This window comes from Nuphar pumila, chromosome 1 (genome assembly GCF_984573655.1).
Source record: "Nuphar pumila chromosome 1, dmNupPumi1.hap1.1, whole genome shotgun sequence".
Taxonomy (NCBI): domain Eukaryota; kingdom Viridiplantae; phylum Streptophyta; class Magnoliopsida; order Nymphaeales; family Nymphaeaceae; genus Nuphar; species Nuphar pumila.
Window position 1 is genome coordinate 48636137 of NC_143249.1, and position 72089 is coordinate 48708225.

The following is a 72089-nucleotide window of genomic DNA, read 5'->3' on the forward strand; positions in this document are numbered from 1 at the left end:
TTTACTAAATTGCAAAATAAAGTTAATTTTCAAGCATTTTCTATTTTTTAATTATTTTAACACATTTACTCGAAACTAGCATAAAATTGAGTTTTTAATATGTTTTCTGATGAAATTATGCATATTTTAATATGAAATAAACCCTAAATATATACATGATCAAATACCCTTATGCTTATGTTTTGCTAGTCTTAGAGAAAACTAGAAAATTGCAAGAAATCAAACTATCACTAACTCACTTTCGTAGGAATCACGGTTGCATTTAGCACATGCAACGAGCCCTTTCAACCCCTGGGTTACTCCAGTGGACAAGTACGGTCTCGTAAGGTTTTGCAGTGATGCTACCCACAAACATCTCTGTCATGTATGCAAAATATCACACATCTTCACAAAGAGTAGGTAGTTAAAGACTTTGTTTTCACAAATATTTCCTGTTATTCACAAAATCACAACATATTAGAGTCTTTTATATACCACCACAGAAAATGAATTTCTTTCACTTTTCTAAATATTACAATTATTTATGTTTTATTCTTAGAAAATCCAATGAAAACAAGTTATTATTTATTCATCCTCACTTATATATTTTCTGCACAAAATTTTCCAATCACCTTTCTAAGCATTGAACTTTTCTTTCTTTTCAAGCTCTTTTCTTGATTTTCAATTTTTCATGTTTTTTCTTTTTGCACACTTATTTTTATTTTTTATGCTTGCGTATGGTCTGCTTTTATGCCCTGTGCAATGTCAATATCTTTTATACTTTTTCAATGTATATCACAAGATATGAACTAAGACATAAAAGTGACTTCCTTCATTTACCTTTTCGACATGAGACCCAAACACTTCAGCTTGTGTCTGTTTTCAGCTACTAGGGATCACGAAGTTTTTCATTCTCCTTTTCGAAATGGAACTCAAACACTTCAACTTACGTCTAAATCCCATCTACTAGAGATTGTGAAATTATCTAAACAACCTAACACATGCTCTTTTACTTTTGAGCTCATTTTTGCGCTTTTGTTCATTTGCTTAGTTTTTCAAAAACAAAACTGTGCATATTCATATTTGTGATTCCAAATAAACTCTAACATGTATCTATCATCATTTTTTTGAAATCCACATAAACAACCATAATTTTTAGATATATGTCAGAATTTTTTTTCGTGTGGCTTAAAATCTTCTAAAAATATCAGATTTGAAATAACATTCATATAAGTTTAAACTCTTTCTTTAAAAACCTACTTTTCATGAAAGAATATGTAAACAAGTGCAAATACATAGACAGAAATATCAAGGTGTGCAAACTACACCCTCCCCCATGCTTGAATGACACTGTCCCAGTGACACTCCCCCATGCTTATATGAAACTATGTGAATGCACATAAGACACAATAAATGAGAGAAAAGAGTATAAACAACCTGACATGAAATATAAATGCACATGCAATGAATGAAATGTATACATGACATGACATGACATGACATGAAAACTCGTGAATGAAATGAAAAACAAAAACCTAAGAAAATCTACAACTCCTAAAAGAAAATCTAGTAATATACAACACATGGGCTGCCTCGCATAAAGTGCTAAGTTTCATGTTCCCAGCCAGACAGATCTCTGGAAAAACTCCTTCATCGTCCATGAGATCAATAGACATGAAGTCAAGCTCAATCAGGCTCTTTGAGAAAAAGAGTGTCATCTGTGATACTGCGCACTGTGTTCCCGCCCACTCGACCCCTAAAAGTGGTATCATGACTCTCGCTACAAAAAGGACAAAGATTAGTCTCCTCTGGGAGACTACTCTTAAATGGAGAGTCTAGGACCAATCGACTATCGATATATGAAACATCAAACAAGTGGTGACCATGATCGTGCTTGACTAGGTCAAGCATCTTTCGCATATGCACCTCTTGCTTGCTAAAAGCAATTGATGATCCTAATGCCTGAGAGACTAGGGCTCTATGAATATATGAAGATTGTAGAAACTGTGGACCTTGCCCCTAATCCTGAGGCCTAATAGATGAGATTGACTCGTCAGTGGGTATGATATTGGGCGCATGAGTCGATTCTTGAATGGGGTGACATGCCTTCCCATGCAGAAGAGATGTAACTGATTTGACCTGCGCAGGGTGTAAATTAGTGGGATGCAAACCAAATGACATGGAATCCTCTCCCTTGGGTATGACAACAGACTGACTAGATAGGTGCCCCTATTTTTTCCTATTGAAGGCCTGAGCTAACTATCCCATTTGAGTCTCTAGCTTGGCTATTGATTGCGTGTGGGAACAAAGAGTTGCCTTAATGTCAGAAAAGGCCTCTAACATCTTATCTTGAAATAATGTGCTCGATGTGGGCTTCTGAGGAGAAGACAAACTATACTGGGGGTGGACCTGTGAAAATATGAAACATGAGTAACCATGTGAAGGGTTACTCTGTCTATGCTGTGTCTGGGAGAGCTGATGGGATGGGCTGATGGGGTGGTTTCGCCAACCTGGGTTATATGAGGGTTCAAATGAATCATGTATGAGCCTAACAAAACCTTGGGCAACATTCACCTGCTCCTGAACGAATTTAGGATATAGCGGTGCTGTCAGACACTCAGAAACACAGTGTGCAGAGCTAGCGCATAGCTCACACACTCTTCCTACTGGACTTCGCGAAGAATTGACTACATATTGATCTAACTTCCTAGTCAACTGGTCAACTTTGGTACGCAAATCTAACTCGAACACTACTTCAGAAATCCCTACTTTCCTTGGACCACTAGACACATGTGTAGCCCTATCGACCCGTAAAGATAAGGCATGATACATCACATTCACACTCAAGGTCTCAAATAAAGACCAAGCCTTGTCCTCACTCTTGAGCATGAAAATGCCCCCACATGATGAATCAACCATCTGATTGTCCTTCTCGGTCAGGCCATCATAAAAATACTGCACCAGTTGCCAACGGGGCACCTGGTAGTTAGGACACTTGCGGAGAAGATCTCTCATCCTCTCCCAAGTTTCGTAAAATTGTTCTCCCTCAATATGACAAAAACTGGTTATAGCTTTGCGAAACTGATTTGTCTAACCAATTGGGAAGTACTTTTTGAGGAATTCGCATTGCATTCCTTCCCAAGTGGTAAAAAGTACAAGGAAAGTAAATCTAATTAACTATTACATCCAATGAATACTCTATGCAAAGGGCTTAAAATGGTTTTATTACAACCCAAATTTAAATTCCTAAATTCTAAAAGAAAAGCAAAAGTCTTATATGTTTGCGCCTCTGTGTCACTTGCTCGCTTCTGCTCCACTCTGTGCTATCCTGCACAATTCAAAAGAACACGAGCAACACAAGATACTAATAGAAACTACATTGTGCAAAATATATTAATTAAATGCTAAAACAATGAAAGATAATGTGAAAGAAATGAAATGACAAATTTAAATGAAATCTAAATGACAAGTAAAACTATATAATGTGAATGTATGCAAACTATTTACTAGCTACTAACATGAATGATTGTAAAGTAGTATTACTAATCACCTAATTAACAATGCTAATTATTTCAAATTAATTAAGTACCTAATAACGAAGCACTAATTAAATCTAATATCAAAATAATAAAGTCATCTAATTACAAAGATGTTAATTAAATCTAACTACTAAGTAACTAAGTCATCTAATTATAAAGCATCTAAGAGCTAATTTAATCACTTGACTAACAGCTAACTAATCGCTTAACTAACAACTAACTAATCTTTTAACTATACCAATCAACTAACAATTTACTTAATTAACAACTAACAATTTACTTAACTGACAACATTGCATCAAAAAGTTAGTAAGAAACCTCATAAAATCGGTAGTAAACAAGTAACAATCATGCATCAAGTTCAGTGTTACACAAGTTTGATTAAACTGTTACGCAACTTCAATGGACAATGCATCAATTTCAAACAGAAATATTCAGCAACTTTGAAATCCTATTCTTTGTATCACTCAATTCTCTTGTATTCAGCAAATCAACACTCAATCAACAACAAAGACCCAATACTTAATTTTTGTGATTAACTCTTTCTTCGATTAACTTTGATTAACTCTGATCAAATATTTACTGATTAATTTTGATTAACTTTGATCAACAGAGAGCAGAAAAACTTTGATTAACTCAGTTCTATTCATCGAAAATCAGGTACAAGCAATTCTGGAACTCAGCTCTCGTCGGAGAACAACAGTCAAACAGTAACACTCTCACCGGAAAATACGGTAAACAGTGATTCAAAAATCAATAGCCCTCGACATTCATCTTGGATTCAGACATCTGATCGAATCAATATTCACCAGAAATAGTAAACAATAGGCCATAAATCAACCAAAATTTCAAACATCAAACGATTTCAAACAGTTACACCGGAGTTTAAATACAGATCAGAGTTCAAACACAGGCCGGAACTCAATCAGATACGATGAATTCAAACAACAACGTCGAAGATCAGCAATCAGACATTAACAATCATCAATAGAATTCAAGCACGGTGATGCCGTGATTCAGATGCCTCCAATAGCTGCAAGATTTTGGCAGATGAATGTCAGATTAAGATTTCGACAGGCTATTTACGACAGATCTAGAGGATTCAGGTTTCACGACAATCTACGGCAGATCCAGAGAGTTCAGGCAAAAGAACACCAGCCAGATTTCACTCCTGACCTCCGATCAATGCTGGAGATCAATTCGATAAGCTTTGAAAACAGTCATCACCAGAAAAAAAATGAGAATCGATCTAGATGATCGATCATGTTTCTGTAGAAATGTGCTGAAATCCAGTGACAAATTTCAGATCAAAGTAATGATGGATTTTAGATCAAAGTAAACCAGATTTCATATTGAAGTAAACCGAACTTCAGATTTTTCACTATACGCACATTGCAATGTTGTATGAAAATCTAACAAACAAACAGAAAAACAAAAATGAAACAAAAATTATGCATAAAATGAATCTATGAAACAATATTTATTGTTTTATAGCTATTGAACTAATCTGAATCACGATTTTAATGAAAAGAAAATATGCAAAAAAATTCAGAATGCTAATGCTAATGCTTACATTTGATGAATTCAAAATGCAAAATGGAATTGAAATCATACATTCTATCTACTAATTTCAAGAAATCAGACAGAAAAAGAAAAAGAAGAAGAAAAATAGAAGAAAAGGAAAAGAGAAAGAAGAAGAAAAGGAGAAGAGAAAGAAGGAGGAGGAGAAGAAGAAGAAGAAGAAGAAGAAGAAGAAGAAGAGGTGAAGAAGAAGAGGAAGAAAATGATTTCTTACTCTTGATTTGGTTGAGAAGAGATGTGGGATCCTCCTTCTTGAGCCACCGCCGGATTACACTCCACCGAAAAGAGGGAAGAGAAAAGAGGAGAAAAAGAGGGAGAAGGAGAAGAAGAAGAGGAAGAGGTGGAGAGGAAGGGGAAGAAGAGAGAGGCTTTGCAAGGGAGAAGACGGTCAGCTCAAACCCTACGTAGCATATTTATAAATTTTGAATATTTTTCATAAGTCCTCTTTTTTAAAAAATTCCATTTTGAAACCTCTCCTATAAAAAGTTATTTACAAAACACCTCATTTTGACTATGTATTTCAAAAATCTAAACTAACTATATTTTAACTCTAATTTTTTTATTATTTCAAAAACTAAAACTACTGTATTAATGACAATCACTAAAATATACACTAAATTGCAAAATAAAACTAATTTTCAAGTATTTTCTATTTTGTAATCATTTTAACACATTTACTCAAAACTAGCATAAAATTGGGTTTTTAATACGTTTTCTCATGAAATCATGCATATTTTAATATGAAATAAACCCTAAATATATGCATGATCACCTAGAGCCAGTTTCAAGGTCTGAGTCCTACTCTTATATTGGCTTCTGCATGGTTCCAAGGTAGACAAGGGTTTTGGGTAGGGATATAAACAGAACAGGTTTGGTTTGGAAATCGGAACCAAACCTATTTACTCGGATTTGGTAGGAAACTTCAGAATTGATTAATAATCGGGTTTGGTATTGAGTTTTGCAATCAAACCCGAACCCAAATCCGAAAAGACCCATATCCCAATTAAAACCCGAACTGATTAAATGTAAATGATGGGTTTTAAGCTAGTCGGTTCTGGGTTTGGTTTTAGCTAATTATATCCAAACCTGATTAAGTTAAACTTGGTAATGCCTAAACCCGAACCAAATCCAACCTGTTTACATCCCTAGCTTTGGGGCCTAAGGTTAAGCTTAAGAGATGGGTTTGGTCTTGTGCAAACCAATATGAAAGGCTAAGCTAGTCAAAATGGGCCAGAATGTAGACCTACAACGATTAAACCAACCAATGGATACTATAGATATATCTCTGCGGTTGGGTACAAGGAAATGGGGTAACATTTGACAATAGCCACATGAGCTACAAGTGCCTCTTTTTTTTCATTTTTTAGTTGTATTTCATGAAACCAACCTTGTAGATGTGATCTGAATATTTTTCTTAGCAGAAATCAGCTTTTGAATCCTGTTTACCACACATAGGCATGTTTTTATTTGGTTTCAAAAACCAATGGTTTACAATTTATAATATTTTCTTGGGTCATAAAATTGTACTTTTTATCGAGAAAAACGCAATTCAAAAGCTGATTTCTACTATTTGGTACATGCACGTGCAGAGACAAGCACCCTTGTCCATGTTGGAAAATAATATCCACACAGGCAAAGCTCGAATGAGAGAGTAGGATAATCAGGTGGCACTATCTTGGCTTATGGGTCTCGGGTTCGAATGGCACAAAGGTTATTTCCCATCTTGCCTACCAAAAGAAATAATCAAACCTATTTTAAGAGTCTTCAGGAGCCCTTGACTAGCAAATCAAAGCTGAGCCACGAGCTGGTGGGTTCATTTGCCGTCGCTAGTCACAGGGGTTGGGGTTTCCCCACTTATTATTAATTTGATAGGGTATTTTCAGTAGTTCAAATTGAATGTGTGCTATAAAGCTTTTGAGTTTGTAATTGGAATTTAGGACGCAAGTGGCAGTGGGCCTAAGGAGACGATGCTGACCTCTTCGTCTTAGGTTCGACTCCTATCAGATGTGTGGGTGCCTTTAACTGCCTGGCTTCGTAAGGGCTTGAGTATCGGTGATCCTACCCGGGGTACAAACAGGTTCCCGGTGAGGGTTCCTCATCATTAAAAAAATATAGACATTATTAAAAGCACTCGAAAGCTATGTCACAAGGACATGGGTAAAAAGACATGAGACACGCCATTTTTGGACAATTTTCTATTAAAAATAGTATACTATAAGACACGACACGAAGGATTCCATAGCTTTCCCTTCTCTAAGTTCTTTTTAAACCCTATGCTGAAGGGACACTACGAGACTTATCTGGGGACTTTTTTTTTATCAATTAAGGATTCCATAGCATGAGCCCCATGACGTCCCCTGACTAAAGAATTATATTATCCAAAAGGGCTGCAACTTAGTCACACTGTAGGCCCCCTCCTTCTTGGTACCCTTCATCTAAGAGATGGATACCGATGGATGATTGTTGGAGTCAGCCCAATCAGAAGAGGGCCTCATTGTCATTCACACTAAATAAATGAAGGCATGATGGCCAGATTTTTAGGAGCAACATGATAACCTCTTAATGAACCCAAAAGTAACTGCCATACTACCCAACAATACATTCACAAAGTCAAAAGTTAGTCCTTTGAATCTCAGGAACACGAGAGAGAGAGAGAGAGAGAGAGAGAGAGAGAGAGAGAGAGAGAGAGAGAGAGAGAGAGAGGCTTGAACAAAATCATCTCGGCCGAATTTCTATGCATATATCACCCAAAGTAACAGTTTCTTTTGATTTGTTAAATTCTGTAAACACCGTTTAATGATGGGAATATGAGATCCTTGAGTTTTAGTCAATTGTTGCATTAGCCTAACAAATTATGTGTTGGTGTAACTGATAGTCACAAATATAGCTGATATTTTGAAAATTACACAAAAAAATATATCACCCATTTGAAAAAAAAACTTTTTTTATCTAAATATTAATGAGATGAAAACACTTTTTTTTATATATTTTGAATTATTTGCATATATATATACTTATATTTTCTCTAGTAAAACACATTTTTTTTAAACATATTTCAGAGAACAAGATTTGGAACTATGTGTTGTAAATCAAGAGGTATAATAATCGAAAGAAGTCGTTCTATAATTTTAGGGGGTATACTCAAGATATGGCAAAGGCTGCTAGGCAGTCCATCCAATTCTTTAGGGGGTATACTCAGTCCATCCAATTCTTTAGCAAGCCCTTGAGCTAGTGCAGTTGAATCCCTATTTAAGACTCAGATTGGGAACTGGTATTAGGAAAATGAAAGCCATTAATACTTAGAATTGACAAAGGTGGCAGCTATTAAATTCTGTTTTTAGTGCAAACACAAAGGGGGGTGACTGTCCCTTGTCTCTTTTCTCAGTTCCATAAAGTACCTTCTCAATCTCATTTTCTCACAAAACATCCACCATGAGAATAGTTTGACCAACTCTCATGCCAAACAGAGCCCAAGGCATCGATCCATGTCTGAAGGCCTTACTCAATGAGCTTGTTTTTTTTTTTCTATCGATCTTTAAGACCTTTAAGAGAACACCTCGACTTGGCATCATGAATTAGGTAGGTAACAAATTTCAGAATAAGTAGGTAAGTTCATAGAGTTTTACGCTATCAAGACACTCTTAGTAATCTTTTTTAAAAGGTTAATCAACTCTGTTTTTTAGGCTTATCCTAGTAGGCTTTGGATAAAGGATGCATGGGTCTGAGATGGGATCCTGGTATGGGGTTAGAATCTTTGGTCCCTACACTGGGAGAGAAGAGCTGAAGTTACTTCCATAATTTTTTTTCTTCCTGAACGCAAATCTTTGTTTTTTTTCCTGAAGACAAAAGTCACAGTGCATACAAAATTTTCCATACGAAGAGGTGATTTTTTTTTTTTTGTCCATGATATTATGCAATAGTGGCATTTTTGGTAACTTTACCACTCACAACTCACGAGCAACCTGAGTTAGCTCAATTAATGTCTCTGTTTGGCAGTTGCATTTAAAAGGTTGGGTACAACTACGGGACTCTTTTCGGGATATCATATCAGCCAGAAAATGAGTTACCAATTCAAAATTTCCATACCCGGTGAGTTACAAAAGACAAAGAGTTAAGAGGAGGAGACCGAGACGTAGACTCATTCTCAACATATGGCCTATGGCCTATGGTTTGTTTCCCGGTTTGACTTTGGTAATTATGACTGCCATTCATCAATGATTCAATCACTCTTTCAAGAGTCACATTGAGATGTGGACCACCTTCGAATCAAGCACATGGGCTCGACGTGATTGGACTGCAGGAGTCGGCTGACAGACGGACCCATCCCCCAGGGCAGGGCAGGTATTAGGGCTGATTCCATCAGTAGAGTCTAGTTAAGTCGTACAGGTCAAAGAACGGGCAGCCCGCACTCTCACACAACACGCACCCCTAAATAATCTCCTTAACCAGACACGTTTTGTTTTACTGCCCCCAACATGTCCGAAGCTGACAAGAGATGACCAGAATTTTGTCATTGGATTAATCTCAAAAAGGATGGGCCTCAATCGGACGTTCAATCCGGCACATTATTTTCAGATATGAATCTTAAAAAAGTGATCCTAGTGATATTCAGATTTTCAATCGGACGTTCAATCCGGCACATTATTTTCAGATATGAATCTTAAAAAAGTGGTCCTAGTGATATTCAGATTTGATTGGCACTTAAACAATCACACTCTTTCAAATCCGGATTGTCACTTCCCTTGGTGTGTGTGAAAAGCTCTTGTTTTCAAACTTTTCTCTTCAGATTCAGGAGAATCACTTAAAAGTCCAATGCTGATTCAACTCTACTACATCCATCGGATCTAGCTAGGACTCATGCTTCTTAATTGAGATCAGGGTTTTAATCTTTGGTGATTCCAACCCTAATTACTGTCTTGACAAGTGACCGAATTAATGCTCAGAAAGGAGAGACAAAAAATCCGGCTCGGCGCATGGAGCAGCCGCCACCAACCACTACCGCCTAGATGTCAAAGTCAATGGCACGCCTGCTCTCAAACGCCGCCAGAGAGAGAGAGAGAGAGAGAGAGAGAGAGAGAGAGAGGATTTCATTACCTCCGAATTTGGATTTCATTTAGCGCAGCAGCAGCAGAAGCAGAAGAAAAGAAGTTGTCTCTCACCCTTGTCTCCTCTCAGAGAGAAGAATAAGAAGAGGGAATCAACGGTGGAAGATCTTTGTGATGGTGATCTGTTATAGTTTCAGAGGAGGACGAGGATAAGGTGGGGGTGGTGGTTCGAAAGATAGTGAATTTGTGGTTGGTTTTGAAGGGGGTGGTGGTGGTGGTTGGGGGGAGGATGGCGGAGAAGGAGAAGCAAGGGGAGAGCGATGGTGGTGGTCCTGCTTTGGCTGCTTCGATTCCTCCTCCTCGGCCGACGATCACCCTTCCGGGAAGACCCTCACTGGAGGGGTTCTTCAAGGGGGAGGTTAGCCCCGGCCCCATGACCCTCGTCTCCTCTTTCTTCGCCGAGAACGACCCCGAGACAGAGTGCCGTTCCTTCTCGCAGCTGCTCGCAGGCGCCATGGCCTCTCCCAACGCCTTGACCGTTCCCCGCAGCGGCGGCAGGCCGGTGGGTTTAGCCGGGAAGGGGGAAGGAGACGGCGGAGGTACAGAGGGAGGATTGAGGTTCAAGCTGGGGAACCCCTTGGGGCTCGCCGTCATCGGCCCTCAGTCGCCGTTCGTCACCATCCCACCGGGCCTCAGCCCCACCACTCTGCTCGATTCGCCCGTTTTCCACCATTCTGCTGGCCAGGTTAGTTGGTTACGCGGCTTTTTCCCTCTTCCTCGCGGCGTATGAATTCGATTACGCTCGCTTTAATTCGAATTTTCTTGTTTGGAATAGAATTGGATCCTTTATCTTTCTTAACTTTGATTTTTCTTAGCGCAGTAGTTAAGTCACATATTTGTTGATTTTACCGTTTTTTTTTAGTGTGTGTGTGTGTGTGTGTGTGTGTGTGTGTGTGTGTGTGTGTGTGTGTGTGTGTGTTATAGATGTCAAAACCAAGATTTTTGGTTGATTACAAAATACAATTGCTGTTCTTTGTGTGAGAGATGCTAATTGAAGCTCAACCTTTTACTTTTCTCTTCTAATTTCCCTCTTCTTTTATTTTTATGTTTCCAATCGAGAAGTAGACTAGAAGGCCATGGTGCCTAGTATTTTTCTTTTGCAGATTTCCAATCGAGAAGTAGACTAGAAGTTTCTTATGCAGATTTCCAATCGAGAAGTAGACTATAAGGCTAACGGCTGTCTAAAAAGTTTGGGACTTAGTGTCTTTAATATTCTCTTTCTATTGTAACAGAAACAGACAGTTTTTCTTTGGGATTCTGTTGGATGGTTTTTAGGAAGTTCAATTCTGATCATTAAGCATGGTTTCATCCGCATGAGATCATCTTTTTTGTGTGACCACTGCAAAATTTTTCTAATTATAATTGCTTTTGGTTATATATGTAAATAATGTAATTTGCAGTTGTTTTTTCATTGTGATACTTGTTGACAACTAAAGGATGTAGCATTTTCCTAATAAATAACATGGAATCATTCTTCCTGTCTTGTTTTAGCTTTAGTTAGCTACCATTTCTATCTCTCAAACAAAAGAAAAAATGGTGGCTTTGTTATGTTCTGCACTAGGTTTATCTATCAATTTGAAAAATTCAGGGCCCTTTCGGAATTTCCCACCAACAAGCATTGGCTCATGTTACAGCCCAAGCTGTTCAATCCCAGGCCCAGATGCACCGGCAAGCAGAATATGTATCTGCACAACCACCCATATCACTCTCTCCATTGGCACATGCGGTAGTTCATGTTGCCAGTCCAGCTCCTGTTCAACAGGTGCCACACAATTATGCAGATGAGAAAAGCAATACCTCGGAAGCAACTGAGGTGTCACATTTGAATCAGAAATCTCAATCACACGTGATTGCTGTTAATAAGCCTTCAGGTGATGGCTACCACTGGAGAAAGTATGGGCAGAAGCAAGTAAAAGGCAGTGAATTTCCTAGAAGCTACTACAAATGCACTCATTCTAATTGTCCTGTTAAGAAAAAGGTGGAGAGTTCTCTTGATGGCCAGGTGACAGAGATAATCTACAAAGGCCAGCACAACCATCAACCACCTCAGCCCAGTAAACGTGCAAAAGATGGTGGGTCAATTGACATGAATGGGAGCTTGAATTTGGTTGGGAAAGCTCAAATGGTAACACGGGGATATGCGGGAGATCAGAACATAGATGGTCATTTGATGGTTAAGAAGGATCAAGACATAGCACATGAGCAATCATCTGCATCGAGTGAGGGTGAGGATGTGGGTGATGATGCCAGGACAGATGACGCGGATGAGCCTGATCCAAAGAGAAGGTAAGTACTTCTGAACCAATTCATTGGCCTGCTGATAATATCTTTTGTGTTTGAAGAATTGTTGTCAAGATTCCATCACTTTGTGGTTGATGCTAGGTTTTCCTCTGGATATTTTCTCTGGACAGGAGCATCGACACCAGTGTTACACAAACAACTTCCTCACATAGAACAATCACGGAACCCCGTGTCATTGTGCAGACAACAAGTGAAGTTGATCTATTAGACGATGGCTATAGGTGGCGGAAATATGGACAGAAAGTTGTGAAAGGAAACCCACATCCTAGGTAACTACATTCTCATGGACTCATGGGTGGTTATTAAAACATCAAAAATATTTAGTTCATTAGAATTCCTTACTAAACAATGGATAAGTATGGTAGAGGCTTAATGTTATGTTTGTTTTCTCTCACGTTCCACACCTTTGGAGTACTCACTTGTTACTGATCTTCAATAATATGTCTTGGGTAAATAACTAGTGCATCAGTATTTTGCAAGGCAAAGAGCTGTTAACATAGTTGTTCATATTGACTGGGTCTCTTCATTTATTTAGAGCATTATGTGGGTGATATTGGAACTTTGGAGGCTAGCTTTCTTGAACAATGAGAACCTTCTAGTACAGTGTAGCAGGCTGTGGGAAGCACACATGCTGTTACTTGGAATAAAAACTAGCAGAATATAACTTATAAAGTGATTGTCTTTACAATAATTTTGTATATGTATGTAATGGTACATCTAATTTGGTTAATGAATGGAAAGACATTTAACTTTGTTAATGAAGTAACACTCTGGTGGCAAATTTTATTCAGCTTAACAAGTTCATGAAACTATTATTGAAGTGTATTTTTTATGCCCCTGACATTGAACGACATCATCATAGCTAATGGTGTGAAACCCAAATATATATTGAACCAAAATTGTCAATTGCCAAGACTTCACTTAGCATCCATTAGGTCGATTTTGGTTATGATGATAATCTTAGTTGATTGTGATGGCAATCTTGGATTTAGTTTTATGGCCAAAACCATTTTAGGACAATAATAGCTGATACAAGTTGTTTGCAAAATTAGGAGCATGGGAACATTTTTAAGTGCCAAGATATGCCTGAGGTAAATTTGATGTTTATGTGCCTTTTGTCCCCAACCCTCAAACCCCCCGCCCCCCCAAACCCCTCAAAAAAAAAAATTGCATGTTTTGTCTAACACTTTCACCAAAGGAGGAATTACCGGATACATAATTTATTTCTCTGCTACTTCATGGTTATGCAGATATTTTATATGGGGGAAAATTATGTACAACTTTATCTGGTTGCTATTCTTTTTACTGGAAGCAAACATCTTGGATCCAAATAAATTTTCACTGGACCTGGCGAACATTTACCTCATTTAAAGCAAGTTATCCTCTTCCTTTTTCCCTATTTGTCAATAGGGTAAATTAGACCAGAGTTCCCATCATTTGTTGATTTGATGTTTCTGCTGCTTGACTAGAATTATTTCATTCTTACCTTTCAATATTTATCTCCAGCTCTCTTCTTGGAGTTTGTGTTTCTTACCATATTGACTTGTGAGTTGCTTTTTCTGAAGGCCCATATTGTTGTTCAAGCTTCATATTTTAGAGGTAGGTCACTTAGCCCTCTTTAATTTCTTGATATTGAAGCAGCAACTCTATAGAAAAAAAATCGTTACAATGATTGACTTGGTTATTCCTCCTAGATTTTCAGTGAAAATCATCATCTGATTCATATCCCCAACTTGATTTCACTAGAGCATAGTTGTAAATGATGAACTTGTGCAAGTAATGGCTTATTGTTATTTATTTTCAGTTTCTATATCTGAAAGAGGCAAACAAAAATCTTCAGTCATATGTTTCTTCTCAAGCGTTTAGAACAATTCTTTGAGGCTTCATAGACGAATTAAAGGTGGCAGAGGAGATAGGTTATGGCTTTGAGGATTTGACTTTCCAAATGTAGTGGTTCTCTAGAATTTCCTATTCTTTCTTGTTCACCTCCAGCTTGATCTCTCCTTCGGTGGTTATTTCTGTACAGTTGTTCTGAGGAAATATATGAAAACTTGATGCAGTTAAGTAAAATCATAGTCGCTGGTTACTTGTTCTTTTCCATTATGTTATTTATTTTTCATACTTAATTTTTATTTACTAAATATTTAATCATATTATATATTCTACCTCTTGATGCTTAGTTTTATCTGTTGTTTTATTGTAAGTTACGCTATGCTACATGTTAAATTATGTATATATAAATATATATATACATATACTTATATATATATATATTCGTATATATATATAAGTATATATACGTATATATGTATATATACATAATATAGCCTTTTTATTTTTTGTATAAACCAAAAACCCGATAGGGGTGTTTTGGTAATTCCAAATGTACCTTTTTCTTTTTTACCTTTTTCCCTTTTTTCCCTTTTTCCTTTTTCTTTTTTATTTTTTGTCTTTTGCTTTTTGGAATCATAAAGGGGCCCCACCCATCTAGTCGTTGGGGGCCCCAACAGTCATATTTATGACCGTTGGGGCTCCCAACGACTAGAAGGGAGCCCCCTTTATGGTTCCCCTTTAGTGCTTCCCTCCTCTATATAAAGAGGAGGTTCCCCCTTGTAAATGTATGGGTTTTTATACCCTTCTCTTCCTTTCTTCAATAACATCCAACTTATGACTTTAAGTCATTTTCTATATTTGTGAGTTTTGTGTGTGCAAATTGGGTGTTTGTGTTCTTGGTTCTAGTAGTCACTCTTAAAGAGTGACTTTTGCTCTATTGGTGCTTCCGCCTCTTTTCATTACATGGTATCAGAGCTCGGTTGGTGATTGGGCTTTTTCTTTTGTCACCTTGGAACGCGTGCCTCTCAAAGTTTTGAAGGAAGGAAGTATATTTGGTGCCGATGGAACGTGACTCTAGAGTGGAGCTTTCTTTTAAGCTAAATGGGTCCAACTATCTCATGTGGGCCTCCGCTATGGAAAATCATCTAAGAGGTAAGAAACTTTGGGGCTTTGTTATGGGAACTACTCCCGAACCCTCTCTTGTTCTTACAAAAATTGAAAATGAAGTTGAAAAAGCTTTAGATGTCGATAAGCGCATCAAAGCCATTAATGAACATCAATCCAAAATTGAGGATTGGGAAAGTAACCATGCCAAAATTTTGGCATGGTTTATGAACAATGTAGACCTTAAAAATTGTGCTAATATTGCCAAATTTAAAAGGGCTAATGAAGCTTGGTTTTTCCTTAAGGGTATGTATACCCAAAAGGATCTTGCTCCACAAATTTTTTGTCAAGAAAAAATCAGTTCCACCAAACAAATGGATATGAGTGTCCGGGACTATTTTAGCTCTCTTACTCCTCTTTGGGATGAGCTTGCCCTTCTTGAGCCTAAATGGGTTGCTCCACAAGATATTGAGCTAAGAAGGGAACAAATTGAAAAGGAGCACTTTTTTCAATTCCTTCATGGCCTTCGCCCAGAATTTGAACAAGTGAGGGCATCTCTTCTCCATAGAAGCAAAACCCTTCCTATTGAAGATGCCCTTGCCGAGATATGTCAAGAAGAAACTCGACTTGGCTTGAGCATTAGAAGTGATGAAGTTTTGGCCGTTACTAGGCCCGGATCGAATGTTAAAGCATATAGACCTCCCCACTTTAACAAAAATAACAATGGGCCTAGAAAGGGAATTATATGCCACTATTGTAATGAACCGGGGCACATTAGACCGATTTTTCCAAAGCTCAAAGGAAAGGTTGCCGCGGTTGGAGAAAGTTTTCCAAAGAAGGAAGAAAGTACCAAAGAAGGAGATATCAAAGAAACTCTTAATCATATCTCTGAAGCTCTCCAACACCTTCTCAAGTCTTCTCCTTCAACATCCGGAGCCGCCATCGCCTACTCTTCATCACCTCCAGGTATGTGGATTCTAGACCCTGGTGCTTCTTTTCATATGACATCTCATAAAAACTCTCTTTCAAATGTTTCTTCCGAATCCATATCCTCCTATGTTTCAACGGCCGATGGAACGTCATTAAAAATTGAAAGTATTGGAACACTTGACTTCAAAAACTCTCAAAACTTTTTCGTTCCTAAAGTAAGAATCGTTCCGAAAATTAATTTAAATCTCTTTTCCGTTTCCCAAATCACTGATCATGGATGCCAAGTCTCTTTCTCACCTAAAGATTGCACCATGCAGGATCTCCAGTCAGGGAAGCTGATTGGGCAAGGCCATAAAAGGGGTGATCTCTATTTTATGGACTTTTTGACGCTTTCATCTAAGTCGTCTTGCAATCTTGTTAAAGACAAAAGTATTGGTATTTGGCATGAGAGACTTGGTCATCTAAATTTTGTAAAAATGTCTCTTTTCCCTTTTTTGAACAATACTTGTAAAGACAATCACATGACTTGTAAAGATTGCATTTTTGAGAAATCTAAAGCTACTCCATTTCCTCAAAGAAGTTACTTTACCACTCGGCCATTTGAACTTGTTTATTCCGATGTATGGGGACCCTCCCCTATTTTATCTAAAGGAGGTATTTCGTATTATGTGGTCTTTATTGATGACTTCACTCGATTTACGTGGATATACTTCCTAAATCGCAAATCCGAAGTCTTCTCCTTCTTTAAAGAATTTCATGCAATGGTTAAAAATCAATTTTTGGGAAATCTATCTATCCTTAGGTCCGATTCGGGAGGTGAATATATGTCTAATGATTTTCAAAGCTACTTAAAAGAAAATGGAATTTGTCATCAACGTTCTTGTTTCAACACTCCGCAACAAAATGGTCTTGCGGAAAGAAAGCATAGGCACATAATAGAAACTACAAGAACATTATTGATTTCAAAAAATATCCCAAAATCCTTTTGGGCCGAAGCGGTTCTAACTTCAACATATCTCATCAATAGAATCCCTTCATCCTCCTTGAAAAATCTTTCTCCATTTGAAAAACTTTACAATATGTCTCCCGATTATAAAAGATTAATAATTTTTGGATGTAAATGCTTTGTTTTAACTCGCAAAAATGATAAACTTTCCCCTAGGGCTATTGAATGTATTTTCTTGGGATATGGCGAAAAACAAAAAGGATATCGATGTTTTGACATACTTAAAAATAAACTTTATATCTCAAAAGATGTCACATTCCTTGAAGAAGAAAACGGTTTTTCGCATCAACCAAGTCAAAATGTTGACTATTCCTTCTTATTTGACTTGTTACCTCAAGAAAACATCATAGATGATTATATTGATCCTAGTGAACCTCTTAATGAAGATCTTGTTGAACATCCAAATAATGATCAAAACTTAGAAGAAAATGCTTCAAGACAAATACAAGTCTACTCTAGAAGGCATGAAAGAAATCCTCCTTGTGCCCTTGAAAGATTTTCTCAAAGTGAGTTGATAGAAGAGACCTCTCAAAGAAGATCAAATCGCATTCCCAAGATACCAAATAGATTTGTTTCTTATGACTCTTTTTCTCCTAACTATCGAGCATGCCTACTTGCTCTTCACTCCTTTCATGAACCATCTCATTACAATGATGCTAAACAATATGCTCATTGGAATGAAGCTATGGAACTTGAACTTAATGCCCTTAAAAAGGCGTAAACTTGGGAAATCATTGATCCTCCCAATGGCAAGAAACCTATTGGATGTAGATGGGTGTTTAAAGTTAAAACTAAGAGTGATGGCTTATTAGAAAGATATAAGGCTAGGTTGGTAGCCAAATGATATGCCCAAGAGTATGGGGTAGACTATGATGAAACTTTTGCCCCAGTTGCTCGAATGACTAGTGTTCGAGCCCTTATTGCTATAGCTTCTGTTAAAAAATAGTCAATCTTTCAACTTGATGTTAAGAATGCCTTCTTGAATGGTAATTTAAATGAAGAAGTCTATATGGAACCGCCTCCAGGTATGAATTTAAATGGAAAAGTTTTAAAATTAAAAAAGGCTTTATATGGACTTAAGCAAGCTCCTAAAGCTTGGTATGACAGGTTTAGTAATGTATTAATCAATTTAGGTTTTTTATCTTGCTATACTGACACTGCACTTTTTGTTAAAAGGACAGGTGACTCCATTATTATGCTTCTGCTGTATGTTGATGATATGATCATCACTGAGAATGATAAAAAGGGAGTAAATGATATTAAGTCTATGTTAAAAGATACTTTTGATATGTCTAATCTTGATTATTTGAGATATTTTTTAGGAATTGAAGTGGCTTATTTCGCGCGAGGATACATCTTATCTCAAATGAAGTTAGCTGCAGAAATTTGTACCAAATCAGGAATATCTGATGAAAAGAAAGTTGAGACTCCCGAAGTTATCAATTCAAAACTAAGACTTGAAGATGGTGTTCTTCTTGAAGATCCAACACCCTACCGTCAATTAATTGGATCCCTCACCTATCTATCCATTACCCGTCCAGACATTGCTCATGCAGTTCATGCAGCAAGCCAGTTCCAGCACGCACCTACTACGGTTCATATGGCGGCTGTAATGAGAATTGTGCGATATATCAAAAATACCATCTCTAAGGGACTCTTCTTATCCTCTTCCTCATCTCTTGAATTGACTGCTTTTACTGATGCTGACTGGGGAGGTAATCCCAATGATCGTATCTCAATTACGAGTTTGTGCATTTTTTTAGGTGAATCTCTCATCTCGTGGAGATGCAAGAAGTAGCAGAAGGTCTCATTATCATCTACAGAAGCTGAATATCGGGCTATGGCGATGACAACTATGGAAATTGTGTGGCTCAGAAGTCTTCTTGGCGACATGGGCGTTCCCATTTCCACTCCCACCAAGCTCTATTGTGATAACAAGAGTGCGATATACATTGCCAGCAATCACACCTTTCATGAGCGGACCAAGCATATCGAAATGGATTGTCATTATGTTCGAGACGAGTATCTCAAAGGGACCATCACATTGCCATATGTCACTTCAGAGTATCAACTGGCTGACTTCTTCACCAAGGCGCTCACAACTCCACGATTCATGTTTCTTCTTGGCAAACTTTCGGTCTTCTCCCCGTAAAGTTTGAGGGGGCGTGTTAAATTATGTATATATAAATATATATATATATACATATACTTATATATATATACATTCGTATATATATATATATATAAGTATATATACGTATATATGTATATATACATAATATAGCCTTTTTATTTTTTGTATAAACCAAAAACCCGATAGGGGTGTTTTGGTAATTCCAAATGTACCTTTTTCTTTTTTACCTTTTTCCCTTTTTTCCCTTTTTCCTTTTTCTTTTTTATTTTTTGTCTTTTGCTTTTTGGAATCATAAAGGGGCCCCACCCATCTAGTCGTTGGGGCCCCAACAGTCATATTTATGACCGTTGGGGCTCCCAACGACTAGAAGGGAGCCCCCTTTATGGTTCCCCTTTAGTGCTTCCCTCCTCTATATAAAGAGGAGGTTCCCCCTTGTAAATGTATGGGTTTTTACACCCTTCTCTTCCTTTCTTCAATAACATTCAACTTATGATTTTAAGTCATTTTCTATATTTGTGAGTTTTGTGTGTGCACATTGGGTGTTTGTGTTCTTGGTTCTAGTAGTCACTCTTAAAGAGTGACTTTTGCTCTATTGGTGCTTCCGCCTCTTTTCATTACACTACATTAAGATTTGAACAATTTTTTCTTTTCATCATTAGTGGCTCACACCTGAGTTTGTTGATAATTTGGTTAATCTTAGTGTTTATTTTCATCTAGCATAAAGCTACCAGGATTGAGCCTCAAAGTGAAGTCAACTGACACCTTGGTCCAATCTTTTATGTCTTAGATGTCAGCTGACTATTATTTGCACAGTATGGCTTCATTCATGCTAGGTCTAAATCTTCAGCCTACTTAACTATATGCTATGTTTGTGGTCTTTGCTTCATCCCATCAAGTTGCATATTTTCCTAGATGATATGTTCTTTCTCAAATGAAGCTTGCATCAGATATTATTGCTAAATCTAGATTAACCCACGAAAAAAATGTGAAGACTCTAGAAGTGATAAATGCTACGATGAGAGCCAATGATATAGCTCGTTTAGAAGACCCCACTCCTTATCATCAATTAATTGAATCTCTAACATATTTGTCTATTACCTGGTTATACATTGCTCATGTTTGTTTTTTGTTTTTTCTCTTTTATTTTTATTAAAACATTTGAATGGACCCTCATAAGAGCTGTTGGGATCCTCCCCAACGGTCACAAATGTGACCGTTGGGACTGTTGGGGGGGCTGCCAACCACTCTATGGGAGCCCCTTTGCTTCCAATATTTGTATAAATAGGGGTTCTTGCCCCCACTCATTTGTAATGCTCTTTGAAGCATTTTTCAATAAAGACTATTTTTAAGTATCTCTCATATTGTGTGTGCTTATCACTTGGCCCCTTATGGCTTATTGTATTTTTTGCCCATTAGTGGCTTTTTGTTTGTATGCTTGAGCATTTCTTATAGTAACGTTGTGACATTATTCTTTGCACTAGTGTTTCATGACATGGACTCCATCTTGGTCATCGATATTCGGTCTTAGGAAGTGTGTTGTTGATGTCAACATTGATTCACGAGTGGCAGATGCATCTCTCTTGAGATAACCTTAGATTGATCTTGATTTTAGAAGCTGACCCAAACAAGAATCAGATTATTTGGTGGAGATTTGAAATTTCTGTGATTTTTCAAGTATTTCTGAAAAATGCACCTAGAAAGGGTCCAGATTTGGGGATTTTGTTGATTGTGAGCAAATAAGTGGTTTTGAATCCTCTTAAAGGACTGTAATCAAGTCATTTTGACCCTAGAAGACTTTTAGAAGTGGCCTGGTGACCTAATGTGGTGATTTGGGAGCAGATTCATAGTGATTTTGACGTTCCTCTTTGTAGCAATAACCTTGTTATTGCGTTTTTGGCTTCTTTTGACCTAACTGATGGTTTTTTCTCACTTAAAAAGGGTATAACCAGGTTGTTTTCACCCTAGGAAGCTGATAGAAGTGGTCTGGTTGCTTCATGTGGTGATTTGGAGGAGTTGTGTCATGCTTTTGATGTGGCAGTAACAGTGTTTTTGCTGTTATCACTTGTTTTGGCTGATGTGAGTCTTGTGACTGGACTTTTTATCAATGCACACCTGTATTTGTGGTGGCTGCAAGGCATATCGTGTTGTTTGATTGTGTTTCGGTGTTTGTTGAAGTGTTTTCAATGCTTCTAGTTGTTAAGTTGTATTTGTGTGTATATATATAGATATGTGTGTGTGTTTTCATAAATATATATTTGGTTCATATATATATATATATTTAAAGATTAAATAAAATAAGTGCTTCTTTATGCACAATGTATGAAAAGGATAACACGAAATATTTAAAGATATAAGATACATATCAGGTCTAGTTTTCCCTTGAATCCAAGTCACAATCATTCATGAAGTACAAACTCGAACCAAAGAATCCCAAGACCCAAAAGAGTCAAAATGCCAATAAGAAATTCTTGAGTTAGATACCATGTAATGAAATAGCGGAAAATACAAAAAAATGCCTCTAAGGGCTTTACAAGATGATGATCACAAAAGTGCATAAGTACAAACCAATGCCATTAAGAGCTTACAAGATCACCAACACAAGACCACATAAGACAAAACAATAGCCAACAAAGGGCAACAATATAAGCACTAAGTGCATATAAGACATTAAGAAACTAAATAGAAAAACACAAAATATAAAAATATTCATCTTTATTGAACATAAATGCTTAAGAGAAGCATTGAGTTACAAAGAGGGGTAACACCCTATTTATACACACAGAGCCATAGAGCCCTTGGGACACTCCCCAACAGCTAGAAATGGAGCCGTTGGGGAGGTCCCAACAACTCTGTGTCTTTGACCACTATGCCCTCAACTACAAACTAAATATCTAGTTTGTACAAAAAATAAATAAAAGACTATTGCGCCCCTAATGTGCATAACCTATTACATGACTAGCAAAAAGATGGAAATACCCCTAGAAGATATTTATCTATTATATCACTATAAATAATATATATATACGTACAATATAAAACAAATATATATATATATATATATATATATGAAAATATATATATATATATATACATGTACAACTTAACACTAGTAGTGAAATTAGCAGTAGAGACGTTATAGCCTAGCTTGACTGTTGTAGTTGGATTTATTTTGCAGCAGAGTTGAATTTGTAAACCACATTGTATAGATTTGGTCAGGCTTGGGTTCTACCAGAGTGATTTTGTTTTATTTTTAGTATTCATTCCTGTTTGATAGGGGCTGTCTGCAAGGTTCTTGGTGGAAATAATTGTTTGCATATTGGAATTTGTGTTGGTGTACTGTTGTATTCTTTATCTTGGACTTTGGTTTGTTGTAGTTCTTCAGTGCAGCTACATAGTATTTGTAATATCACGTATTTTCATATTTGGTCATTTTTAGATTTTTTTGAAAATTTGGCTAAGTATATAAGAAAAATCTTTTGAACCTCGATTTTTAATCGATGCTTTTGAGTCTAGGCTTGGCCTAGGTCTCATCATCTAGGTCTAAACGAGCCACTTAAAATGTGAGAAAAAGTTTTATTTTCGACCTTTAAATGCAAGCGAAATTCGAGCAAAATTCAGTTTATTTTCGAGTGAAATTCGGAATTTGATATTTGTGTAATATGTCGTTGGATGCGTTTTAGAATTTTAAGCGCAACAATATTTTATTTTTCTCGATTCGGGCTACGGTTGGGCCGAAAATTGCATTTTTTCAAAAATTGAGCAGTTTGTCGATTCAGATCCGGACTTGGATCGGATCGGACCGGATCTGAGGGATTTGATCCAAATTAATATGGATTTTGACCCTATCCTAGACCCATATTAATTTGGATTTGATCCAGTTTAAAACCCATTTGGATTTCAGATATGGATTTGGATCTTGGATCCAGATCCAAATCCATACCCAATGATTTTTGTAACTATAAATTCATCAAAAACCTTTAAATCGGGGTTTATTTATGTTAATAAGCCTCCCACATTAATTTAGTAATTTTTGGAAACTTTTAGAAATTCATTTATAATTTAATATTAATTAATTAAATAAATAATTAATTAATTTAATGCAATTCCGAAAATTTATTTTAGGGTTTGTTTAGGACTCTTGAAAGCGCCTTTAAATACCTAAGGAAGAATTCAAGAGGATTTGAGAGACTAAGAGTTCTTTTTTAACAAAATTTTAAAAAGTCAAACTTGAAGAGTTTTAAAATTTTTGGAAAAATCGTATAAAAGAGTTTTAATTTTTGAGAGTTCTCTCTCTCCGGACCTTTTAGATGGGTTGGAGAAAGGGGGGGGGGTGTCTTCCCCTATAGGGCCTATAAAAAGACCACAAAAGAGAGAGAGAGAAAAGGGAAAGAGAAGTAAAAAAAAGGAGAGATAAAGGAAGAGAGAGAAAAAGGAGGAAGAAGAGGAGGAGTTTGGACCATCTCCAACCATTTACCCACGTTTTTCAACTTCCACCATTGATTTTCTTCAATTTTTTATTCATGGTATGGGTTTTCTCTCTTGAATCAAGTGAGAAATTGATATGGATTGGATTTTCATGCAATAATTTGATGAAAATCCATGGACAAAGTGTTTAGCTATGTTTTTGCAAAAACACATGGAGGATGATGCATGGATCTTTCTCCGTGGTTGTACTCTTGATTATTTTCATTTTTTCATGAAAAAAAAAATTGTATATGCTAAAACAGAATTTTTATTGGTAGTAGATGTGCTTAGGTAAAGGTTTCTTTTGATAGGTATTGATTTCCGTGGATGATACATGTTATGGACTGCTATATGCATGTATTCATGTGATAGAGTGCTTCATATGCATGGATTCATCATAAAAAGAAATAGTGTAATGTGAATCTGAAAATACATGGAGTGTTAATATGCTTATGCCTCTATAATTGTCGTTGAATGCATGTAATTTTGTGAGACATAAATTTTGTTTAAGCATAAATTCTATCGTGAGCAATCCGAATCTATATGAGTTCTTAAATTGCGTATTGGCACATACACTTGTACGTGAATTGTAAATTGATATATGCCTTGGATCATGTTCATTTTGAATGATGGAATATGTAGTTTCATGCAACTGAGAAGGCATGTGCATAAGGGTAAGCACATTTCATATACTACTGTTAAAAAAAACAATTCTGGGTATATTTCCCCTATTACAAATTGAGAGTTTTTGCTGTCTAGCCAGATCTGGCTGGACCCAACAGAGCCGTAATAGGCTTGCCAAGACCAGCTGAACATGTTCAGCTGGCCTGGCATGATCTGCCGGATTAGGCCAGGTGCAGTCGGGCCTCATCAGGCCTGTTCTGATAGGCCTGACTTGGACCTGAGGGCTGCATCTTATTCTTCAAAAAAAAAAATTCTATAAGCCTTGTGGTCTGGCCAGACCTGCCCCTGTGGGCAGGCTCAGTGGTGCAAAAAAAAAAAAAATTGGGTGTTAAAACAGAAATTTTACAATCTGTTTTTTTTTTCTTTTGGCTATGACCTGGATAGTCTCCATACCGGGTTGACAGGCATGTCGGGCCATATAGGCCCAGCCGAGTGGACTCGGCTGGGTAAGTGGGCGTTACGAAAAAAAAAAACTAAGGATTTATTTTTTACCATATTGCTGGCTGTCGGGCTGACAGCCAGCCGAGTGAAACCCAATAGGCCCTAAACGAAGAATTGTTTTTAAGTCTAGCAAAGTAAGTCCAGCAGGCCTGGAAAAATTTATATTGATCATATATGCGTTGCGGCCTATTTGGGGTTTTGAATCATGCTGGGAATAAAAGATTTTCATGTGCTTAACTTGACGTGACTTCCTTCAACATTGTGCTACATGTAGGTTAATTTAAGTACATATGTGAGTACATGAGTTGATGCATGGTTTGCAGACATAGGAATGCTCATTCCTCTTTTAAATTTGGCTCTCTTGAATGAAAACATGCAATTAAAATAAAGTTGTGAATTCATGCACATGAATATGTATGTTATTCATACACATCTGTAAGTTTGTATACTTGAAGGTGCATTGAAAAGCATGTAAAAAGAATGCATATCGGCATGCTATTTATGATTTTTGTATATGTATGCATTGAAGATCAAATGGATCATCCTGGCTATGTGAGCCTTGAGCATGTGTTGCTCTTTGTTTTAATTGTTAAATGCATTGCAAAAATCAAATGTGATATTATTGTTTTTATTGTACTGTCCCATGATGCCACGGGTTGTGGTCCCGTGAAGGGCTTTGCATGCTGATTTGCAAGCTTATGTTATTAATTCTGCACGTTGAATTGCAAAGTGAAAAAGATGAATTAATAACAAGATAGAAAAAAGTAAAGAACAATGTAATTTATGTTTCCTTGATGTCCCTTCTTTAGTATAAGAATCCTGGATATTGCGGTTTTGGGGAAACCGTAAGGATACTAAAACTCCGTGTGCATTGTTGTTGCCCTTGAACTTGATATTGAGGTTCTTCTTCTGGCTACGGTTTTAAGGAGAGTCTGCCACTTTACCTGGGGTGGTGTGTAGACACAACTGTTGTTTTGGTATACCAAGAAAAGTGACACTTATTGATGGGTGGTCCCTGGTGTCCCTAACATTAGATGGGTAGTCTAATGTTGCGAAGACTGTTTCGGTCGAGGGCTAAGTTTGAAACCCAATAATAAAATACAAATTGTGTGCTAAGCTACCCTGGGAACCTAACTTGATCTCGAAGATTTTACCCGTTTGGTGTATTCGCGGGCAACGGTAATTAAAAAGAGAAACTTAAATTGTGTGCATTTAATAAGAACATGTATATGAAAAGGAAAAATTGACTAAAGATAATAATGTGTTCATACATGTGCATTGAAATCATGCATACTCCTGCTATGCATTAGATTATGTATATTTACTTGTTCTCTTAATTGTGATATATTGATGAATGCATGATGTTTCTTCTCAACTGCATGCTAAATGTCTATATTGCTTTACTTGTGGTTCCTATTGATTATTGAATTGTCCCTCATGTTTAACTATTGTTCTCTATTGCATAAATGATTAATTGAATTACAAATTTGTCATAAATGCATTCATCTAAATTATTGCATGAATCTTATATGTGTTCTTTATGCTTATTTGATTCATTAGAGAGACCTGTACGCAAGATTTTTTGAATTCCGATACCCTACTTTTTGTATTTTTCGCAGTCTCAGATGTCTAGTGGGGTGACCTGCTTCTGAGAAGAGTCACGAGGGGACCACACGACTACATGACAGATTCTTTGGATGGCGTGGTTTTTTCTTTTTGTCTTTCTTTTGCTTTCTTTACTTTCATTTACTTATGTCTCAGACTCTTTACATTTGAATAAATAAAGTCTGGTTTGATTTTGGTTTGATATGAAAGATGAGTATAAGATCCCTTGTGGTGGTGGTGGTGGTGTTTAACTGTAAGGCCCCGAGCCTTTGGGAATGTTTCCTCACTTGTATAAAAAAAAAATATTTTCTACATTTTCTTATGTATGAGTTGGGGTCGTTACAATATTGTGCAGTTGGGGGTTGTTATGAATTATGGAGAAAGAGGTAATTCAAATTATTCTAGTGAAGTTGAATGAAAGAGGTAGAGGTAGGTCTGGAGGACGAGGAGAGATGGGATATGGTGAAAGAGGTGACCTTAGTTTTGTTCAGTGTTACTATTGCAAGGGCTTTGGTCATATGAAAAATTAGTGTCTCATTCTCAAGAAAAAGTATGGTGGTGCATATGCAACTTCCACTGAGGGTGAGGGCGTAATGCCCAAGGATGAGAAGTCAGTTGGTTCTTCACAGAGTTGCCAGTCGAGGAAGCGGGAGCGGGAAGCGATACGGGAAGCGGAAGCGGGAAGCGAGGCACTTTCAAAAATTTAGGAAGCGGGAAGCGTGGGACCACTTAGGAGCGAACCGGGAAGCGTCTCGGAAGCGACATAGGAAGTGTCTCGGAAGCGACATAGGAAGCGAACCGGAAGCGACCTAAGAAGCTATAAATTTCTAAATTGTAAATTATAAGCTACAAAGTTCTAAACTCTAAGTCTAACCTTAAAATTAACATAATCCACTACTTCACTTCATCATGCAAGATTCAAAATAAAAGTATACCAAAAAAATATTATAAGACCATGACAAAAAAGTAACATAAAAGTTTTTAAGTTGGACTACTCCAATTACATCATAAAAAAAATAATAATTCAAGAGTTCATTAATCTGTCATCTTTCTCTTCCCCTTCAAATCAGCAATAGATCGCGAACTTTCTGCATCATCATGTGCATCTTGTCCTCCACGACCATGTCTTCTGCTCCTTCCTTCATTTCCTATAATGAATACGTTAAAAAGTTAAAATGTTCAAAAACCATAATTTAAAATATAAAAAACACAATATCAATATACCTTGCCTAGGTCTTCGGCTAAAGAAACGATCAATCCGACCATGAGGAACTGATGGTCGCTCTTGTATATCTGCAGTTCTACTAGCTCTGATGGATTGATTTGTATCATCTTCAACTTCATTTGTACGTATAATTATTGGAGGTAATGGAGCTCTTGGTTATGCATCTTTATGTTTGGATTTGGAAATAGTGCTTGATTGTTGTGCACTATCATCCAAATCTCTCCATCGCATATCCTCTAATCTCAACGTATTTTCTTCTACAATAAGAAGTTCTGGATTGATATCCCATTTTCGACTAGGCCCTTCTTTATAGCGATTGTTGCACCTTTTATAACAAGAATATAAAATATGAACGCTAATAAACAATAAATGATAAAAAAAGAGAAAAAAAAATACCAAAACAAAAGTACAACACAGTTTAATTATACCTGTCAATCAATCGAAGATTGGAATGAATATACACTAAGGTATCAGCACGATCTTCATTGAGCCTATTTCTTTTAACATTGTGAATGTAACTATAGGTGCTCCACACTCTTTCTGCAGAAGATGTGCTAATAGGTTGAGATAAAACCTTAATGGCTAATGCTCTCAACTCTGATGTATCACCACCAATTAAGCATTGACATTGTAGGATTCAGTGCATCTATTCGTGCTGCATTTCGGCTAAATCTTCCACTTCTTGATGCAAAAGCCACAAGTTGTGACCTATAAAGTGTAGATAACTCTTCATTTCCAGAAGATATGACTTCAAGCGCAAGCATTGCACCGTCTAAGATATCATTATCCTTTTCTGCAAAAAAAAAATGTTAAGTAACTATAACAAGAGAAATGCAAATGAAATAATAAAATAATTAAATCATTTAACTTTAAACTTTATTAAATAGATAGAATTAAATTTTTACCAGGAGAAACTCGTTTGACCCCTCCTGCTGCTGGGATTTTGAGATACTCCGACTCGTAATATTTTGGAGTAAGCATGTGGGCTAGACTATGGAGAGGCACATTCATTCTATCCCATCTATTTGAGACAATCTTATGAATCTTTTCATATAAATCTGGTTGTCCTTTTAGATTGTCTTTGATTTCTCCCAATATGTTGTCCATGCCTTCATACACTTCACCAATTATAGGGCCTTCCTGATCACAAAATTTAATCATCTTATAGATGGGTTTTGTAATCAATAATGCTAAACGTACAGAATCCCAATATTCTTCATCAAGAACATTTGTTTCTGTTGTAACAACCCTTTTTTCATAATTTCATCCGTGCATGATTGCTTCCAATCGCTCCATCTATCTGAAATTACTGTGAGCCTTAAGCTCTCCCTCACATCAAGCAAGCGTTTCAAAGTAGTATAATGTGAAGCAAACCTTGTTTTTGCAATCTTTATTAATTCTAATTTTTCATTGCTTCTAAAGATTGCTAGTGCTTTTGAATGATTTGTGATATACTTCACAATTTTTTTACTCTGCAAATATGTTTCTCCCAACCAATGAAACTCATGTGCCAAATCCTTGAAGATCAAATTAAGTGTGTGCACAACACAAGGTGACCAAAAAATATACTTGTACGTTTGTTTTAATTCTTCACCTGCTAACTTGCAATTTGCTGCATTGTCTGTAATCACTTGCACTACATTAGAAGGCCCCACAAGTTTAAATCCCGTCTTCAAAAACTCGGCAATGTTTGCAGCTGACTGTTGCACATTAGAAAAATCGCTTGCATATAAGAACATCGAGCCAAAACAGTTTGAGGCAAGTATATTTATCAAGTGTTTGTTCTTGATATTTGTCCAACCGTCTAAGACAATGGAAACTCCAAACTCCTCAAACTTTTCTCGAAATTCATTTAACTCCCGGTGAACATACTCTTTCTCACTGTCAAGCAACGTTGTTCGCCCTTTTTCATATGATGGGGGTTTATATCCGAGCACTTTACTAACTGCAGATATCATCTCTTCCCAATGTGGTGATCGAAGCACATTGAAAGGTATGCCATTTGCACACAAAAATCTGATAATTTTGTGATCTACATCATCTCTTTCTACCTTTTTAAAGGTATCACGAATATCAACTGTTTTTCGGCTTCCACTAGATGATGTAGTCATACTAATAGGCTTCTTCGGAGTATCAATTCTTGATCTCCTCAACTCAAATGCACTTGATGAAACCTCCACTCGACGAACTTGCCTCTTAATTTTTTTTGCCAATTCTGCATTTTTTGCAACTTCAGGGCAAAAGGAAATCCCAACACTTTGTCCCTTTGGAGATCCCATGAGATGTGCAAAAACTCGAGTATATGACCCATGATAAATATTTTTGCAGTGCCTGCACATAAAAATTTGGGTTCCACCTTGCTTTCCTTGCCCACTCTTCTTTTGTTTCAATACATGGCGCCATAGCACTGTTGTTTTATGCATGCTAGGTGGTTCATCATCTTGGTCATCTTCAGAATAGTAGTCATCCAAGTCATATTCTTCTTCATCTTTCTCATCAAAACAATTTTCGTTTCGGTCCTCAAACTGATATGGACAAGCAGAAGACCTCTTCTTGCCCTTCCCAACACCACTAGATGATTCATGCTCCAAATTGTTCAAAGAATCGTCATCGTCATCAGAATTATCGTGATCATAGCTTGAGATGGTCATTAATGAAGCAAAGAACATGCAAATATATCTGCATCATAAAAGTATCAGAATCAACCTAAAACACTTTAAAAAAGCTATTATTAACAGTAAATAATGGAGAGTGAAGAACACAAATCATTACTCATAATTTACCAATTACTAAAACAAATAAATAAACATCATTTAAGGAGGTGAAAGATTTATGATTCTATAATATACTATGATAAAGCAAACAAAATTTAAAAAAAAAAAAGTTCTTTCAAAAGTTTGCATTTATGAAAAAATGCCAAAATAAGATAACATAACAACGAAGAAAAACAAAATTCATATTGGCCGACTGTTACTAGCAATAATGATATTTATTTAAAATTTTAAACAACTAGCTGCAGCATACTAGTTGCCCCACTCTTCTGATAGAGTAAATGAGCCGAGCTTGGGTGTGCCCACGCTTAGTATATCAAAGAATTCATACTTAATAGGGATGATAAGCTCAATCATGCTTGGTATACATTTTGTATAATATGTTTTTATAATATGAATTCAAGAATTTTCCTATAATATAGGATACTTATAAGTATCTCTTTTGTTTTGTTTCTTTTATCATGCTTGGTTCACTTGATCAACATGTAAGTTCAGAATTCACATAAAGCAAAATCACTTCAAGAGATCAAGGAGAGAATAGATTCTAAAAGTCTGCAAGATCAAACACCATAATGAAACCATAAGACAACTTGTGGAAGCAGAACATGTTTTTCATTGACTTTGAAATTGAAAACAATAAATCAATAATCCATATATATCCAACAGTAAAAGAATAATAAAAGTGATCCAGTCAATCTGATCAGGAATCAGGATTCAAGCAATCGTCAAAATGACTTAAAAGTTAAAACCTACAAGAATGATAAAAAAATACTACATTAACCCTTATTTCTAAAAAAGACGACCAAATAAACTCAGTTAAACAACCACAAAATGTGAAATGTTTCTCAACCAATATACTGTTCATTCATGGGTCTCAAATAAGAATATAAATGATCATCATATGATAACACAAAACAAAAGATAAATGCCATCATGTTATTGCAACGGAAAAATGAAACAAATAGTCTCTAACAATCCCCTGTTCCTTAAATGTACTTTCTAGAGAGAATGAAGGAATCAAACCTCTGCTCACGAGCTGAACCTCACACCACACAAGTCAGACACCAGCCCTATATCACTCGAAAACTCTTCATCAAAGCAAAATATGGGCCTCCCGGTCCAGTTAAAAAAAAAAATTTAAAAGCTCAGTATTAGCCCAGCTCCGATTCCATATGAAATAGATTTTTATCCATTTTTGTAGCCCAACCCTGACTGCAGCAAATAGTTTGATTTGTCCATATGAAATAGATTTTTATTAATAATTGTAGCCATTTTTATTTTATCTAAAAAAAAAGGAGGATGCTGCCCCTGAACCCCTATCACACCATTTTTTTTCTTGCTACACCCCTATTTGCGCCCCCGAACCCCTATCAGCAAAGTTTTGTTCATTTCTGGGTTAACCCAGTAAATGCCTGAGTGAAACCGAGTCACTAGGTTGACTCGGCCAGTTTTTAAACCATCATTAGATAGCGTATCATGGAGACAATAAAAAACAACCCACTGCTTCATGCAGAATGAATAAAAAAAACCGCTGCGATAATGAATCAGAAACTAAAAAAACTACAAACCCTTGATCTACAGGAACAAAAAAACCCTTGATATACACCCAGAAAAAGAATCTTACACCTAGCAACCCCTGCGATAGATCTACACCGAGAAATAAAAAACCCTTGATCACTTTCCCCAAAACTACCCTATTGGATCCCACTGGTGTTGCTGACTGGAGGGGAGCTCGCACGACAGAGAGATAGAGAGAGTGACAGAGCGTGAGAGAGGGGGGTAAGAGAAGATAGTGTACCTGAAGGTGAACATCTTCATCTTCGGAAGTCGGTGGAGGCCACCAAAATTTTTTGAGGTCGCCGAAACTCGGAGCTCGTCGAAAACTCGAGAGAGAGAGAGAGAGAGAGAGAGAGAGAGGAGAGAGAGGAGTCGGAACGTGTGAAAAAACAAAACCCTAAGCCCCTTTCGATTTTATTTTTTCACGGGTTTTATAAAATACCCATTTTAACCTCGGTAAAAAATATATTCATGTGTAAAAAAAAATTTTAAGGGCAAATTCGACCTTTCCATAATAGCGTCCCCCTTTAAAGGGGTACGCGTACCCCTTTAAAGAGGTATGTGTCTCCCATTAAAGAGGTACGCGTCTCCCTTTAAAGGGGTACGCGTCCCCCTTTAAAGGGGGACGCGCTTCCTCAATTGAACTTGCGCTTCCCCTCGCGTTTCGGAAGCGCTGCGTTTCGCGCTTCCGAAGCGCGTCCCGGGGAAGCGCGCTTCCCCTATTCTATAGGCGTTTCCGGTAACTCTGGTTCTTCATCAATTAGTTGTGAAGTGATGGGTAGTGAGCACCTTCATAGATTAGATCATGTTCAGCAAGAGATTCAGCAAGAGATTCAACAACTGCAACTTCTTGCTCAGTCAGCCCTTGGCCCTTCTTTCTCTACCACTTCTACCTTCTACTTTGGTTCTGCTTTCTCAGGTATCTCACGTCTTTCCTCTGGTTGGTTGATAGACTCTGGGGCTTCATGTCATATGACACCTCATGAGTCATTTCTTACTGACTATCGTCCCTGTAGTATCATCTTTTGCACTGCAGATGGTTCATCTATGTCTGTTTCCAAAGTAGGTTCAATTACTTGTGATTCTTATCCTAATAGTAAATTCAATCTTTCTCAAGTTTATCATGTTTCATCCCTTGCTATGAATTTTATTTTTGTGGGTCAAATTACCAAACTTAATTGTAATATTATCTTCTCCTCCATTGGTTGTGTTGTGCAAGATCAGTTGTCCTGGGAAGAAGATTGTGATTGACTATAGAAAAGTAGGTTTGTATTATCTCGATTGGATTGGTATGAGGGAGCAGAAGGAAGTTGGAACTGGATATGAAGCTTTAATTTTGGATGAGTCTGTTTTGTGGCACCAGAGATGGGCATATTTTTAGCTCTAGATTGCAAAGTTTAGTGTCTTCAAGAAGTTTTGAAAAATCTAAGCTAGTTGTGTTAAATCATGTTAAAGATTGTGTGAACTATAGATTAGTCAAAAGTAATGCCTTGCCATTCAAGTCTAGTGATAGAGAATCAGAAAGTCCTTTTGATTTGGTACATTCAGATATATGGGGTCGTTCTCTTGTTGTATTAAAAAGCGGATCATCCTGTTTTGTGACTTTCATAGATGATTGTACAAGGTTTCCATGAATATATTTTATGAAAAATAGAAGTGATCTTTTTTAAAATTCTAAGGGCTTTTATGCCATGGTTAAAAATCAATTTGCAGCAAAGATTAAAACTCTCGTACTTACTCTGGTGGTGAATATATTAGTTATGTGTTTGAAAAAATCCTGCAAGAGAGACGTGGTACACTCTTGAGCAAAATGGTGTAGCTGAGAGGAAAAACATGCATATCTTGAAAACAACAAGAGTTCTTCTGTTTGGAGGAGACGTACCCAAAGTGCTTTAGGTAGATGCAGTTCAACTGAGCGTTTATCAAATAAATCATATGTCGTCTAGAGTACTTAAAGGCATATCCCCTTTTCATAAACTGTATAATAAAGTTTCAAACTATGATATGTTAAATGTGTTTGGTTATGTATGTTTTGTTTTGCTAGCTGATAGATTAGGACAAGTTATCTCCTAAAGCTGTCAATTATTGCTTTCTTGGTTTTGCTGAGGATAAAAAGGGATACAAGTGGTATGTTTCAGTTGGAAAGAGAGTGTGGGTATCTAGGCACGTGGTTTTTTAGGAGAATGTGTTATACTTTAGTCATTATGGAGAAAAGTTTGAAAATGAGACTGACTTGTCTTTTTTGGTCCCCTTTGAAGAAAGGGAAGGTAGAAGAGAGGATGGAGAGTCAAGCGGAGCAAGTTCTAGCTAGAGAAGATAGGTTTGGTCAGACCTATTCAAGGAGACGTGAAGGTGTGATTGAAATTCTATTTTTTTGATCAAGTGGAAGAACAGGGGAGTGAAGAGGCCAATCTTGATCACATTCCTACGACAGCTGAATCGGGACATCAACAACAAAATTTAGAGTTACTATATTCATTTTTCACGTCTTCTCAGGTACGTAAAAGTTCTAGATCTTCTGTATTTCTATTTTATTTTGTGTCTTATGAGTTCTTTACTCCTCATCATCATGCTTTCTTAGCCTTAATCCATTTCTATATTGAGCTAGAGTCCTACACAGAGGCAGCAAGAAAGGAGGAGTGGAAAAGAGTCATGGTTGATGAAATGAATACACTTGAAAGAATGCAGGCATGAAAACTAGTAAAACCTCCTTCAAAGAAAAATATCATTGGCAACAAATGGATGTACAAGGTAAAGACAAAGGCAAATAGGTCAGTCGATAGGTATAAAGCTAGATTGGTAGCTAAGCGGTATAGTCATTGTTTTGACATTGATTTTGCAGAAACTTTTGCTCTTGTGGCTTATATAACCACAATTTGTACACTACTAGAAGTAGGTGTTATGCAGCAGTGGGATCTTTGGCAGTTAGATATCAAGAATGCATTCTTGAATGGGGATTTACAAGAAGTGTATATGAAATTACTACAAGGATACTCAAATCTAGAAGGTTGGGTGTGCAGGCTTCACAGGACTCTATATGGTCTCAAACTATGTCACAAGGATTCGACCAACAGGGTGCCGCACCTGCGTCGATGCGATGCAACTCGAGTGTGGGTGCGGCAACCGGTGAGGTCAAGCCGACCCTAGGTGTGTTCAACGCACCCAGGGTCATAAATGTTCAAATTTGGTCTCGAAAAAAATACGATAAAATGGGTTGGGCAAGGGATTAGGGCAAAAAATTTATCCCCCCCCCAATGCCTCCCCTTCTCCTCTGAGTCCTCTCCTACTCCTCTTCTCCTCCGACGACTGCACGTGCAAGGTATGGCTCTCTCTCTCTCTCTCTCAATCTCTCCTTCAATCTCTCTCTCTTTGGGTTCTACACAAGTCGGCAACCCAACCCTGCAGAGCTGGGTTCTGCGCTGACAAACCCAGCCCAGCAGGGCTGGGTTTTGTTTGTTGTCGAACTCAGTCTTGTATGGCTGGGTTCTGCGCTATCGAACCCAACCCTGCAGGGCTGAGTTGCTCGTTGTTGAACCCAACCCTGTAAGGGCGGGTTCTGCGTTATCAAACCTAGACCTATAGAGTTGGGTTCTGCATTGTCGAACCCAGTCCTGCTGGGCTGGGTTCGGCTCTCAACACCCTAGGTTGTTGAACCCAACCCTGTTAGGCTGGGTTCGGCTCCCAACACCCTGGGTTGTCGAACCCAACCCTTCTAATATGAATTTTATTTTAATATAATATTTTTTTTGTTTTAAGGACGAAAATGACGGATAAAGAGAAAGGACTTGCATCATCCTCATCTCTACATATAAGTTCTACTGCTAGTGTTGCTGGTAGTGGTAGTGAGTGTGTTGATTCGATTTTGTTAGATACATCATGTGATGATGGGGGGTCACTATGGCACATGTGGATAAACTTGAAAAAGTTGGAGAAGGTGGTGGAAATAAGAGATTTCGATGAGAGATTATGATGGGTCTTACACAAGAGTTAAGGCTCATTTGTTGAAGATATCAGGACATGGCATTTCAGGATGCAAAAGAGTCGATGAGGCAATACGAAGACAATACAAAAAAATACAAGATGAATATGAGAAGTGGAAGACAATGAGTGATTCTTATGCAATTAATATACTCTTTTTAAGCTACCAAGAAGATTAAATAAAAGAAAGGTGGATGTAGGAGGTACAAGAAGAAGAACGATACAAACATCATTCAATACATATGGAAGGGAGGATATGGATAAAAAAGTAGGGAGGTATTTTTATTTTAGTTCACTTCCATTTAATATAGCTAAAAATCCTTATTGAAAGAATTTAGTGACTTCATTGGCAAATTATAACTTGAGTAGTTATGTACCTCCAAGCTCAAAAAACTACGAACGACAATTCTTACATAAGAGAGGGCAAATGTTGAGAGATTACTAGAGATTAAGAAACTTTCATGAGAACAAAATGGAGTTTGTATTGTTTCTGATGGGTGGACAGATATTCAAAGGCATCCACTGATTAATTTCACTGCTTCTTCACTTAGTGACCCAGTATTCTTAAAAGCATTTGATGTATCTAGACAATATAAAAATGTTGAGTGTTTGAAGGGGTTGTTTATAGAAATATTAAAAGAAGTGGGTGATAAGAAAATAATGCAAATCATTACAAACAATGCTTCAGTTTGTAAATGTTCAGCATTGAGTCTGGAGAGTGAGTATCCTCATATTTTTTGGACTCCTTATGTAGCACACAACTTGAATTTGACCCTCAAGAGCATCTGCAACCCCAAATAAAAAGAAAATTCACCAGTATATACTTTATCTTCATATATTGGGGATTTAAAAAATAAATGTCAAAAGCATTAGGAATTTTTTTGTCAACCACCATCATGCTAATGTCATATTTAATAGGTATTTTGATCTAAAATTGTTAAAACACATTTTGCGTCCATCATTGTGATGATGAAAAGAATTAAGTAAAAAATATTTTGGTTAACATGGTGACTGATGAGAATTAAACATTCTATCATGCTGATGATATTGCCAAGGCTCAAGAAATTAAGAAATTCATTGTTGATGATGAGTTTTGGGATAAAGTCGTATATTTCCTTGAGTTTACGTAACCTATTTGGGAAATATTGAGATAAGTTGATAAGGATGAGCACATGCTTCACAAAGTTTATGAAATGTGAGATAATATGATTTAAAAAATATAAGTTGTAGTTTTCAAGCATAAGGAAAAAAATCATGCATTGGATAATTCAGAATTTTTTAATCATATTCATTCAATTTTAGTTAGAAGATGAGATAAAAACAACACTCTTTCGCATTACATGGCATATTCTTTTAATCCCAAATATTATGCAAAGAAGTGACAGGAAGGTGGTGTTGGTCGTGTCCCTCCAAATTTAGACCGAGAGCTATCAAGGCATGAAAATATGTATATGGCGAGACTTTATTGCGAATCACATATTCTAAATCAAGTCACAGAAGAGTTTAAATTTTTTTTATCTTTGAGGTTATATGGATAGACATTAATAGCGAGAGGAGAATATAGATCCTATCACATGGTGGTCAACATATGGATCAGAAACACCTCTTCTCTAATGTCTTGCATTGAGATTGTTATCCCAGTTTACTAGTTCATTTTGTTGTGAAAGAAATTGGAGCACTTATGCTCAAATCCACTACATGAAGATAAACAAACTCACCAACAAGTGTGTAAAGGATTTAGTCTATGTTCATTCTAATCTTCGATTACTTTCGCGAACCAATGAAGAATACAAGTATTAATTGCTCTCTTAGTTATTTGATTATTTCTTAGTTCATTTAAATATGCAAGTATTTAACATTTTCAAATTGGGTTTGTAATGCAGACAAGGATTATCCAAATTTTGGGATGTAAACCCAGAAAAGTGTGACTTAGAGAGAGAGCATGATTTCAACATTACAAACATGAACATATCTGAGCCTATTTTTTCTTCTTATGATAAATTTAATGATGAAGCAGAAAATTATTAAGATCATTACCTTATCATCATATACATTGTGTAGGATATATACTTTTTGGTATGTAATTATGCATTGTTTGTTTTTTTTATTAGTATACTATATAATTTACTTCTTTTCTGCTTTACTTGTTTGATTGTTTTCATAATATATTTAGGTTGATTTAATTGTGGTGTTAGTTTTTACGATGAAGAATAAAATTGTAGATTATTAATTTGATTTATTGTATGTATGATGAATTAATAATATGCTAATTGTTTTTTATTTCATTAGTGTTATTGTTAACTGTTAAAAATTATATATATATATACTCCCGCACCCCCGCACTCAAGCTTTTTTAAAGTGTCACATCGCTGCACCCGCACCTATGTGACATAGGTCTCAAATAAGCACCTCGAGCTTGGTTTGAGAAGTTCAGTTGACCAGTAAGGTTACTTGGTTTTGAGTAGAGTCATGATGATCCTGCCTTGTTTGTGTCTTCCTCAGATCTTAGAAGATGTATATTTCTTCTTTATGTACATGATATGGTTCTCACTAGAGATGATATAAAAAAGATTGGAAAGGCCAAAATGAAGCTGGCCAATATGTTTGAATTGAAAAACTTGAGGCGTTTGAAGTATTTTCTTGGGTTTGAAATAGCCTACTCTCCTAGGGGATCGTACTTTCTTGGGTTTGAGATAGCCTACTCTCTTAAGGAACTGTACTTGTCCCAACATAAATATGCTACATATTTGGTTGTGAAAGCAATATTGACAGATGACTCCAAACAAGTAAATTCTCTCATGAAGGCAACTGATGGTGTTGAGCTAGAAGATCCTCTAGTATACATGCAGTTAGTTGGGAGCCTTATACATTTGACTATATCCAGTTCAGATAAAACTCATGCAGTTTATGTAGTGAGTCAATTTATGAATGCTCCATGATCAGTTCACTTGGCAGTTGTACTTAAGATTATCAAGTATGTCAAAGATTTTATGCATTATGACATGTTTTTCTTGTCTTCGTCTGACAAAGAGTTGAGAGCCTTCTGTGATGCTGACTTTGGAGGCTCCACTAGAGATAGACTTTCCATTATGGGTTTTTGTGTTTTTCTTTGAAACTTTCTGATCTCATGGAAGAGCAAGAAACAACAAAGAGGTGCATTGTCCACTGCAGAAGCTGAATATAGAGCGATGACTCAAGTTGTAACTGAGATTATTTGGTTTCGATAATTATTAAAGGAATTAAGAATACCATGTGAAAAGAAAACTCAGAAGGGCTTATGAAGATGAAATTATAGCTTTGGAGCATGTAAGCTCAAAGAATCAGATTGTAGATGTTTTTACAAAAAGTTTCTCTTTTGCATTTCAGTTCTTTCCTTTCCAAACATGAAATGATTCATTTACATCCTTCTAAGTTTGAAGGGGAGTATTGGAAGTCAATATATTGTATCATAAAGTTATGTAAAGTAACCTTTTTAGACTAATATGTACATACCCTATAAAGAAAGGGTATACTAGTCTTTTTATTTCTTTTTTTTATGTCTCAAGGAGGGTCGACCCTTTTATTGTAAGTTGCTCTCATTCACTATGTGTATTGAATAGAACATGAGTTCTCTTACAAGAAAGCACGATAATGAATATTTGTTCTCTCCTCTAACCCTAACCTCTCTCTCTCTCTCTCTACTTTTTTTGTGTAATTTCAATAGGGTGAACCCAAGTGAGCTGCTGTGGGCTATAAGATGAGAGTTGCAGAAATTCAGTCAACCTGGTAGATTATTATGTTTAGGCGTCTCTGATTGAGCCAAGTAATATGTAAAAATAGATTAGGACATCTTTTTTAAGTCTGTTTGCATAGTTAATCTTGCTGTATCTTTTCCTTTTTTTCAGGAGTTAAAAAGTTACCTTGCTGTGTCTATCTTATTTTCAGGAGTTACTACAAATGCACAAATGATGGTTGCAATGTTCGAAAACATGTTGAAAGAGCATCAACAGACCCAAGGGCAGTCATAACAACATATGAAGGAAAACATAACCATGATGTGCCTGCTGCTAGAAGCAGCAGCCATCACACAGCCAACACAGGAAGTTCCAGTAATAGTGCATCGCAAAAGCCAGTGAATCTCCCTGTATCTGATATACCTGCTACTTTGAAAATGTTATCTTGGGGGGCAAATGATCAGCAACATGCAATGGTCCAGAGCAGCAGCATGTTGTTGCCAAAAGAAGAGCAGGATGCAGCACAGATCTCTACTTTATTGACACAGAATGCTGGTCAAAGCACTGGAACAAAGCCAAGATGATGCAATGATGTGTCACAACAGAAGTTTTTTCATACATCTTTTGGCTACTGCATGCACCCTCGCCTCTGGTGGAAGCATAGAAATATATCCAAGCTGCATAGAGCTGGTTAGGGCGAGTTGTACTACCTGATAACACAACAGCAGTTATATTGTATTCGATTTGTGTGGTAGTTCTGTTCATCTGTATATCATGGTGTTTGTTGATCAGGGAAGTGACCATACTTATGATACCTTCGCCTGCCCACTACTATCAGACACATCGAGGTAAGTTTAAAAAGAATTCTTTTACCGTTTTCCAGTGTGTTCTACAGGCTTATGCATGGTTTCATTTCACTAGTAATTGGTAGGTGTTCTTGTTTGTTTGCGCTCGTGCACGTCATCTGTGTGTTTTTCGAATGTGTTGCGTGCATGATACAAATGGCATGCCCTTACCAGTCCTTATAAGATGCGCTTGCCATTGCCTAAATCATGCTGCTCCATGTTGCGGCAAGCGTGGGCCTATCTTATTCAAGATTTCGTGGACGTACATGCAGCAGCCTAAAGCATGTTAGTTTTGGATTTTCAGGGCTCCAAGCATGGTGAGTTGGGAACCTGATTGCATCTCAGCAAGTATTTAAATCATGTTGCACTCCATTAGAGGAAGGTTTTCTTGATCCAGCTTTTTTTTCCACAAAAGTACCTCCATCTCTGTTTATGCCAATACAGCTGAATTTTGTATGGCAGCAGGAAATAATGGCCGCTCGATGTTTGGTTTGTGGTCTGGGTCACCATATGACTCGTAATTCTCTTTCAAATATATGGAATGGTTCCCTGAAGCTGGCTTGTGCAATCTCTGGTTGGCCACCTTCCAGTGTTGCAAACAGTTCGGATCCGGAACAGCTAAATACATTGGTCAACTTCCCTTCATCGTCTTGTTTACATTTGGTATACTTGGCTGATCTGGGTGTGGGGAGGTCTACAGCTGACTTTCTCATTGGGTGAATAAAGGATAAATTTAATGAAAAATGACCGTACAGTATGACAAAAATGACGAGTTCTCCAAAATGCTTTACAATTTTCAAAATCTGCCCAATGTTCAAATTCGGATTTTTTTTGGCTTTAAAATAATCCTTTTACACTTTACATGAGTGAATTTTTTTAAGTTTGCGTGATATATCGGTGCACTCTCTGAGTATTAGAAGCTCTCACTAAAAGGTAGATTCATAGTAAACTTTAGGAAGCTCACGAAGTTTGCATAACTATATATGTGAACTTCTTGTAATTGAAACATGTGTAACATTGCAAATATTTCATTAGATTTGCATATATAGTACAAAGTTCGCATAATAATATATGCAAACTTCTTGAAACATGTGTAACTTTGTAAATATTTCATTAAATTTTAATATATAGTATGAATTTTGTATAATCAAATATTCAGACTTCTTGTAACTGAAATCTATCGTAACTTTGTAAATATTTAACTAAATTTTGTATAATCATATATGCGAACTTCTTGTAACTGAAACATACGTAACTTCATAAATATTTCATTAAATTCTAATATATGGTATGAATTTTGCATAATTAAATCTTCAAACTTCTTGTAACTGATGAATTAGAAGAGCTAAAGAAATAACTATAGGAGTTAATGGAGCGAAGCTTCATTCAACCAAGAGTATCGTCATGAGGAGCATCAGTTCTCTTTAGGAAGAAGAAGGATGGGTCTATGAGATTATGCATAGACTATCGGATGCTGAATCAGTCAACTGTTAAAAACAAGTATCCACTACCTCGCATTAAAAACTTGTTCGATCAGTTGTAAAAGGTTAAGGTATTCTCGAAGATCAACCTGAGATCTGGGTATCACCAACTCAGAATCAAGGATGATGATATTTCAAAGACAATCTTTCAAACAAGATACAGACATTACGAGTTTATAGTGATGTCGTTTGGACTCAGAAATGCTCTCACTGCATTTATGGATTTGATGAATTGGGTATTCAGACCATACTTAGATACTTTGGTGATCACCTTCATTGACGATATCCTGATATATTCAGAAAGCACAGAGCAACATCGAAACTATTTGAGAATTGTGTTGGAGACTCTTAAAAAACATCAGTTGTTCGCTAAATTCTCCAAGTGTGAATTCTAGCTTGAGAAGGTCATGTTCTTAGGCCATGTCATATCGAGAGATGGAGTATCGCTAGTCACATCTAAGGTTGAAGTTGTATTGAACTGGGAACAACAAAAAAATATCAACAACATCAAGAGTTTTCTTGGTTTGGCAAGCTATTATCGATGGTTCATTCAGGACTTTTCGCGGATCACCCTGCCTATGATCAAACTCCTTAGAAAGAGGATCAAGTCTGAATGGACAAATAAGTGCGGGAAGAGTGTTCAAACTCTAAAGAAGAGGCTTATAATTGCTCCCGTCTTGACCTTACCATCTAGTTATGGTGATTTTATGGTGTATTCAGATGCATCTGATACAAGGTTGAGATGCGTTTTAATGCAAAATAGCAAAGTGATAGCATATGCATCTCGCCAACTAAAGATTCACGAATGAAATTATCTGACTCATGATCTGGAGTTAGCATTCATAGTATTCGCTCTGAAGATATGGAGACACTACCTGTACAGGGAACAATTTGAGATATTTATAGATCATAAAAGTCTTAAATACCTGTTCTCATAGAAGGAGTTAAATATGCGAGAACGACATTGATTGGAGTTCATAAAGGACTATGAGTTACTATTTACTATCATATGAGAAAAGAAAATATTATAGCAAATTCTCTTAGTCGCAAAGCGGGCTGCACTTTATCCAGTTTAGTGCCAAAGGGATGAAAATTGATGAAAGAGTTTATTGACTGAAAGTTGTTCAGAGATGAGCTGAGAATCATCAAGCTATCCAGTTTATCCGCTTGCCCTGAGATTCTCACAAGAATTATTAAGGGTCAGAAGGAGGATCCCCAATATGAGAAACTTAAGTCGCTTGTTCAACAAGAAGATTCTTCATTCACACTGAAGGAAGATGGTAGTATCTAGATGCAAAAACGACTTTGGGTCCCTAGCGACTCTAAGTTAAAGAAAGAATTATTGGGTGAGGCACATAAGTCCAAGTACATCGTACACCTGGGAAGTACAAAGATGTTTAAAGACTTACTATGAGGGTACACTACAAGAATTCTGTGGATTAGCGACAGACGCTATCCGACGATAATCCATCACTAATTCGTTCAGTGATGGATTGGCGACAGCTTAGCGATGAATAACGTCCATCGCAATTTCCTGGTCGCTAATTAGTGACAGAACTGATTTGTTGCTACTGCCATCACTAATTCGTGATTGATTAACAAATGTCATGATCCGTCGCTAAATAAGAACTGATTTGGTTTTGCGACATATACATATTCATCGATAATTCATCGCTAAAATTTAACAACGGATACATATCCGTCGCAAAATTCTGTTGCCAATTTATCAACGGATTCACGACAGATTACATTTTATCGCAAAACATCGGTTGATTTAGTTTTTTAGACAAATAAATATCCATTCCTAATCTGTCGCTAAATTCATGATGGATATTAGCGATGGATATTATCTGTTGCTAATCCATCATAAATTTAAAAAAAATTTGTTTGAAATATAAATATCGAGAAAAAATTTCTCGTTATACAATTTATATAACTTGTGTATAAAAAATAAAGTACACATAAAAAATACATATACAAAGCAGGTGAAACAAATTTAACACAAGTTATAAGTGAAACAAATTTAATAACCCACTATAATCCTCGCCAAGTTCTAATTAGTTACAAGTGAACATATACAAAGAGTTTTGTTTGAAACAAGTACGTGAAATAAATTCAACACACGAATCTAATCATCATCAAGATTTGAAGCATCATCCTCTTCATTGTCTCGATCTGCCTCTTCATCCATGCCTCCATCATCTCCTCTACGTTGATCATCTTCAGCATCCTATGTAACGCCCCAAAATTTCGACTTGTGATTTCGAAAACTTTATCGAAAAAACCTTTCAAAGATTTAAAGTTTTAACTTTTAAAAATGACAGCGGAAGACATTTAGAAAGGAACAAAAGTCAACAATTCTGGGTACGTTAGCTGAAAAACCATCATTCACATGTACAACAACTTAAAGGAATTTAAGAACTAAGGCAATCGATTAAAATCTACAGTTTATTACAAAATTAGCATTTTATTCCAAAGTTCAATAAATCTAAGAAAACTCCAAAAAGTCCCAGAGTCAAGCCGCCAGCAGAAAGAAGATGAATCTTGATCCACGTTGCACCACGCCATCGGCCGCCAGTGAAGTCCTACTCCTCACCTGCCCATGAAATGGGTCAGTTTCATAACAAACCAGTAGGTGCACGAACATATAAGTGGAATGAAAATAAAACAGGACATTCATGAGATAAGCAGTTATGATATTTAAGCAATTAAAGCAGTTGTAGTCTATTCTAACAAATGTAATAAGTGCAAAGAGTGGTTAGTTGAAGCAGTGTAAGTCTCAGTCATCTACATCTATTCATGAATATATTCTTTAAGTTCTGATATTAGCTGGCCTGTGGGTACGCACAGACGCGAAACGTAGAAACAGCCGAGACCGATCTGGGGTTTATTATGTCAGGTGTTTTCATTAACCCGGATTGCTGACTGAGTCCACTCCTAAGAGGACGGTCAGGGACCAAGAGAGTAAATCCCCAAAGGCATTCGTGGCCCATGGATGCATCCAACTTCTGCAGAAGTGCCTGGGAGTTACCACCTAGGATAATTTATGGTAATCCCAATTCCCCTAATTTCGATGACTGGGGAAAACCGAGTCTTTTACCCGTGGGGTGGTTGTTAACAACCTGTCCATCGGAGTCTTTGTACCATCCATCCTCTCTCTTGATGAACCGTGAAGATCGGATGGGTACGACGGGGGTTTCTTAACCGTCGCCCCATCCTACATGCTCTGGTCCATTAGACTCACTCGAGCATCTTGCCTGTGAAGGCGAATGGTCACCTTTTTATGTGATCTCAGCATTTTGCTAACTGCACTCATCGAGGTTGCCACAACCTCATCATCCCACCATCGTAACCCACATGGGACGTACTTGTCCAAAAGTACGATCGTACCTTCCTAGAGGTACAACTACGATGAGAGGGCAACATAATGGTTTATGATTCTTTTGGCTCCTACATGACATGTTTTGCTTTTCTGAGCAATTGGCCTGTGGAGGCCGATATTACCACATCAAAATCAGTAAAGTATAGATTTCACACTTCAATACCCTCCATGATCTTACATAAAATTCATACCGTACCTGCCTTAAGGTTCGGTTATAATAGCAATTGCAGTGGTTTTGAGTCTCTTCACAAAGTCTATCTTAAGTATGCATTTTCAAAGGAATAAGCATGCATAATAGACAATTATGAGTTAAGTAATCGTACACGTAAACAGGCATGCCAAGTAAACTACTTGATTCTTTCTAGAATGAGTCTACCCAAAGAATTTACATTATGCAATTTCAAAAGAATCACAAAGAGTAAAACATTGATCAACCAATACTTCTTCAGATACGCAAATATGCAAAATAATTATTCTATCTCAGAAGTCTTATTTTGTTTTGTTCATACACACTATTCGTGCGACTTTCCCCTACCTCGGGATGTCGTGCAGCTGCGTGCGTCTACGCGTGTAGATGATACGAGGCTCGAGCTGCGGAGCCAGAGCGGGGGTCCGATGCGAGGTCTGCAACAGTGCTACGTTAATTATTATGCGGAGAAAATAGAAAAACAAGTCTGCCTATAGGAAAAGAGAGAGGCAGCAGGGGTGTGCCCCTGCCGGGCGAAAACAGAAAAATGACAAGGGGCGAGCCCTTGCCTGCAGACAGCCGCGGGGTGACAGGGGCTGAGCCACCTGTCAAAAACACCGAGGCGGCAGGGGGGGGGGGGGGGGGTCAGCTCCTGCCGAACACAACGAAGCGGCAGGGGCTGAGCCCCTACCGATAAAGACAAAGTGGCAGGGGCTGAGCCTCTGCCGGCAACATCCAAGTGGCAGGGGCTGAGCCCCTGCCAGCAGCATCCAAGTGGCAGGGGCTGAGCCCCTGCCAGCAGCATCCAAGTGGCAGGGGCTGAGCCCCTGCCAGCAGCATCCAAGTGGCAGGGGCGGAGCCCCTGCCGGCAACATAAAGTGGCAGGGCCTCGGCCCCCTGCATGGCGAATAAGAAATGGCAGGGGTCTCGGCCCCTGCCTAGCACAAAAGGAATGGTAAGGGCCTTGGCCCTTACCTGACGAGAATGGGGAAATGGCAGGGGCCCCAACCCCTGCCTATCAAAAATGGGGAATGGCAGGGGCCCCAGCCCCTACCTGATGAATTAAGGGACGACAGGGGCCTCGGCCCCTGCCAAAAGCACCTACAAATGGCAGGGGCCTCGACCCCTGCCTGGCAAAATCACGGAGCCGCAGGGGGGGTTGTCCGGCCCCCTGCGTGTCGAGGATCAAGAGCAGTAGGGGTATTCCCTACCCTCCCAGAGGCCAAGAGGTGGCAGGGGCGATTCCCTGCCGCCGAGAAATAGAAAACGGCAAGGGCATTGCCCCTTCCTACCGTAGATCGTGAGGCGGCAGGGGCTAACCCCTGCCAGAGAGAGAGTTCGGGACGTGGGTGACAGGGGACAGCCGACCTCCTGTCGGATTGCCTATCACCCCCATAGGTACGGGAGTGTCGCACGGGCCATTGGTCCCCTGCCGGCACTCCGACGCACCTCTAGAGGGAAGAGGGGACGACAGGGGCCTTGCAGGCCACCTGTCGGCCCTCCGATGATTACCGGAGAGGCGGGAGGGGGCGGCAGGGGCCGTGAGAGCGGCGTACCTGGGAGTGGTGGCCGGCGACGGCGGCGTGCGCAGCAGGGAGGAGACCGGCGCGGAGGGGGGAGCGAGGCTGCGAGAGGGAGGCGTGACTCCCCTCGCCCTCCAACCTCCCTCATAAAGGCGCAGGGGGCAATCGAAAGGGGAAACCTTTGGTGGGTTTCCCAAACTTGCCCGCACGCGAAAGGGAAAGAAAGGGGGGGTTGCGGCGCCCGAATGCTCGGGTTTTTGAAAACTCTAAAATAAAAAGGGGCCCGGGTCGGGTCCGGACCCGACCCGGCCCGGGTCCAAACAGATTTTTTTTTAAATGGGGTTTTACATCCTACCCCTCTTAAAAGAATTTCGTCCGCGAAATATTTATTACCTTGAAGAATCAAAATACAAGTCAGGATGTTTTTCCCTAATATCGTTCTCAGGTTCCCAAGTACATTCGTCAATTCCATGATGTTGCCACCGAACCTTTACAAAGGAAATGGTTTTTGATCTTAGCACTTGGTCACGACGGTCGACGATCTCCACTGGTCTTTCTTCGAATGTCAAGTCCCCTCTAATGTCCACATCATCATAATGAATGATATGCGATGGATCGTGAACATACTTCCTCAACATGGATACGTGAAAAACATTATAGATCTGAGCATACTGCGGAGGTAACGCCACACGATAAGCTGCTTCTCCAATCCGCTCCAGGATTTTGAACGGTCCGACGTATCTAGGACTTAGCTTTCCCTTCTTCCCGAACCGAAATACGCTCTTCGTCGGAGATACCTTAACAAAAACCATCTCACCAATATCGAAGGTAAGCTCTCGTCGACGTCTATCTGCATAGCTTTTCTGCCGACTCTGAGCGGTACGGAGTCGTTCTCGAATCATCTGCACTTGTTGAGTATAGTATTGCAAAACTATAGGTGCCTCCAAACTTCGTTCGCCAACCTCGTCCCAGTAAACAGGTGATCGACATGGCCTCCCATACAAAGCTTCGTATGGGGCCATCCCGATGCTCGCATGATAGCTGTTGTTATACGCGAATTCCGCCAAACTGATGTGGGAATCCCACTCTCCCTTTCAGTCTATCATACAGGCTCGAAGCATGTCTTCTAAGGTCTGAATCGTACGTTCCGACTGTCCGTCAGTCTGAGGGTGAAACGCAGTGCTGAACTTCAACTTTGTGCCCAACGCCAACTGAAGTTGTCCCCAAAACCTTGAAGTGAATCTAGGATCACGATCTGAGATAATCGAGACTGGAACACCGTGCAATCTCACAATCTCTCTAACATAGAGATCAGCAAGACTATCTAACGATTGGTTGAGACAGATAGGTAGGAAGTGAGCCGACTTGGTGAGTCTATCGACGATCACCCAAATCGCGTCATGCTTCCTCCGCGTCCTCGGAAGACCGACTATAAAGTCCATGGTAACATCTTCCCACTTCCAAAGAGGGATTTCTATCTGCTGCATGACCCCACCGGGTCTCTGGTGCTCGATCTTGATCTGCTGACACGTTAAACACTTCGAGACATACTCAACCACGTCTCGCTTCATACCGTTCCACCAATAATTGCGTTGAAGGTCCTTGAACATCTTCGTGCTACCAGGGTGAATTGTGTACCTAGACTTGTGGGCTTCCGCCAAAATTTCGTCTTGAAGGATCGGGTCGTCAGGAACCCAAAGGCGCTCCTTCAACCATATACTTCCATCCTCCTTCAGACGAAAAGGTGTCTCTGCCAATATCGCTTGAGCCTTCAACTTCTCGTAGCGTGCATCAGCTTTCTGCCCATTGATGATCCTCGCAAGCAGCTCAGGTTGAGCAACAAGGTGAGATAAGCTGATTAAACCTTGAGTGATCGCGAAAGGTTCCCATGAGGCTAGGTCTTCGACCGACCTCCATCCAGCAAATAAAGCATTAATCGAAACTTCTGGTGCTTTGCGGCTAAGAGCGTAGCCACGACGTTCGCCTTTCCTAGGTGGTAGGAGAGGGTGAAGTCGTAATCCTTGAGGAATTCAAGCCAACGTCGTTGTCTCATGTTCAATTCTTTCTGCGAGAAAAGATACTTAAGGCTCTTATGATCGGTGAATGCTTCAAATTTCTCCCCATACAAGTAATGTCTCCATATCTTCAGTGCGAACACCACCGTAGCTAACTCTAAATCGTGAGTTGGGTAGTTCTTCTCGTGAATTTTAAGTTGTCGAGAGGCGTATGCGATCACTTTCCCATACTGCATAAGCACAGCCCCTAGGCCTGACCTAGAGGCATCAGTATAAATCACGAATCCGCCCTTACCAGAAGGTAAGGTCAAAATAGGAGCACTGGTAAGTCGCTCCTTCAATAACTGAAAACTCGCCTCGCACTTCTCGTCCCATAAGAATTTAGCCTCTTTCTTCAGCAACTTCGTCAGGGGTAACGCAATTTTAGAAAAATCTTGAATGAATCTTCTGTAGTAACCCGCTAGTCTAAGGAAACTTCTGATATCACGTGCGTTCTTTGGTTGTTGCCAACCAAGTACCACCTCCACCTTTGCAGGGTTCATGGACACTCCTTCCTTAGAAATAACGTGTCCCAAAAACATAACTTCCTCGAGCCAGAATTCACATTTAGAGAACTTGGCATACAAACGTTCCTTTCGCAAGGTCTCCAACACAATTGTTAGGTGCTCCCGATGTTGCTCTCGACTTTTTGAGTACACCAAGATGTCATCGATGAACACGATCACGAAGGTGTCCAAAAATGGCTTGAACACGCTATTCATTAAGTCCATAAAGGCTGCGGGGGCATTGGTCAGTCCGAACGGCATGACTGTGAACTCGTAATGTCCGTATCTCGTCTGAAAGGCCGTCTTAGGAATATCCTCATTCCTAATTCTAAGCTGATGGTATCCAGACCTAAGGTCGATTTTCGAGAAAACCTTGGCCTTCTGCAACTTATCGAACAAGTCTTCGATACGCGGCAAAGGGTACTTGTTTTTTATCATGGCCTGGTTGAGCATTCGATAGTCGATGCACAGACGCAAGGTCTCGTCCTTCTTCTTCACGAAGAGCACAGGAGCTCCCCAAGGAGAAACGCTGGGGCGAATGAATCCCCGATCTAACAACTCCTGCAACTGTTTCTTCAGCTCCTCAAGCTCAGCTGGCGCCATTCTGTAGGGTGCTTTGGAGATTGGTGTCGTACCTGGTAGCAATTCAATATTGAATTCTACCTCACGAGACGGGGGAAGTCCCGACAACTCTTTAGGAAAAACGTCGGGATAATCGCGAACAACATCCAGCTCACCGATGGGAATAGGCATAGGATCTGACTGGATAACACTAACCAAAAAGGCAGTGCATCCCTTCCGCAAAAAGTTCTGCGCCTTAAGCGCCGAGATCATCCGGCTTGCTCGAACAGGTCTGGGAATTCTGAATTCTACTCTCAAAGAGCCTGGAGGTGATAAAACGATCTTGCCATCACGGCAAAAGATCTTGGCATGATACTTCTGCAACCAATCCATGCCTAGGATGACGTCAAATTCGGTCATCTCCAGCAGGATAGCACAAGCAGGAAAGTGCCGCTCTGCCACTACTACATCCAATTCAGGTATGTAAGTGGTGCAAACTGAGTTCTTCCCAACGGGGTTATACACGTCTAGAGCGTTATCAAGTGGTTTTACAGTTATATGCAATTGTTCTACGAATTTTACTGAAACAAACGAGTGTGTGGCACCATAATTAAAGAGTGCAAAAGCTGCTTGACCAGCAACAAGAATGGTACCTTGAACGAGATCCCCTTTCATCAATTGATCAACCGTGGCTGCATAAACTCGACCCGGCTCCCTGCCACTGCTTGGTTGTGCTCGTTGTTGCTGCTGATGAGGTGGTCGAGGAGGCTGAGATACGTTGTCGGTTCGCTTGAGGTCATCTGTTGCTTTCTTCCGGCAGTCGCGTATGAAATGGCCCATCTTGCCACAGTACAGGCATCCGCCAGTGTCCCGCGGACAAGATTGTCCCACGTGAGGCCTCTTGCACCTAGGGCAGTTATCACCAGACGACTGCCTGGACGGTGGATGGCCCTGCTGTCGTTGGCGCTTCGCTGGAGGGAATTGTTTCTTCCCTCCCTCAGTCTTCACTGGAAATGTTGGTCGCTTCCCTGGGCCGCCGGAAAAGGTTTTCTTCTGCTTACCACCGGACGCGGTTGACTTTTTGGCTTGCACACTTTTTGAACGCTCCCAATCCTCGTTCAGTAAGGTGGCTGCTGCTACCACCGCAGAAAAAGTCGCGGGCATACTGGTGAGAACCCTATGCCTGAGTCCTTCCTTCAGTCCGCGAATGAACTTCCCGGCCCGCTCATGATCATCCTCGAATAGGTGAGGACAATAGCGCTCCAACCGTTGAAATTTGGCGATATATTCGTTCAGGCTTAAGCTGCCTTGGCACAGCTCCAGAAATTCCACCTTCTTCTTTTCTCTCGCATGAGGAGGGAAATAGTTTCCGAGAAAAACCCTTCGGAAGGCCTCCCACGGAATCACCTCAACACCCGAAAACTGCACCTCCCGCGTAGTGTCCCACCACTCGCGAGCGTCGTCCTTCAAACGAAAGGACCCGAACATCGTTTTCTTATCATCAGGAACGGACAACACTTGGAACACCCGTTCCACCTCTTTAACCCAACTCTCCGCCAAGTCAGGATCAACCTTGCCAGAGAAAGTAGGAGGGTCTAGCTTCAGAAATTTTTCATAGGTGGCAGTTGGTACATTCCTAACAAGGGAACCCGGATCCTGATGGGGGCGACCCTGGTTACGAATCGCCTCAGCTAATGAGTTGAGGGTATCCATCATGAATCCCCTCTGTTCACGCAACTCATCGGCCATGCTGTGGCTTGAGTTTCCCGCCATCCTTAAAAAGCAACCAAGATTAAAGTCAAAAATACTGAAGACGTACAAGTAGGCATAAGTATAGGAGCGAAAGCAAAAACATAGATTTTTATTACGAAAGTCAAATATTTAGAATCCAGCTGTGCTGGTACATAAGCAAAAGTTCTATTCCGTAATTATAAATGAGTTCACAGACTCCAACAAAACTGGGTAAGTGCTACCTCCCCTTAGGGACGGCTAGAGTACTTCCTAAGATATTCCCTTCTATTGCCTGTGTGCCTGAATCTGCGCTTAGGGGTGAAGGGAAGTGGCTCATCGTAGGAGGGCTCCTGCCCGTAAAGGGGCATCGCCGGAGTATATTCCGGTGAACCAAGACTATAATCTGAAGAATCCGTCGCAGGTGTGTATGTGGGTGATACACCGCCCACTGGGTCTGCCGGAGGTGGCGGTTGCTCGCCTGCAGTCAAAATTGCGATCTTGCCGTCATGCTCGGCCTTGTGGAGGCAAGCATCCATGGTGTGCCATGTTTCTCCGCAGAAACCACACTCCTCTGCTAACCCAGGGGGAACAAAATCTCCCAATGACTCCTGTGGTGTCTGATGGTGCACCCGAACGTGTGAAGGCGCAAAACCACCTTCTCGAGCATGCACCTCAGCCCACGTTGCTGCCAAGGGTATCCGGTAGGCGATCGGTAGTGGGAAGCCTTGTTCATCCGTAAAAATGGGTAGAGGAGGGCGGTTAGCCCAGTAACCCGCCCCGAACATCTCATGTCCACCCCTCTCCCTTACGGAACGGCCACATACACTACGTGTGCTCCTACCGCGACTACCATTAGAACCAGTAAACTGATCCATCTATCCAATGATACTACGAATAAAACAAGAATATAATTTAGTCTAAACATGCTATGAAATATCAAAGACTTACTTACAGCGCGATGGGATGCTCAATAGTCAAGATTTCACCTCTTTCTGGACCTGGCTCTGATACCAAGTTGTAACGCCCCAAAATTTCGACTTGTGATTTCGAAAACTTTATCGAAAAAACCTTTCAAAGATTTAAAGTTTTAACTTTTAAAAATGATAGCGGAAGACATTTAGAAAGGAACACAAGTCAACAATTCTGGGTACGTTAGCTGAAAAACCATCATTCACATGTACAACAACTTAAAGGAATTTAAGAACTAAGGCAATCGATTAAAATCTGCAGTTTATTACAAAATGAGCATTTTATTCCAAAGTTCAATAAATCTAAGAAAACTCTAAAAAGTCCCAGTGCCAAGCCGCCAGCAGAAAGAAGATGAATCTTGATCCACGTTGCACCACGCCATCGGCCGACAGTGAAGTCCTACTCCTCACCTGCCCATGAAATGGGTCAGTTTCATAACAAACCAGTAGGTGCACGAACATATAAGTAGAATGAAAATAAAACAGGACATTCATGAGATAAGCAGTTATGATATTTAAGCAATTAAAGCAGTTGTAGTCTATTCTAACAAATGTAATAAGTGCAAAGAGTGGTTAGTTGAAGCAGTGTAAGTCTCAGTCATCTACATCTATTCATGAATATATTCTTTAAGTTCTGATATTAGCTGGCCTGTGGGTACGCACAGAAGCGAAACGTAGAAACAGCCGAGACCGATCCAGGGGTTTATTATGTCAGGTGTTTTCATTAACCCGGATTGCTGACTGAGTCTGCTCCTAAGGGAACGGTCAGTGACCAAGAGAGTAAATCCCCAAAGGCATTCGTGGCCCATGGATGCATCCAACTTCTGCAGAAGTGCCTGGGAGTTACCACCTAGGATAATTTATGGTAATCCCAATTCCCCTAACTCCGATGACTGGGGAAAACCGAGTCTTTTGCCCGTGGGGTGGTTGTTAACAACCTGTCCATCGGAGTCTTTGTACCATCCATCCTCTCTCTTGATGAACCGTGAAGATCGGATGGGTACGACGGGGGTTTCTTAACCGCCGCCCCATTCTACATGCTCTGGTCCATTAGACCCACTCGAGCATCTTGCCTGTGAAGGCGAATGATCACCTTTTTATGTGATCTCAGCATTTTGCTAACTGCACTCATCGAGGTTGCCACAACCTCATCATCCCACCATCGTAACCCACATGGGACGTACTTGTCCAAAAGTACGATCGTACCTTCCTAGAGGTACAACTACGATGAGAGGGCAACATAATGGTTTATGATTCTTTTGGCTCCTACATGACATGTTTTGCTTTTCTGAGCAATTGGCCTGTGGAGGCCGATATTACCACATCAAAATCAGTAAAGTATAGATTTCACACTTCAATACCCTCCATGATCTTACATAAAATTCATACCGTACCTGCCTTAAGGTTCGGTTATAATAGCAATTGCAGTGGTTTTGAGTCTCTTCACAAAGTCTATCTTAAGTATGCATTTTCAAAGGAATAAGCATGCATAATAGACAATTATGAGTTAAGTAATCGTACACGTAAACAGGCATGCCAAGTAAACTACTTGATTCTTTCTAGAATGAGTCTACCCAAAGAATTTACATTATGCAATTTCAAAAGAATCACAAAGAGTAAAACATTGATCAACCAATACTTCTTCAGATACGCAAATATGCAAAATAATTACTCTATCTCAGAAGTCTTATTTTGTTTTGTTCATACACACTATTCGTGCGACTTTCCCCTACCTCGGGATGTCGTGCAGCTGTGTGCGTCTACACGTGTAGATGATACGAGGCTCCAGCCGCGGAGCCAGAGCGGGGGTCCGATGCGAGGTCTGCAACAGTGCTACGTTAATTATTATGCGGAGAAAATAGAAAAACAAGCCTGCCTATAGGAAAAGAGAGAGGCAGTAGGGGTGTGCCCCTGTCGGTCGAAAACAGAAAAATGACAAGGGGCGAGCCCTTGCCTGCAGACAGCCGCGGGGTGACAGGGGCTGAGCCATCTGTCAAAAACACCGAGGCGACAGGGGGGGGGGGGGGGGGTCAGCCCCTGCCGAACGCAACGAAGCGGCAGGGGCTGATCCCCTACCGACAAAGACAAAGTGGCAGGGGCTGAGCCCCTGCCGGCAACATCCAAGTGACAGGGGCTGAGCCCCTGCCAGCAGCATCCAAGTGGCAGGGGCTGAGCCCCTACCAGCAGCATTAAAGTGGCAGGGGCTGAGCCCCTGCCGGCAACATAAAGTGGCAGGGCCTCGTCCCCCTGCATGGCGAATAAGAAATGGCAGGGGTCTCGGCCCCTGCCTAGCACAAAAGGAATGGTAAGGGCCTTGGCCCTTACCTGACGAGAATGGGGAAATGGTAGGGGCCCCAACCCCTGCCTATCGAAAATGGGGAATGGCAGGGGGCCCTGCCCCTGCCTGATGAATTAAGGGACGACAGGGGCCTCGGCCCCTGCCAGAAGCATCTACAAATGGCAGGGGCCTCGACCCCTGCCTGGCAAAATCACGGAGCCGCAGGGGGGGTTGTCCGGCCCCCTGCATGTCGAGGATCAAGAGCAGCAGGGGTATTCCCTACCCTCCCAGAGGCCAAGAGGTGGCAGGGGCGATTCCCTGCCGCCGGGAAATAGAAAACGGCAAGGGCATTGCCCTTGCCTACCGGAGATCGTGAGGCGGCAGGGGCTAACCCCTGTCATAGAGAGAGTTCGGGACGGGGGTGACAGGGGGCAGTCGACCTCCTGTCGGATTCCCTATCACCCCCAGAGGTGAGGGAGTGTCGCAGGGGCCATTGGTCCCCTGCCGGCACTCCGGCGCACCTCTAGAGGGAAGAGGGGACGATAGGGGCCTTGTAGGCCATCTGTCGGCCCTCCGATGATTACCGGAGAGGCGGGAGGGGGCGGCAGGGGCCGTGCGCCGCCTGCCGGCCTCCCGGCGAGGTGACAGAGAGGGGGGTGAGGAAGAGAAGAGGGAGGAGCAGAGAGCGGCGTACCTGGGAGTGGTGGCCGGCGACGGTGGTGTGCGCAGCAGGGAGGAGACCGGCGCGGAGGGGGGAGCGAGGCTGCGAGAGGGAGGCGTGACTCCCCTCGCCCTCCAACCTCCCTCATAAAGGCGCAGGGGGCAATCGAAAGGGGAAACCCCTGGTGGGTTTCCCAAACTTGCCCGCACGCGAAGGGGAAAGAAAGGGGGGGTTGCGGCGCCCGAATGCTCGGGTTTTTGAAAACCCTAAAATAAAAAGGGGCCTGGGTCGGGTCCGGACCCGACCCGGCCCGGGTCCAAACAGATTTTTTTTTTTAAATGGGGTTTTACATCCTACAAGAGAACTGAAATGTTAGTATTGATAAACAAAATATAATGAAATAAATTATATGCAATGCACCTAATCTAAGGAAATCAAAGTAACATGGTTGAATGACACATAAACTAGCAATAAAGTGAAGGACATTAACAGAATTCAGATGTGTATTCTAAGACTGACAAAAAAAAATCATAGTGATTCAATCATGCATATATGTGTTCTAAGGTTGTCAAAAAAATGTCATAGTGATTCAAGCATGCATATATGGTTTATAAGGCTGTCAAATAAATGTGTTATGTATCACAATCATGCATATATGTGTTATAAGGCAGTCAAAAAACTTTCATAGTGATGAAATCATGCTTATATGTGTTCTAAGATTGTCAAAAAACTTTCATAGTGATTCAATCATGCATATATGTGTTATAAGGCAGTCAAAAAACATTTCATAGTGATAAAATCATGTTTATATGTTTTCTAAGGTTGTCAAAAAACTTTCATAGTAATTCAATCATGCATATATGTGTTATAAAGCAGTAAAAAAGCTTTCATAGTGATGAAATCATGTTTATATGTGTTCTAAGGTTGTCAAAAAACTTTCATAGTAATTCAATCATGTATATATGTGTTATAAGGCAGTCAAAAAACTTTCATAGTGATGAAATCATGCTTATGTGTTCTAAGGTTGTCAAAAAATTTTTATAATGATTCAATCATGCATACATGTGTTCTAATGCTATCGATAAAAAATCATAGTGATTCAATCATGCATATATATATATATTCAATCATACATATACTAGCTTAAAATCTAACGACATGAAACAAATGACATGAAACTTTATACCTGACGGTCACCAGAGCCCATGTTGAATGCAAACAAAGTTCTCTTGTCCCGAAAAAAATTGCACAACTCATTATGGACAAGGTTGAGAATGACTTCATGTAAAAAGTCACGCATTGTGTCCTGAAGAAGCTGGAAAAACCATCCCAAGAAACAATAGGGTCAATCGGACAGTGGGAGTTGATGCTGGCAGGAGAACTCTGAGAGCTCTGGCTGCAGAAGGCAACGACTGGTGTGGTCTTCATGTTACTCTGAAACCCAAACACACGACCCTTTTTGGGTTCACCGGTTTCAGTCACCCATGCTACAGGATCAAAAGGTGAATGTTGAGTGAAGTCATTGTCATATCGCTCTATCATTTGTTGCTTGTATGACTCCTACAAAGTAATGATTATAGTATGAATTAAGAATTACAATATTTATGATAATATAATTCATGGTAACTTGTATATTACAATGTTTATTAATACAATAAATACATATCGTTGTCGCTCTCACCTTCTCTGATACAAACTCTCATACTCTTACGTTTATGTGTTTCAACAAACACATCCTTGTAAGGTACAATGCCTCCTTTTTTGGCTTCTTGTAAGGTTAAATGATAAAAAAAATCAATTAAAAAGTATGCAAAAATACTTATAAATTTAACTATATATATATATATATATATATTGATGAGTTACCATTTTCTTCTGGTGACTCTCAAAAGTCCTAGATCCACCTGTGTGTAGATAGGCATCGGGCATCTTCACTCGGTTTTGTACAGTCTTTGCTGAGCAGTTTCAAAATTCATGGCTTGCCCACTTGTCGCACATTGCATCCCAATAATTTATCCTGATAGTAGAAGGGCCATGGCCCTTCCACTGTAGTGGATCATCTATCCCACTAACTGCTTTTATTGCTACAATCTTCATATTGTGCAATATGTCGGCAAATCGACTGGTAGCCACTTTTTGCCACACTAGCCTCACATCTTGCTCCTCCTTCGCAGTCACGAAGCGATTCAAAGCCTACAAGTAATTTTAGAAAGTTAGTACACATGACTATAACAAAAAATTAAATATGAAATACATTAGCTATGATAAATGATTGTATACCATGAATGAGGACTATAATCTTTCTAACACCTCCTTCGGATACTCTTTTCATTGAGCGATCGATCGTGAAAGATGCTGAACTAGTGACTTCCTAATTTCTCATATTACTTCTTGTGGTTCGAATCTCGCATTGTACATGAATTGGTACACATTAACAATCGATTATCGATATACACTATTTATAAGATAAGTATTGGACAAGTGATTGTAATACTTACGGTCGACTATCGATATAAACTATTTGAATGAGTCATCGTGTGTTAGACTGAGAAGACCTTGCATCCGATATTGACTTGTGATGTGTATGAGTAGTTGGTGTAAGTGGGTCATGTGCAGGCTAAACATCCTCTATAGAATAATGAGTTAGAAATTCACATAATGCACATATAAACTAATCAAGTATACAATTATTTAAATAATATACCTATCGAAGCATTACGTGAAGATGAAGGCTGAGACTGGCTATCACTCAGCTGAGAAGATCCTATAAAGATGATTAACAAGTAACAATTTTTATATCAACATATAAGCAAAAACATAATGAATTCCTATATTTAAATATAACACAAAGACATCTATCTAATGATGTCCCACGACCTCCACTTGGTCCTCGACCACTGGGTGCTCGACTACTATGACCTCCACAAACCATATTCTAACAAATAAAAATGTTATTTGAATCCGTTACATAACTCTTAATCTTTGCATGGACATGACATATGCGTAAAATATAAAGATTTAAAGGTCCTACATGAATCAGTTTTATAACTATACATGAACTGTGCATGTACATGCTAAGTATGCATGAAATGTAACATGATATGCAATTCCATGAACATGGATACATAATCAAACAAAAAATAACTTCATGCAATCATGCATACAGTCACATCAAATATGGCAATACATTCAAATCATTCATATCACAACAATGTCAAACATGTACATGCAACAAACACACTCCAATATCCCGCTAACTACAACCATGACTAGCATGGTCTTCGAACTACAAACATAAGAGCATATGAGAAAGTGATGTGGTATGTATTATAAGATGTATTTCACTAGCTTGAGTATGCTTCTTCATCACTTGTTTGACTTTCATATTTTTCTTCTTCTTCCTCTTCCTCCTATTCGTCTTCTTCTTCATTGAGTGCCCATCCACTTGGTATATCATTTGAATCACATTCTTTCATACATGTGTCATCGGATAATGGAGATGTGACATGCAAACCATGTGTGACATCATGACCATAAGAGAAGTCATACATATCATCTGATTGATAGTAATCACCCTCTTCAGCAATCTTGTCTTCCTATAACTGATCATACTTTGGGTATAGTTTATACTTCACCTTGCAAACCACCCACCATTCATTTCTATCTGACTTCCTTATATTCAGATATGAAGTATAGTAAACTTGTTGAGCTTGCGATGCTAATATGAATGATTCATATATTCTAAACCTTGATTTATGATTCACCTCCACAATACCTGAAGCTTTGTTGACTCTTGTTGTTGTGGGATCAAAACAATGACAATTGAATAAAGTTACCGTATTATTTATGCCTAAATAAGTCAACTATATTATTTCTTCAATAACACCATAGTAGTCAAGTTCATTTTCACCATAACTGCTACCCTTAATACACACGCTACTATTCATTGTTGACTTGTTTACACCATAGTTTTTTGTATAGAATCAATAATCATTTAAGATGTACCCGTTATAACATTGCACAACTTTGGTCAGACTATTTTGTAAATCACATATTCTTTAGTCATTAACATCACCATGACGGACCTACAAGCATAAACAATGACTGTAATCACGACCAATTAAGTAACATATTATTGTTTACACGGAAAGAATGCATGCCATCGTCCTTACCAACTCTTTAAACCATGCCCCAAACTTATTTTCATGTTCTTTCTGTACTTCTGAATCAGTGAGATGTGGAAGTTCTCTTCGCAACTCTAGATCAAATCATCTGCACTTAACAAATAATTATATTACCGAACCATATATGTACGTAGAGAACTTAGTGTAACATATTAAGTATACTTACTTGATGTAGGGGTCGATCGCTGAGCAATTAAAAAGGATATAGATTTATGTTGCGTCTTGCTCTCGATCTTCCAAGAGTCTTGACCGGCAACTGCCAAAGGGATGCCCAAGTGGTTTAAATATCCATAGTTTGTCAACCACAATAACTTGTTCTTCATTATCATTATGAGGTAGGCAAGTGTAACGTGTTGGAATGTGAGGTTCAAAGTACATAGATGAGAAATTTGAAATCTCTTTTAAAGTGTATGCCTCATAAATTAAACCCTCCACTCTTGATTTATTTTGAACCTTTTTTTTTTAGGTCAAACATGCATCTGTCAACAATATACATCTTATAATACAATAAATTTCCAATAGCATTAGAGAAAAAAATATAAATAAAAATATACTTTTCAAATGGGTACATCCATCGATATTGCACAGGACCATCAACCCTAAGTTCATATGGAAAATGTATGATCACATATTCCATAACATCAAAAAATAATGACAGAAATATCTTCTCTAGCTGACAAATAGTAGTGATGACAGAATCCTCGAGATTCTTTACCTCAGTTACTATAACTTTCGATGCACACAATGTTCTAAAAAATCAACTCAACTCGGATAATACCCCCCATATAGGTTTGTCTAACATATCATGGAATGCTAGGGAAATCAACTGTTGCATAATAACATGACAATCATGACTCTTCAACCCATATAATTGTCCTTCATCTATCTTCACAACCCGATCAATGTTAGAGACGTATCCATCTAGAAATCTCAATTGTCTCAACCACTGACATACCTGCTTTACTTGATCTGGTCCAAACACGTACATTGACTTTGGTTTCAGTACTTTGCCATTGTACTCTTGGAGTTCCAATTCTGGTCTTTTACATATTACTTTTAAATCCATACGGGCCTTCGGATTATCCTTTATTTTTCTTTTGATATTCATTATCGTATTGAACACATTATCAAACACATTTTTCTCCATATGCAGCACATCCAAATTATGTCGTATCAATAAGGTCGGCCAATATGGTAGTTTCTAAAATATAGATTTCTTTGTCCAATTATGATTCTTCCCAAATCCAAGAAAGAATGTCAGACTAGAGCATCTGTCAATCCATATGAAAAGTATCGTAATCGTCTTAAAATATCTATGCCAGACAACCATGTAGGTGGACCTTCTATTTCAGTTGTGCCTGCTCGAAACACATTCTTTTGTCGTAGAAACGGATGGTCACTAGGTAGAAATCAATGGTGACAATCAAACCAACACGACTTCCTTCCATGCGTCAACCTAAAAGATTTTGTATCCTCCATGCAGTACGGACATGTCAACCTCTCATGTGTGCTCCAACCAGATAGTATACCATATGCATGGAAGTCACTAATTGTCCACAAAACAACAACCTTCATATTGAAGTTTTGTTTTTTGTGGGCATCGTACGTGAGAACACCACCATCCCACAATATTTTCAGTTCATCAATTAATGACCTTAAATACACATTAAGATTTTGGCCCGGTGACGTTAAACCAGGGATCAATAGAGACAAGAAAAGATTTTGACACTTCATACACAAGCTTGGAGGAAGGTTGTATGAGGTGACAAATATTGACCAACACAAGTATGGGGTTGATCTACCCCCAAATAGATTAAATCCATCTGTACATAAACCGAGCCTAACATTTTTCACTTTCATTACGAAGGTCTGATGAGTACGATCAAAGTACTTTCAAGCTTTTGTGTCAACAGGATGCATGATCTTGTCTTCATTATGTTAAACTTTATTTGCATGCCATCTCATGTGTTTAGCTATCTTCGAAGACATATATAATCATTACAATCTAGGGGTGAGAGGAAAGTAGCGGAGTGACTTGTATGGTACTTCTTTTGACCTCGTGATAGTATTGCCTCTTGTCTTTGGCTTGAACCGAGGATGCCCATATGATGAACATGATCTGCTATTTTCTTGATATTTGAAATACAACATGAGTGATTTGGACAAGCATCTATCTTTTGATACCCCATACCTAGAGCGTTGACCATAACCTTCGCACGATAGAAATTTTGTGCAATTTCTCATCTTTGGGCAACATAGTCTTCACAATAAAGCACAGACGATCAAAACATAATTGGCTTAAATTATACTCTGACTTCAAATTCAGTAGTTGAAGAACTGCAAACAAGATAGTGTGACTCTCACAACCATTCCACAGTAGCTCATCAACATCTCTAAGTCATAAAATCTACTAGCTGCATCGTTTGCTACTTCTTCCTCTACCTTAGTTGGTGCATCATTAGGACCCATAGCAGAACCCAGTTTTGGTCCTGCGACATCAAATATCAAATCTATATATAGACTATCGTGCACCACATCCACCCGTGCATCAAAATTGTTCCAAAATTCTTCACCATGAAGCATCCAATTCTGATAACCACTTACAAAACCTTTTTTGTATAGGTGATATCTAACACCATGAGGTTCTACAAATCGATTGTTCTTACACATCGTGAAGGGGCACCTGATCCGACCAGTGGGATCCACTGTACTGGCACTTGCTGTTGCAAATTCAATAAAACTGTTAACACCATCCATATATTCAAGTGACACCTCATTATTAACTATCCTACGGTACATCAATTCACGGTTTGTAACCATTTTATCCTATAATGTTATATATATTATCTTCACCAGTTAAAAGAGAATTATAATAATGCATCGATGAAGAAAATACCTAATTCATCATGCATTGATGGTTGATGTAATGATTTGTTATATATATAATCACACATACATATATATATCACAAAGATATTTAGAAAGATGAAATCACATTCACAAACATGATACATTCAATTTAAGCATGTTTTCATGATACAATTTTACATGGAATGCATAATCAAATCGAAAATAACTTCATGCAAGCATGGATAGTCATGTCAAACATTGCAATACATTCAATCATTCATATCACAACAATACCTACAGCAAACACACAATAATATCCCACTAACTACTACTATTACTAGCATGAAATCTGAACTACAATAATAAGAGCACTTCTATTCTCATACATTCAAATCATGCTCAGCAAGATCTCCAAACTTCAGCAAAATAGTCCTAGAGATCCACAACTGAGTGAGTGTGAGCAAAAAAGTGTTGCATCCAAGAAAGTAAATAACATGTGATGCGCTTGCATCACTTACTCACTATAGGTATTTACCCGATTTGCATTTGCATTTTTTTGTTTCTTTTTGCATGGCATTTTAAGCCGCATGCGATGCTTAGCATTAAGCATCATGTATTTTGCTCTGCTATGCACCTGCAATGCACATTTATATACGAGCTAAATGTGCACATTTTGCTTAGCATTCTTGTATCCACTTTCCCCTACCTTGGGGGTTTCGAGGGTTGCACATGTCTCGAGTATACGAGCTAAAGGTCTCAGACTATGGGGGTGTGTGCGGCTCCGTCGTGCGAGTTGCGAAGACACAACATATTAGCATGTAAAAAATAAAAATAAAAGAAGAAGGGGCAGGAGACACACCATTGTCGGACAAGGAAATGAAAAGGGGCAAGGGGCGAAGCCGTCATACCAGAAACCCAAAGGCAACAGGGGGCCTCGCCCTTGCCTGCCGAAGGGATAACAGGGGCAGGGGCTAAGCCCTTGCCTACCAAAAATCAGAGCAGGCAGGGGCCTTGCCGCTGCCAATTTGACCAAGTTGATGGCAGGGGCTTCACCCTTGCCTGACAGAATACAGAGAGGTAGGTGTGAAGCCCCTCCTTATTGGAACTCTGAAATGGCAGGGGTTTCGCCCCTATCTGACGAAAAGTTAAGATGAACGACCAAGGTTGGATGCCCGGTGAGGCTGTCGGAGAGGGAGGGTGGGGTTGTCGGTGAGTTGTAGGCCAACACGAGGGAAAGGGGCGACAGAGGGAGGGTGGGGTTGCCCAGCGAGGCTGTCAGAGAGGGAGGGTGGGGTTGCCCACAAGGCTGTCGGAGAGGGAGGGTGGGGTTGTTGGTGAGCTGCAGGCCAACACGAGGGAAAGGGGCGACGGAGGGAGAGTGGGGTTGCCTAGTGAGGCTGCCAGAGAGGGAGGGTGGGGTTGCCGGTGAGCTGCAGGCCAACACGAGGATGGAGAAGAGAGACAAGAAGAAAGAAGATGAAGAAGAAGACAACAGAGAGGGGGGAAGAGAACACCTGAGAGGGTTGGACGTGGAGTGGGAGTCACCGGTGTTGGGTGGTCGGAATACGACGAGCAGGAAAGAGGGCTCATCCAAGGGAAATGGGCGATGTAAATACCCTAAAATTTCCACCTTCGCTCACAAACCTTTTCATCTTGCCACTGGGACCCGCTCTCTAAATCCTTCAAGAAACCAGTTGGTTGACATCTGAGCCAGGGCTAATTCAGAGCCCGAATTTCATCCCAAATTCAAATATTTCAAAATTCAATCTCCATGTTGGCTCAATTTCAATCATCAATTTTTACCTTCGAACAGAAATGTTTAATTCTTTGTCTCTGTCAGGGGTTCGAGACTTCAAATCCCTCATCCAGGGTTTACCTTTTGCATCTCATTTTATATCATTTTGTATCATTCCATATCATTTCACATCATTTCATGTCATTTCATTGCATTGCATATCATTTTTGAGATCCAGCACTCTTATTTTTTAAAATCTTTCAATCCAGATTCAAGTTTTAAAACTTCTCTTTCAAAATCAATTTCAAATACATGGGTTTTAAATCAACATTTTTGCCATTTGCCAACCCCCGGGATCTTTATTTCAAAATATTTTCTTTAGAAAGCGATCTAGATTCGTTTTAAAATCAATTTTTAATTGATTTCAATTCTCTGATGAGACCCATCTAGGTGGTGTCGCTTCTAGATTCTTTCATCTAAATTTCTCAAATTTCAGAGTTTTAGTTGACTTAGGGCTCTGTCTTTTTACTTTTTAAACTTTTTTCAAAATTCTATTTTGGTTTTAAGCCAAACTTTCATTTTGGCCTAAAATTTTAGAGTTTTAGTCAGACTAGGACTCTGTCCCAGAGTTTTAGTTGGATTAGGACTATATCCTCCCGATTTCATCCTTTATTCTTGTTTTTCACTTGTTTTCAACAGCATTCTCATCTGACTTTCAGAAGACAAAAATTTTAGAGTTTCAGTCAGACTAGGACTCTATCACAGAGTTTCAGTCAGATTAGGACTCTATCTTTCATCTCTATTTTCACCTATTTTCAAGGAAACCTTTCAAAATCTTTCAAAAGAAGTCAAAATTTTAGAGTTTTAGTCGGATCAGAACTCTATTCCAGAGTTTCAGTTGGATTAGGACTCCAACCCTGACTTCATTTTTGAGAAAATCTTTCAGAAACTTCTTCATTTATCTTTCAAAAAATTAAATTTTAAAATTTTAAGACTTTATTGTAGAGTTTCAAAATTTTAGGACTCTGTCCCAGAGTTCCAGTCGGTCCAGAACTCTACTCTGATCTCATCTTTTTACTTTTATTTCACTTATTTTTCAAAAACAGATTCAATTCTAAGAGTTTCAAAATTTTGGGAAATCCTAGAGTCCCAATTGATTAGAACTCTAACCCTGGTTTCGTCTTTTGTTCATTTTTACTAACCACTCAGAAGATCTTTCAAAATCTCTTTGTTTTTCTTTCAAAAACAAAAATTTAAGAGTTTCAAAATTTTAGAACTCTAGTCAAGAGTTTCAGATGGTTTAGGACTCTAATTTTCTTGAATTTTATCATTTGCTTTTATTCTCATCTGTTTCAAAAACTTTTTTTAACCTTTATTTTAACCTGTTCAAAAACTCAGATGTGGGGTCCACATACCTGGCACCACATTCGAGAGATTTTTAATTCATCTAAGACTCTAGAGGATTTAGAATTTTGATTTTCACCTTTTATTTTAAACCATTTTTGAAAAATCTTGCTTTAACCCCTTTATTTTTAGATTTTAAAATCATTTTTTGAAAAATCAAATGGGACCCACATAATTGGAGCCACATTTGAAAAAGCTTAGGTTAGTTCAAGTTTAGTTAGTTAGATTAGAAGTTTTGGAAAAGTCAAAATTGATTTTAAAACCCCATTTTCATTTTAATATTTTTAAACCTTGTTTTTAGCTTGCATTTAAAGTTTTAAAATCAAATGTGGGTCTACAATAGGTGGTGCCACATTTGGACTTATTTTAGGCTAACTAGGATTCAATTAGGTTAATTAGAGACTAATTAAGAAGGTTGAAAAGTCAAACCCAATTAAGAAAACCTCCCCCTCATATTAAGCCAATTACGAAGAGTTTTGAGAAAATAAAATTCTAAAAAATCTAACCTAATGAAACTCTATAAATAGAGGCCATAGGGGGTCGACCCTCATTATGTTTTCTCACCCTCTTTCTCTATCAAAATTGTGTCCCTCTCTCTTCCATTGCTAAAGCCTCCAAGGTAAGATCTCTTCTAACTTTCTTTATTATTTTATTAGTTTTTCTGATTTTATTTAGGATTTTAGCCATTGTTGCCCCTTGCATGATTGATTCAAGCTTTATTTTTATTCAAGAACCATTAGCATGATCTATGAATATGATCTAATGTTGTATTAGAATAATTTTCACATTTTCATCCATTAAAATAGCTTGGATCATTATTTTTCCATGTTTATGCCAAAGAAAAGATAAGATTTGATCCCTCTATGGATCGAATCCCTCTTTCAAAGGCTAAATCAAATTCCAACCATGTTTTCCTTGATTTTCTTATTTATTTTATCATGTTAATATTTATTTTATGTGTTCAAGAATCAAATCATGATTCGTTACATTATTTGCATTTTTTTAATGATTTTTACATGCTTAAATTGGGTTTATTCAAGCATTTTATTGACAATATGCGTTCTTGATTCTGGGCATGCGGAAACATCATTATTTCATGTTTGTTTTTCTGTCATTAAATTCTAATTTTTTTAGAGTTAAACTATGCATGTGTCAGTGATTTTTCATAAAAAAATTGGATTATTTTGAGTTCTGTAACCCTACTAAAAAAATAAAAAAATGAACTCTGATTCTGGTACCATGAAAGCATTATACAGAATTAAGTACGGTTTGTTGAAGCGATATCTCCCTCATTGGAGATCCGATCGATGATCCGTAAGTTGCAGTGTGTTAGTTATGATGTCTAGTATATCTTGTAAAATTTTTAGATTTTTATATAGATGTTTGCTATTTTTTCTCTATTAGAAATAAAAATCTATTTCATAGCAACCATTATGTATCGTTTAAACCCTACTTTAACTTAGATCGTATTTCCCTAACCGTAGATCTGGTCGATGATCCGCAAAAAATCATGGACTCAGTAGCATGTCTAGTTTTATCAGTATGATTTCTATAATTTTTGAACACTGTCTGCTATTTTTAATTGAGCTGAAATCAAAACTATCTTTTCTGGATCTGTTACATATTTGTCAAAATCATGCGTATACTGTCTGCTAGACTTGCCAAATCAGGCATCAAATAGCACTATATTGATCCTTGGTTCAATTACCCCTGGTTATGGTGCCAGAAACAGTTGAATCTCATACCAATAGGCAAGTCTCATTCTTCATAATTATTTTGCATTTTAGAATGAAGGCGAGTTATTTTCAAAATCTTCTTCAAAGGTTAGTTTGACTTGCAAAAGTAAAATTTTGCAATGATAACAGGTTTGGCGACCAAGATGGGACATGTCTTCGTCTGATCAATCTTATGCTTTGCTCTATTCAACTTATCAAAATCGTGTTCTACAACGTCAGATTTATATCTTGTGAACCTAGGAGCCTAGAATCAAACCCAGATGACATGGATTCTATGTAGACTTAGGCATTGTTTGGTAGGAACGATTGAGGAGGCATTATTCATGCTCACATAGACTTAGGTCAAATACAATCCTCCTCAATCTAGGGTTTGATTGAAAACAATGTTTGTTTCTCATAAGTTTTTCAAAATTATACTTCTTTAGGTCATTAGAGCCTTCTGTTTTCTTGTATGTTGATCATATTTCAAAAACAACCCCACCTACTTTTACCTGGCCACCACGTTATCGAGCTTTCTTTCAGAACCATAGTTCGGGACAAAGCCTCACAACTAGGCCACCTATTTGGGTTGATCCCCCCCTGCCACGTACCGAGGGCCATAGTTCAAAGTATATCGGCAGACGCTCAAGGATGTTGAAAAACATGAGCTTAGAACTAGAGAAATTCTTTTATGACACGTACATCGAGCCTCAGCTCGAGTATATCGACATAATATAATTGGGCACATATGATCTGAGCCTTAGAGTTACGATTAGGGTCCTATAGTTATTTCAAACTTTGTGTATCTAGAGTAAGTCTTTTAGGGAATGATGTATGCACATACTTGTTTGTACAGGATGTGATTGAATGTATCTTAGTTGTTTCCTTTTATTCCTTTTATTTATTCTTCCATAATTTTTTCAAAAATACTGGACGATTTTTCAAAAACACCCTATTTTCCATTTATTTTCATTACCTAACATTCCCTTTTATTTTCTCAAACCCTGGATGATTTTTGCAAATCCTCTATTTTTCCTTAAAACTCCAGGTGATTTTCCATCTTTCTGTTTATCTGGATCTCGAGTTCCAGTCTTGTTTTTTATCTTGTTTGCAATTTCTTCAAAAATCGTGTACATTCCTTAAGTCTTATCCTGATTTCCTTGTTATTTTCTAGTCTATCTTGATGGCATCCAGTCAGCTTGATTCAGTCTTTTCTGAAGGCCATATCTCTTACGAGGTGCGACAAGGTCTTCTTGATCAGCGGACTTTGAACACCGGACCTTTCATTCTCCGGTGATACTATTCTTGGCTCAAAAACTTCTCCCGTATGTTGCCGGACCATTTGAGCGACTACGGATTAGAACTGACATCATCAATGGGGGAGTAGATCATCAACAACAATTTGATTCAAGCGTTAGCAGAGTGGTAGAATCTATGCACCTGCACCTTTTGGTTCTCGTGGAGAAAGATGACTCTACTACTGGATGAATTTTCAAAGATTATGGGTCTACCTGAGCCAGCTGATCGGCCTGAAGATCCATTAGAACAACATTTTTTTATCAATGTCAAGGGACTTGACCTCCAAGATGCTTTATCTCGAATGACTGGGCGCAGATCCTGGCCCTTGATAGAGGCATATGAGATTTAGTGTGTTGACTTGTTTGATCTATACCGACAGTATGAGACTTTTGAAGAAGTCGATTTCTTAATGGTCTTGTGCACAGTAGGACTAGCCTTCTTCCAGAATAGACAAAACTATGTAGACATCAGAACAGTGCAACTTTTGCGAAGATGGGGAAGTGAGTAGACCAACTGTCTCTCGATCGCCATGGCCGCACTCGCCTTCTTATACCATAGATTGACTCGCTTCATGCTCAAAGATTCGATCTTAGTAGAAGGGTGTATCTATACATTACAGTCTTGGTTCTTTCGACATGCGCCAACTCGAGCCAGTTTATTCAGATGCAATAGCAAAAAGCCACTACCTACTTCTTGGTATAGATTCCTAATCGAAAACCTCCATGAAGAAGAAATCATGTGGGACTACTTTGACCATCAGGAGTCACCCCCTCGATACACTTATGCACATGGCAAGCGACTCAAGTTACTCAAACTATTCTTCTCCATTTATTACCAGCCAGAGCGATGTGTCAGGCAGTTCTCGCAGAGACAGAAGCATATTGATGCGTGATTATTATCAGGCATTGTGCTAGAATTCGACCTAAAGTCTGCTCAGTGGTCTGGAACATACCATTCTGCCAAGCATAGCTGAGATTCTTTTGTTGTTCTCATTGTCTTTCCTGGTCCTTGAGTCTCTTCTGATTATCTTGAGTGGTGGCAGATCGTTCGTCCGCCTCCTCTTTGTCAAGTCTATTATTAATAAAATCATTTTTCTTCAACAATTCTCATATTATCATGGTTTGAAAACCTCACCTAGGTAACAAGGCATATTTTAGTTGTTTAACTCCTTTACGAGAATAGCAACACAATTGTCACGATTTCAGCGATGACCCAATCTTTGGTAATGGGATATCCTTCAAATTGTCAACCTGATCATCATCAGATATTTCTTCTCTATTCATTTTATCTAAAATTTTCATTCTCATATTCTAATCATCTGTGTCATTCTACAAAGAGTGTTTGCGATTTTGTATGGTTCATACAAGGTCCAACAAGAAAACCGCACCCATCCAACATATCAGTTATTATTTTGCATCCGAGAAAGAAATGAGTTCTCCAAGATCTGCCAGAGGACAGAGTCAGACTGACAGGGATGACATCGATCTTGCTGTATATCAGTTGTTTAAGAAAATGATGATTAAAATGATGTCTAAACAAGCTGAAGACAGTTTCAGAAATGCTCCTATCAAGAAGAAGGCATCTGTCACCTTCTGCAAGAACATCACTAGTAAGAGCAACAACACGGGAGGTTCTGAGCCCGACAGAAACAGTGATGGAGGCAGAAAGATAGATACCTTCAAGCAAGACAACAAGCCTTTCTAGTTGAATTCTCACCAGAAATCCCCGCTAAAAGAAAAGATAAAGCATGATGGTTGGGGTTACAACCACAAGTTTACACCTCTAGAGCAGCCGCTCGAAGAAATCCTTGGATGCATGCTGACCATGAGACTAGTAAAACTTCTAAGACCACGGATCCTCCCACGGTCATGGGAAGATTCCTGAATCAGTTCTGCAAATTTCATCGGGCAGTGGGACATGACATCGAGCATTGCTTCGTCCTGAAGAATATCATCCAAGATTGCATTGTTAACGAAGAAGAGGACCAACCAGCCTTCTTGACCAAGCCTTTCCAATCCAGCTCCTAGCAGAAAGCAAGCGCCCGACAGAAGATAAAATGTGACAATTTGGGTTACGATTGCGAATTTACTCCTCTAGATCAGCCCCTCAAAAAGATCCTTAAATATATGCTGGTCAAGGGAGTGGTTAAACTCTCAAAAATTGTTGATACTCCTCTCACAATGGGCAAATGGAAAGATCGATTTTGTAAGTTTCACCAAGCAATGGGGCATGATATCGAATATTGTTTTGTCTTCAAAAATATTATGCAAGATTACATTGACCGAAAGCTTCTTGTAGAAGGCAAGGAGGAGAGTCAACCAGCTAGCTTGTCAACACCTTTCTCGACCACTTAAGAGGATGATGATGCCAATGTTCCCTCATCTCTTTCATTATGCTTTTGTCATTTTGAAGAAACAATTTAGTCTCTATTTGTCATCTTTTCTCTTCAAGACATCGATAAAATCATCAATTTTTCTCATAGACGGTGCCATCGTCTTTATATATTATTGCTCTTTATCCTTTTGCAAATTGTTTTGGTGAAAAGTGACCTCATTCAGAGTGCCTCCTAAATCAATCAAGAAGCGCATTGCCAATTTTTTCCTTATTATCTTAAGAGAACATTCAACAAATATCAATTATTTATCCTTCGTCCAACATCTTACTCCCTAATTACACTGGGGCATTTTTGAAAATTTGTCTTTACTTCAAAACGTCCTGTATGCAGGCACGATCAAACAAAATATTTCATCATTCATTTGCATCTATTTGCATTTG

The 72089-nt window shown here is 38.8% G+C and overlaps 1 protein-coding gene across 4 annotated transcripts; it reads left to right on the plus strand.

The window, feature by feature from the left end:
• Positions 1–10141: 10141 nt before the first annotated feature.
• Positions 10142–40842, plus strand: LOC149848894 (putative WRKY transcription factor 4). Of its 4 annotated transcripts, XR_016430507.1 has the most exons (6): positions 10163–10889; positions 11793–12490; positions 12616–12774; positions 14012–14104; positions 14310–14564; positions 40162–40261. XR_016430507.1 is itself a non-coding variant. In XM_089997896.1 (4 exons), exons 1-4 carry the CDS (start codon positions 10434–10436, stop codon positions 40532–40534), a joined length of 1686 nt encoding a protein of 561 aa, XP_089854022.1. In that variant the 5' UTR covers positions 10142–10433; the 3' UTR covers positions 40535–40842. The 4 variants fall into 4 exon arrangements, 1 of the variants encoding a protein (XP_089854022.1); XR_016430508.1 differs by lacking the exon at positions 14310–14564; XR_016430510.1 differs by lacking the exon at positions 14012–14104.
• The last annotated feature ends 31247 nt before the right edge of the window (positions 40843–72089 follow it).

Coding starts and splice junctions, on each gene's coding strand:
- LOC149848894 (XM_089997896.1), top strand. CDS start 10,434: ATGGCGGAGAAGGAGAAGCAAGGGGAGAGCGATGGTGGTGGTCCTGCT. Junction 12,491..12,615: donor GAGCCTGATCCAAAGAGAAG/GTAAGTACTTCT, acceptor TTCTCTGGACAG/GAGCATCGACACCAGTGTTA. Junction 12,775..40,161: donor AAAGGAAACCCACATCCTAG/GTAACTACATTC, acceptor TCTTATTTTCAG/GAGTTACTACAAATGCACAA.